Genomic DNA, 72,089 nt, shown 5'->3' on the forward strand with positions numbered 1-72,089 from the left:
ATTTCACTGTCATATTTGAGAGACAGTTTTGCTGGATATATAATTCTTGGCAGGCAATTTTTTTTTTTTTTCCTTCAGGGCTTTGTATATGTCCTTCTTGCCTGCATGGTTTCTGCTGAGTAGTCCGAGCTTGGTCTTACTGACCCTTCTTTATAGGTGACTTTTTGTTTATCCCTAGCTACTCTTAAAATTCTCTCTTTATATTTGGTTTTGGCAAGCAAGATTATAATATGTCCTGGTGACTTTATCTTGGCATCTACCTTGCGTGGGGTTCAGTAAGCATCTTGGATAGATATCTTCTTATCTTTCACAAGATCAGCGAAGTTTTTAGCCAAGTCTTCAACAATTCTTACTGTGTTTTCTGTTATCCCTCCACCCCCCACCCCGATTCTGGTGTTCCAATCACCCTTGATAGAATCCCACATAATTCTTAGAGTTTCTTCAATTTTAAAAAATTACTTTATCTGATTTTTCCTCAAATAAGTTGGCGTCAAGTGCTTTATCTTCAGTCTCACTAATTCTGACTTCCAGTGCCTCGATTCTGCTTCTCTCATTTTCTATTGAGTTGTCTAATTCTGAAATTTTATTGTTACTCTTTTGGATTTGCTTGCTATCTTTCTATGGATTCTTGCAGCCTGTTACATTTGTCATTATACTCTTGTATAACCTTCTTAAGTTCCTCTGTTGTTTTATCTCTGTGTTCCTTGGCTTGTTCTTCATTTTGCCTGATCTCCTCCTGGATCTTTTGAAGAGCTCGGTCTCTTAATCTTTTAAATTCTACCTCTGGTAATTCCTGGAATTTCTCTTCATTTGGAAGATTTCTTGATTTGTTGTTTTGGGAGCTTCTTGAATCCATCATGGTCTGCTTCTTTATGTTATTTGATATTTACACTTGTCTCTGAGCCATCAATAAGTTATTATATCCATTTATTTTATGTTTGCTTACTGAGTCGGAATCTACTTGATGGCACTGGGTTTTTTTTTTTTGTGTGTACTGTGTCCTAGCTTCTTGTTTTATTTTGATATGCCCAAACAGGCTGCTTGGGTGAGCTAGTTTGATTATTGGCACCTTTGAAGCTCTTACATCCTGTCACCAGGTGATCAGAGCTGTTACTAGGTATGTGAGCCTAGGAGCCCTTTTACTTTTCTTGTATGGATTCAGCTCAGGTGTCCAGGTAGTCGGTCACCAAGTGTGTGGTGTAGGCTCTCACCTACAGTCCTGCATAGACAGGGTTGATTGGTGTAGGTACAGGTGTCTGGCTACTGTGGGGGGAATGACTGCCCCTGAGTGTCTGGGAGGAAAGCATGTCCCTGTTCCCTAGAGCACATAGGTGGGTGGGTTTTGCAGCCAGACCATGGTCACCCAATGCTGTTGGTTGTAAGGACTGGGATTCACCACTTATTCTTGGACTCCTGAATTGGGTGGCTAGGTGGCATGGGTGGAGCCACCAACCCTCAAGTCACTGATGTGGGTAGGTGAGGACCCTGCTTCATTGGCAGAACGTTGTCAAATATCACGAATCTGCCACTCCACTTCATAGCTGATAGAGTTGAAAATAGGCTTCAGGTATATACCCTGTCGTAGTGTGCTAATGAGGGCCTACGCTGTTGAAATGGGCCCACACAGGTCTATGCAAGGGTGAAAGGCATTCAGAGTCCTTGGACCCCTTATGTCTGTGCCTTCCCTGAGTTCCTGGCTTAGGGAAGCTGGCAGATTATTTTTTGTTGTTTGTTCCTGCTCCAGGGCATGTGATAGTTCCTACTTCTGGCCCAGGGGACCCAGAAATAGCCGAAGCTGGTCCAAGACTAAAAACAGAGAGGGAGGAAGCAGGTAAATGGGAGAGATGTTCTTCCCAAAGGGGATGATTTTTGATTTGTGTGGCATTTTAAATGCATGTACTTATCTTTTGCCAACTTAGCACTGCTTTTCACTGGTTCTGGAGGCTTGTGTAGACTTTCCACCACTCGGTCTCTTCTGATGTGAAAAACATGTCCCGAGCGTCACTGCTTGCCTCACCGCACATGCCATCTTCTTCTTCGGTCTTCCTTATTCATCAGCTAGCTTTCCCACACATACGAGGCCACTGAAAACACTGTGGCTTGGATCAGTTGCATCTTAGTTTTCAAGGTGATGTCTTTGCTTTTCAATACTTTAGAGGTCTTTTGCAGCCGATTTGCCCAATGCAATGCATCTTTTGATTTCTTAACTGCTGTTTCCATGGGTGTTGATTGTGGATCCAAATAAAATGAAATCCTTGACAATCTCAATCTTTTCTCCATTTATCATGATGTTGCTCATTGGCCCAGTTGTGATGATTTTTGTTTTCTTTATGTTGAGGTGCAATCTATACTGAAGGCCGCTGTCTTTGATCTTCATCAGTCAGTGCTTCAAGTCCTCTTATCTTTTAGCAAGCAGGGTTGTGTCATCTGCAAAATGCAGGTTGTTAATGAGTCTTTCTCCAATCCTGATGTCGTGTTCTCCGTGTAGTACAGCTTCTCAGATTATTTGCAGATTAAATAAGTATTGTGAAAGGATACAACCCTGACACACACCTTTCCTGACTTTAAACCACGCAGTATCACTTTTTTCTGTTTGAACATCTACCTCTTGATCAGGTTCCTCATCAGCACAATGAAGTGTTCTGGAATTCCCACTCTTCGCAATGTTATCCATAATTTGTTATGACCCAAGCAGTCAAATGCCTTTGCATAGTCAATAATACACAGGTAAACATCTTTCTGGTATTCTCTGCTTTCAGCCAGAATCGATATGACATCAGCTGTGATATCCCTCCTTCCATGTCCTCTTCTGAATCCTGCTTAAATTTCTGGCAGTTCCCTGTCAATGTACTGCTGCAGCTGCTTTTGAATGATTTTTAGCAGAATATTACTTGCATGTTATATTAATGATATTGTTTGATAATTTCCACATTTGGTTGGATCACCTGTCTTAGGAATAGGCGTAAATATAGATCCTTTCCAGTTCGTAGGCCAGGTAGCTGTATTCCAAATTTCTTGGGATTAGACAAGTGAGCGATTCCAGTGCTGCATCCATTTGGTGAAACATCTCAGTTGGTATTCCATCAATTCTTGGAGGCTTTTTTTTCTCACCAATTCCTTCAGTGCAGCATGGACTTCTTCCTTCAGTACCATCGGTTGCTGATCATATGCTACTTCCTGAAATGGTTGAAGGTCGACCAATTCTTTTTGGTATAGTGACTGTGGGTATTACTTTCATCTTCTTTTGATGCTTCCTGCGTCATTTAATATTATACCTGTAGAATCCTTCAGTATTGCAACTCAGGAGTTGAATTTTTTCGTCAGTTCTCTCAGCTTGAGAAATGCTGAGTGTGTTCTTCCCTTTTGGTTATCCATCTCCAGATCTTTACACACGTCATTATAATACTTTTTCTTCTCAAGCCACCCTTTGAAATCTTCTGTTCAGCTCTATTACTTCATCATTTCTTCCGTTCACTTCAGCTACCTGACATTCAAGAGCAAGGTTCAGAGTCTCTTCTGACATCCATTTTGGTCTTTTCTTTCTTTCCTGTCTTTTAAAGGACCTCTTGCTTTCTTCATGTGTGATGTCCTTGATGTCATTCCACAACTCGTCTGGTCTTCAGTCGTTAGTGTTGAACACGTATAATGTATTCTTGAGGTGGTCTCTAAATACAGGTGAGATATACTCAAGGTCGTACTTTGGCCCTTTTTGACTTATTCTAATTTTCTTCAGTTTCAACTTGAACTCCCATGTGAGCAATTGACAGTCTGTTTCACAATCGATCCCTGGCCTTGTTCTGACTGATTATATGAGTTTTCCCATCTTCTCTTTCCACAGATGTAGTCAGTTTGATTCCCGTGTATTCCATCTGGTAAAGTCCACGTGTATAGCTGCCGTTTATGTTGGTGGAAAAAAATATTTGCAGTGGATGAGTCACTGGTCTTGCAAAATTCTTTCATGAGATTTCTGGCATCATTTCTATCAGCAATGCTGTATTTTCCAACTACTGTTCCTTCTTTGTTTCCAACTTTAACATTCTAATGATCGGTAATTATCAATGCATCTTGATTGCATGTTTGATCAATTTCAGGCTGCAGAAGTTGTTTAAAATCTTCAATTTCTTTATCTTTGGCATTAGTGGTTGGTGCATAAATTTGAAGAGTCATATAAACTGGTCTTCCTTGTAAGTGTATGGATATTAGCTATCAGTGACAACATTGTACTTCAGGCTAGATCTTGAAATGTTCTCTTTGATGATTAATGTAACGTCATTCTTTTGACTCTGGTGGAATATCCATGTTTGTAAGACCGCTCACAGACTGTTTCACCAGAGAGTTTTCTGGTACTGCAATCTCTACCACTAATCTCTGTGATCCCTGTGAATTGGCAAAATAAGAATAGCGCTATAGATTTCTTCCAAATACAGAAAACATAATTATGAAAATGTTCTTGCTATTGATTATATTCTTTACTAATCTGTTCCTATGGGATTTTTGGTACTTCACTTGAAAAATGAGTCCAAGGTACTGTGATGTGATTGTTTATTTTGTGTGGCCTTTCTAGCCATGGTCTTATAACATCCACCCTGGTGCTTGGGCAGGACTGTGTGATAGGGTAATTGTGGCTCACCAAGGGGATTGTTTAGTTTTCCCTTCAAAGAGAACCAGTTCCAGAGCAAAGAGGAGGATTCAACTCCCATCAAGGAAGAACAGCCAGGAGCTGAGCGTATATTACGGACCTGAGATCCCTGCACTGAGAAGCTCCTAGAAGCAGGAGACTGAGATAGAGAGAGGAAGCTGTAACCCTGAAGACAGTAAGATGCCATGGCAGGAGAGACCAAGCAACAGGGACCCGTCTATAGGAGATGATGGCCCAGGGAGAAGGAAAGCTGAGTGCCTTCGGAGAGAGGCCCAAGGCCAGGCAGAGTCGCACCTATGAGCACAGGAGGGAAGAGGCTGTCCTGATAGAAGAACTGTATTCTGAGTGTCTTTGAGCCTGAGTTATAACTGTTACTTCCCTAATAAACCCCATAATCGTGAATATGGACTATGAGTTCTGTGTGGCCATTGTAATGAGTTATTGAACCCAGCAGAGAAGTAGGGAGTGCTGTGTGAGGGACAGTTGGTGTCTGAGTTAGTGAAGATGGTGGAGAGAGGATAGTTTTTTCACCAATGCCTTCAATGCAGCTTCGATTTCTTCCTTTTATACCACCAGTTCTTGATCTTATGCTACCTCTTCAAATGGTTGAAAATTATCCAGTTCTACTGCAGTAGCTATATTAATATCAGACAAATTATACTTCAGAAAAAGGAGTATTATTGGGAATAAGTAGGGACATAACATAATAAAGGCTCAATTCTCCAAAAAGATTCAACAATCCTAAATGTGTACGTGTTTAACAATAGGGCTGCAAAATACAAACACTAATAAATCTGAAAGGGGAAATGGACAAATATGCATTTATAACTGATATCAGTACTTTTCTATCAATAATTAATAGAGCCCTGGTAGTTGAAGTCCAAAGCATCTGCATGAACCACTCATGGATATCTATGTGTGTGTGTGTATGTGTGTATGTATGTATATAATATAAAGACAAGTAATACAGAAATAAACATAGATATATGTTGTAGTCCTTGGGAGGTACAAACGGTTAGTGCATTCAGCTGCTAACCAAAATGGTGGAGGTTTGAGTCCACCCAGAGGCACTTCGGAAGAAAGGCTTGGTGATCTACTTTTGAAAAATTAGCCATTGAACTGACACACTTGTGTGTCACTACTACTCTGACACACATGGGGCGAGGGGTCACCATGAGTCAGATCAGCTTGATAGCAATCGAATGATTTTTTTATTTATTCTGCCAATGTTTGTCTTTTAATTGGTATCTTAGGCTAGGTTTTCTAGAGAAGCAAAACCAGTGAGGTGTATATATATATATGTATATATGTATTTATATATAAATAGATTTATATCAAGGAAATGGCTCACGAGGCTGTAGAGGCTGGTAAGTCTCAAGTCCATGGGTCAGACTGGTGGCTTCTCCTGACTCATAGATGCAGGGACTGCAGAACTCAAGATCTGCAGGTCATACAACAGGTCTGTGGCTCACAGGCTGCAAAGGGTGACAAATCTCAAGATCGGCAGGTAAGCTGGCAGGCGGCGGCTCACAGACTGCGGAGGCTGATGAATCCCAAAATTGGAAGGTAAGCTGAGAGTTCAAGTCCCAAAAAACTTGAGATCAGATGAAGAGGAGCCAGCTGCAGGATTCAGAGTGAGCAAAAGCTCAAGAGCCTTGCCAGAAAGTCCACCTATATTGGATGCAGTCCACACCCCCGAGGAAACTCCCTCACATCTGATTGGCTACTCACAGCAGATCCCATCATGGAGGTAATCACATTATGTCACATCTCATCATGGAAATGATTGCATCGTTATACGACTGCTAAACTACATCATAACTGCCAAAGCACTGAGAATCATGGTCCAACAAAGTTGACACACAACTTTAATGATCCCAATTGTGAATTTAATCTATTTATATTTAAAGCGATTAATGATAAGGAAGGACTTATATCTTCTACTTTTGTAGTAGGTCATATATGTATTTTGTTTCTCATTTTCTTCACTACTGTCCACTTTTGTGTTTGACTGATTTTTTTCAAGTGTACGATTTTGATCCTCTCCTTTTTTCCTTTCCTGATATTTTTTAGCTTCTTAGTGGTGACCATGAGGATTACAATTAGTATTTTATATTTATAACAATCTTCTTTTAATTAATACAAATTTAGCTTCAACAGTATACAAAATTCTGCTTTTATTCAGCTCAGTTACCTACCCTACTTACGTTGCTGTTACAAAAATTGCATCTTTATACATTGTGTGTCCATTAAGAGAGATGTGTAAGTATTTTTATGCATTCGTGCTTTAAATCATATATGAAAAAAAGAGAGGCGTGATATAAAAATATTACTGACTTTGTTTTATCTAAGTAGTTACCTTTACGGAGTCTTGGTTTCTTTTTATGGCTTCCAGTTACTGTCTAGTGTCCTTCCATGCCAGCCAGAGTGATTCCCTGTAGCATTTCTCATAAGGCAGTTCTGCTACTAACACACTCCCTCAGGTTTTGTGTATCTGGGCATGTCTTAATTTTGCCTTCATTTTTGAAAGATAGTTTTGCTAGATATTGACATCTTGGTTCATAGTTTTGTTTCTGTATTTTTTTTCCAGTATCTTAAATACATCATCCCACTATTTTCTCATCTCAATGGTGTCTGATGAAAACTCAACAGTTAAACTTGTTGACACTCTCTTGTACATTAGTGGTCACTTATCTCTTGCTGCTTTCAAGTTTCTGTCTTCATCTTTTGACATTTTGATTGTGTCTGTCTGTGGATATCTATGTATTTATTGTCCTTTGAGTTTATTGAGCTTCTTGGATATCTAGATGACATTTGGGAAACTTCCAGTCATTACGTTTTCAAATATTCTTTCTGTCCTTTCATCTTTCTTTCCTTTCTGGGACTCCCTTAATGAGTATATTGGTATGCTTGATGTTGTCCCGCAGGTCCCTTAGGCTCTGTTCATTTTCTTCATTCTTTTTCCTTTATGCTCCTCAGTTAGAACAATTTCAGTTGTGCTTTTTCAAGTTTACATTTTCCTGCTTACTTGCTCAAATCTGCTGTTGAGCTCCTCTAATGAAAATTTTATTTCAGCTATTCTACTTTTCAGCTCTATAATTTCTATTTGGTTCTTTTGTATAATATTTCTTTATTAATATTTTCTACTTGTTCATACATTCTTCTCTTGGTTTCCTTTTTGTGTGTGTGTGTCTATAGTTTCTTTAGCTCTTTGAGGAAATTTAAGACAATTGGTTTAAAATCTTTGTCTAGTAATCCCAATATTTGTGTTTCCTTAGGGATGCTTTCTGTTCATTTCTCTTCTTTCTTTCTTCTTAACAAATGAACCATCCTTTTCTTTTTCTTTTTATGACTTAAAATAGTGTGTTGCAAACTGGATATCTTAAATATTATAATGTAACTCTGGAAATCAGATTCCCTCCAGTCATTAGGGTTTGCTTTTTTTTTTTTTAATTGTTGAGGGCCAGTCATCCATTTGCTTAGTGATGTTTCCAAACTATTTCTGCAAAGATTGTATGTCTTCTCATGTGTGGACACTGAAGTTCTGTTCTGTTATCTCAGCAGTCAGTTCAAGACCTGACAGTGATTTCTCTAAATGCTTGTAGCCAAAAAGAAAAAGTAACATTATCCCAGTCTTTGCAGATTGGCTCTGAACTGGGGTGTTCTTTCAATTTTAAGCAAGAGCGCCTAAAACTCTGCCTTAGCCTTCACTTCCTGCCTCCATGGAGCCCAAAGATCAGCCAGAGGTGCAAGTCTAAAGCTTTGTCAGGATCTTTACGAGCATGTCTTCATCCTTAGGCAAGAATATTGCACTCCAGATTCCTCAGTATATGTGGTAGCCCTTCAAAGCCCTTAAACCACCAACCATTGTCCTCTCAGCCCCCTTTTTTCCAAGCTTTTGGATGTCTCTGCTGTTTTCCCTGTCCTTCATCCTTTGACCCTGGAGGTAGGACCAATTCTTATACCTTCGTACTGCTCAGTTTCCATCACATCATACATTTTTTCTTATGTGCTGTTGAGTCAATTCTGACTCATAGTGACTACAGGATGGAGTAGAACTTCTCCAAAGGGTTTCTAAGGCTGTAATCTTTATGGAAGGAAACTGTCATATCTTTCTCCTGTGGAGTAGTTGGTGGATCAAATCAAAAGGTTTAACAGCTGAGTGCTTAACCACTGCACTGCTGGGGCTCCTTTTGACATCATGCATCATAATAGATTTTTAACACACTCCTCAGAAACATAGAGGTCCATAAATTGTCAAGGATACAGAAGATTTAACATGTATAAAAATACCAAATTGATATATGTGTATGTGTCTGCATTATCTAACCACTAAAGAATATACATTCATCTCATGCACATACATAGTGTTTATAAAAATTGACTGTATACTGTGTTATAAAGCAAGTCTCAACAAATTTCAAGAGTCTGCAATAATATAGAGGATACTGTGTAAGTACACCATAATTAAAAAAAAAAACCATCTTAGAAAAAGAAAATACAAAATCTCCATGTGCTTGGATATTTTAAAATACTATGCGTTGAAAAAGACATCATAATGAAAATTAGAATATATTTTGAAGTGAACAATTATGAACATAGTGCATATAAAAATTGGTGCAGTACAGACAATATAATATAGGAAACTTATAGCCTTAAAAATATAATTGGAAAGAACAAATTTTGAAAAATAAGTGAGTTAAACATCCATTCAAAATGTTGGGAAAAAACCAGAAACAAACATTCATAGGAATTTTTGTTTCTATTAATGATTGGATACATGCAACAGACGATCAACGAAGACTAAAGTTGATTCTTAGAAAATGCTGGTAAAATTTTCAAACTTTAGGCAAGATTGATCAAGTGAAAAAGAATGAAGGTATAAATAACAAATATCAGGAATTAGAAAGAAAATGACTACAGATCTTGCAGAACATAAAGGTAATGTGAGAATGTTATGAACCATATTATATTAGCTAATAAATTTGTAAATTTGGGTAAAGTAGGCAAACGTATCATACCATGTAAGTTAATAACAACGATTCAAGAAGAAACAGGAAGCAAAAGTAGTTCCACAACTGTTAATAGAATTGAATTGGAGCTCAAACTATTCTCAAAAAGAAAACTTCATGTCAGATGGCTTTTCCTGCAAATTCTGCCAAATATTCAAGAAATACTTCACAAATTCTTCAATATAAAATGAAATATATACCCAAACTCATTTTATAAAGCTTGTAGAATGAATATTGATACCAAAACCTGACAAGAGCAGCACAAGATGGGAAAATTACAGGCCAATGTCACTGATGAACATAGATGCAAAATATAAAAATAAATAGGCAAAACAAATCCAGCAATACTCTAAAGAAGAATATATTATGACCAAGTTGGGTCTATCCCAAGAATTCAAGGTTAGTTTAACATTCAAAAATGAATCAGTATAATTTGCCATATGTACAGGAAAAATAAATGTGATTATATTAATAGGTGTAATAAAATAAGTATTTGATAACCTCCAGCGTCCACTCATGTTTTTTAAAAGAACATCTAGCATGCCATGAGACCAGAAGAACCAGAAGGTTCCCAGCTACTGTCGCTGAACATTTTGATCAGAGTCCATAGCAAAGCCCTGATCAAAAGGGGGAAAATGCAGAACAGAATTTCAAATTCTCATGAACCCTAGACTTTTTGGAGCCATTGAGGGTGAATGAACTCCTGAAACTATTGCCATGAGATAATCTTTAAACATTACACCAAAAGCATTCCCTTGAACCATCTTAAAACTGAAGTATAAAAAAGAAAACACCATACTGTTGCTGTTGAGTTGATTCCGACTCAGAGACCCTGTAGGACAGAATAGCACTGCCCCATACAGTTTCCAAGGTGCAGGTGGTGGATTCAAACTGCTCTTCTTTTGCTTGGCTACCGTATCACTTAACCACTGTGCCACAAGGGCTCCAGAACATTAGCTACTTAACTAATAAAAATGGTCTACCTTGAGCATATGCTCTTTTAAGAACTGTCTATATGGCATCAGATTGACAACAGCTACTGAAAAGATTAGATAGGAACCTTAAGGAGCAGTGGGTTTATGCTAATGACAGAGGAACTACTCAGAAAAGGAGGGTAAGAATGGTTGCACAACTTGAATGTAACCGATGTCATTAAATTGTACAGGTAGAAACTGTTGAGTTGGTGTATGTTTTGCTGCATATATTCTCAACCACAAAAAATACATTTACAGGTAATAATTAACAAAAAATGTCAAGGAGAGCTAAATATTTTGAAAATAAGACAGAGTTGCATGTGAGGGAATGAGTGGGGTGAGCTGTTTTAGATTAATAGTTAGTAAAGACTTATGGGATCAGGATATTTGAGGAGCTAACTGACCTATATCAAAGGAGAGAATAGCTGTATGAAGTTCTGGAGGGAGGATATTGCCAATAAAGGAAAGAGTTGTTCCTGAGGCCCTTAAATAACTAAGTGTTCTGGCATGTTTTGAGGAAGCTCAGGAAATAAGTCATGGCTAGTGTGGAGTGAACCGAGGGAAGACTGTTAGGAAATGAGGTTAGTATGGTGGGCAAGCCCCGCATCATGAAAGACCATGGGAAGGATTTGGGAATTTTTCCTAATTGCCATGAGAAGTCACTGAGGTGATGCTGTTATATAGACTGTAAGAGGGAAGATCAGTGGCACGGAGTCCAGTTTTAACCAAGAGATGATGGTGGCTGTAAGGTGGAGGTAGTGAGAAGTGGATAGAGTCAGGATTTATTTTAAGGTACCGCCAAGAGTCCAGAATATGTGTCAATGGATTGGATGCAAGATTTGAATAAGGGAGAGAAATCAAGGATGATTTCTAGGTTTTTGTCCTGAACAACCCAGAGGATAGTGAGAACATTTGCTGAGATAAGGAAGACTGGGAGGTAGATAAGACGCTTGAACAAAGAATTTTATTTGAACCACATTAAGCTTGAGATGCCTAGTAGACATTCAAGGGGAGATGTGAAGACAGCCATTGGTGAAGGAACAACAGGACAGAGTATGTAAATGAGGGTATCCTAGGGCTCAGGTGGAATTGACTGCCATGAATTGGCTCAGATAACCTAGACAGTGAGAAGTGATGAGTGATGTTACTTAAACAGGGCATGGAAATCAATGAAAAAGGTGTGGGAGTGGCAGGGAGGCTAAGGTAGAGAAGTTTCTCTCTTCCTAAACCTGATTGGCTGGATTTGAAGACATCATAAGTTCCTGTATGAGAAATATCCAGCAAATTACCAGTTGATTTAATAAATTGATAACAAAGTCTACCTTTCAGCCAAAGATTGAAAAACAAACCAATTGCCATCCAGTGAATTCTGTCTCTTAGCAACCCTATAGGACGGAGTAGAGCTACCCCATAGGGTTTCTAAGGAGCAGCTGTTGGATTCAAACAGCAGACCTTTTGGTTAGCAGCTGAGCTCTTAACCACTGCACCACCAGGGCTCAGACCAAGAATAACACCGTGAGGAACTTACTCCTTAGTTCAATCAAGTATGTAGAAATTCAGATACGTAATTTTGGAGATTCCCCCTCTTTTTTTTCAAAATGGGGGGCATTGAGATGGAGGATTTTCCCATGCCCACCATCCTAAGGGATTTAATTAACCCATAGTTGAGACATTGTAAACATCTCAAGAAATTATTACCTTTGAGAAACTTGAGGGTGAGTAGGCATATCACCTGGCTCCTCTTAAACTCCTTTTAAAAACCTGACTTGAAGACTCACCTGCCTTTTTGAATAAGTGCCAGCTTGAATAGGCAGGGTTCAGGGAATTGCCAACCAAAGGTATGGTTTCTCCAGAGGCCTCCAAGGGGTGTAAAAGAAGAGCGGAGCCAGACCCCGTGCTTGGGACACACCCTTGGTAGGAAATATTTGAGTGTGTGTGTGGTGAGGGGAGCACTCGGTGTGGGAGAGTGGGGTGGGTGGGTAATAGGGAAATGCCTGTTTTTTTTTTTTTTTTCTGGTTTTAAGAAACAGTTTTTTACTTTTTTTGTTTTTTTTTAATTACAACGAACAGTTCAGTGGAGACATGTTCCTTATCTGCAGGGGCTAGTGGAATTGCTGATAGCTGAGAATGTAGCCTGCTTCCCAAGTGCGAGTTGGCATTTTGGAGAGAAAACTTGATGTTTGGAGCACTGACTGGCACTGCCTTTTCTAAATAATTAAGGGTGGTGGGGTGGTGGTGAGAGAAAGAGGATGGTCTATGAACACTGACCCTGGAAAATTAACTCCCAAGTGTGTGGGTTGTGGATAGCAGGAAAAGAACATCACCCGCAAATGACAGCAGTGCCTTTATTTATTTATTTATGCTTCTTTTTAGTTCTGAGTTGTTTTTAAGCCACAAATTAATGGGGCCACCATGAGTTTTCAGAGAATGAGTTTTACAAAAATCTAAGTGTTTTAAATATTGCAAGGATTTACTTATATATGCTGTATATGAGAAAAGTCCTTACAGTTACAGGGAGGAGAAAGAAAGTATATTCAGGAATTAAATTTTCACAGTTCTCTGAATTCTTATATTTCTTTTGTTGTCCATTTTTCTTTTTTTGTCCTTCATCCACCCCTTCCACCTTTATCCACTGTCTTCATCATCTAGTGCTGCCATAACAGAAATACCATGAGTGGATGGCTTTAACCAAGAGAAATTTAATATCTCACATTAAAGTAGGCTAATAGTCCAAGGCATCAGCTCTAAGGGAAAGCTTTCTCTCTCTTTCGGCTCTGGAAGAAGGTCCTTGTCCTTAGCCTTCCCATGGTCAAGGAGCTTCTCAGGTGCAGGGACCCTGCGTCCAGAGGACACGCTCTGCTCCTGGTGCTTTTTTCTTGATAGTCTGAGGCCCCCAACTCTCCGCTTGCTTCCCTTTCCTTTTACCTCTTGCGAGATAAAAGGTGGTGCAGGCCACACCTCAGGGAAAGGTGACCTGAGTGAGGGTGGTGTTACAATCCCACCCTAATCCTCTTACAGTAAAATTACAATCACAAAATGAAGGACAACTACCCAATAGTGGGAATCATGGCCTAACCAAGTTGAAACACACGTTTTTTAGGGTCATAATTTAATCCAAACCAAACCAAACTTGTCACCATCAAGTTGATTCCAACCTGTAGAGACCCTAGTTGATATTAACTCGTAGAGACCCTATAGCATAGAGTGGAACTACCTCATAGAGTTTCCAAGGGCTAGTTGGTGGATTCGAACTGCTGACCTTTTGGTTAGCAGCTGAGCTCTTAACCACTATGGCACCAGGCCTCCTCTTGATACACAGTCCACCCTAATTCACCACTGTGTTAGAAAAAGGTTTTGCTATTCTGAAATAAGAACTTTTTACTATACTTTTGTGTTCATGGTTGCTTTTGGTATGTCTTTAAGCACTGAACAGTTAACTTATACCCATTAAAAACCCATTGCCACTGAGTCTATTCCAACTCATAGCGGCCCAATAGGGCAGAGCAGAACTGTGCCATAGACTTTCCAAGGAGCACCTGGTGGATTTGAACTGATGACCTTTTGGTTAGCAGCTGTAGCTCTTAAACAGTACACCACCAGTGTGGGAGGGGTTTAATTGATAACATGATGTCTGGGCTCCAAGGGAGATGGAATGGATGTGCAGGAGAAGGGCATGCAGAGTCTGCCTGTATAGTCCCCAGAACTCTGTTCAAGATCATAACATACCTCAGTAATCACTTGAATCTAAACATACAACTTTAACAGCTGATGTAAATGACTTTACACATGAATTTTGGAACGCAACTATTTCTCAGTGGAAGTTTCTTCAACTAAGCTGTTTGTATTCCCTTAATAATTACGAAAGCTAACGTTTATTGTGTTCATTCTGTGTGTAAGGCCTTTTTCTAAGTGCCTTGTGTGTTTTATTTAACCTGCGTAACAACCTTTTGAATAAGACCCATTTTAGAAATGGGAAACTGAGGCAGTGAGAGGTAAAGTAACGTGCCCAGATCAACCAGCTGATAAATTGAGTTAGGATTTAAACCCAGGCAGTTTGTTTCAGAATTTGCTTATGTAATCACTGTACATGACAGCAGTGAGCCCTAGTGGCTCTGTGGTTAAAGAACTTGGCTGCTAACTGAAAGGTCAGTGGTTTGAACCCCCCAGCCTGTCTGTAGGAGACAGATGTGGCAGTCTGCTTCAGTGAAGACTTACAGCCTTGGAAACCCTATGGGGCAGTTTTACTCTGTCCTTTGGGGTCACTATGAGTTAGAATCGACTTGATGACAGTGGGTTTTGGCACATAATACTAATGTGTAGTGTATTCTGTATGCCGTGTATATGTTCAGAAACTAATTTTCCGAACATTTATGCCATGTATAGATTACCAATCCAGTTGCCGTTGAGGAGATTTTCACTCATGACGACCCCGTGAGTTTTCAGAGTAGGACTGCCCTCCATGCGGTTTTCAATAGCTGTGACCATTTGGAGGTTTATTGCCAGGCCTTTCTTCCAAGGCAACTGAGTGGATTTAAACTGCCAACCTTTCAGTAAGTAGCTGAGCACTTAACTCTTTGTGCCACCTAATACATATATATACTAGGAGGTTTTCCTCCTTATTTGTACTTTAATGTTTTGTAGACTCTTATGAATACTTGTTCCTGGCAGTGAACTAGATGCTAAAGAACAGAATAGGCACATGTAACCCTCTCTCACCTTCTCCCTCCCCTTTCATAGAGATGAAATGAAAAGGAATTAATGAGGACAGATTATTGGATTAGGGCCCATACTCAGGGCTCTAACAGCATGGGGAGTTTCTCCTGTCACTTCAGTTCTTGTTCAGGAATTGGCACCTCCTTTTTGTGAATCACAAAGACCAGTGCTTTATATCAAGCCATTTAGATTTGGGCTATGGAGCAGTGACTTAAAAAAATTAAATTTTATTTTCAGAGATTTTTTCTATTAATTGTTTACATTTATTTTAATTGTATATTCTGAAACCGCTACAAAAAGGCATGAAATAATTATTTAAATTTTAATTCATATGGGTCAAAATGTATGTTAAACTACCTATTGTCGCCTTCACAGTCGTTGTTATGTTTGAGCCGATTGTTGTGGCCACTTGTTACCAAGTATGACTTTCTTCTCCAGGGACTGATCTCTCCTGACAACATGTCCAAAATATGTGAGATGAAGCCTCGCCATTCTTGCTTCTAAGGAATATTCTGGCTGTACTTCTTTCAAGACAGATTTGTTCATTCTTTTGGCAGTCCGTGGTATATTCAATATTCTTTGCAAACACCGTAATTCAGTGCCTTCAATTTTTCTTTGGTCTTCCTTATTCATTGCCCACCTTTTGTGTGCGTATGAGGTGACTGAAAATACCATGGCTTGAGTCAGGCACACATTAGTTTTCAAGGTGACATCTGTGCGTTTGAACACTTTAAAGAGGTCTCTGGCAGCAGATTTGTCCAATGCAATGTGTCGTTTGATTTCTTGACTGCTGCTTCCATGGGTGTTTATTGTGGATCCAAGTAAAATGAAGCCCTTAATGATGTCAACATTTTCTCCGTTGTCATGATGTTGCTTATTGGTCCAGTTGTTAGGCTGTCAGTCTGCAGTCTTTGATCTTCAGCAGTAAATGCTTTAAGGCCTCTTCACTTTCAGCAAGCAAGATTGTATCACCTGCATATCTCAGGTTATTAATCAGTCTTCCTCCAATCCTGACGCCTTATTCTTCTTCAGACAGTCCAGCTTCTCGGATTATTTGCTCAGCATACAGGTTGAATAGGTATGGTGAAAGGATATAACGGTGATGCACACCTTTCTTGACTTTAAACCATGCAGTATTCCTTGTTCTGTTTAGATGACTGCCTCTTTTTCTATGTACAGGTTTCTCATGAGAACAATTAAGTGTCCTGGAAATCTCATTCTTCCCCATGTTATCCATAATTTGTTATGAGCTGGAGTAGGTCTCAGAAATAATGTGCCATTTCTTCCAGTTGGTTGTGCACAGCTGCCTACTTCCCTAGGTGGTAGCAGCTAAGGCCTGTCTCAGAAACACTCCCCTCCTCACTAAGCATGATTCTTCACACTGCTCCATCTTCTTTCCCGTGTGTGTCTCCTTCCCTCCTCAGTGGCTGGGGAAAATGATAGTAGTCCACTGATGAGATTTATTCTTTTATTATACTTTATTTTATCATTTGTTTTTATAACATAGTTCCGTTAAAATCAAGGGTAATAAAAATGTTTGTGTGATGGAAGTGGATAATCCCATCCATTGTGTCCATCTAAAGTTTCATGAGAAAACTGTGCCCACAACAGAGGGCTCCCACTCCTCTGGCTCACTGTATTTTCTCCTTGTTTATTTGCTCTTCCCTCTTTCCTGATGCATGCATGGGACCACTGAGCTTCAAGACTCCACAATTCTGCTTTTCATACCAGTGTTACTGTAATCTTGGGTTCATGGGATGCCTTGCCACAGATTTACTCATTCTGTCTCTGTTAATTATTTCATTACTTAAAAATCTCTCATGAATTTTTCCAGAAGTACATTCTATTCCTCAAAAACTTGGAAGCAATGGGAAAGTATGCAATAAATAACAAGAAAACATACGTAATGCATAGAATAAATTATTAACGTTCCGATATGTCTGTTATCTTACTTACATTTGCATGTATATGTATTAGAGTCTCTGGTTGATGCAAATGGTTAATATCTTGAGCTGCTGACAGAAAGTTGGAGTTCAGGTCCACCCAGAATTGCTATGAAAGAGAGGTCTGGCAGTCTACTTCCGAAAACTCAGCCACTGAAACCCCTATGGAGTACAGTTCTACTCTGGCACACTGGTGTCCTCATGGATCAGAACTGACTCAGTGGCAACTGGTTTTATGTGGGTATTAGCACACACATTTATGTGTATTAACACGGCTATTATATCCTGATATTTTCATTCATCATTAGTCTTTTCTCATGATAATTTTTTTTTGTTTTTTTTTAATGAGGGCATTAAATTACTTTATAATATTCTGTGTGCATGTAGTATATGTTTTTTAACGATCTGACTATAGTTGCAATAATGAATGTGCATGTTTCTAGTAATCTTCAACGTATACTTACATCTTTTTAACATACATCTCTGCCATTAAATCTCTTTGTTTAATTATTGTTTAACACTCTTTACGCCTAAGAGATGGTCTCAGAAGCAGCCCTGATCAGTTTTTCTCCCTCTTACTCATGAAGCCCCTTAATGTATTCCAAGGTATCAACTACGAAGCATTTTACGTCCTTATCGTTTGTTTATTTTTCATTCAGTCAGTATATTCCACGGGCCAGAAATAGTCTATGTTATGCAGATACAGTGGTGAAAGGTACACACTGTCCCTGTCGTCATGAAGGGGACAACCCAGTGCAGGGGGGAGGAGCACTGGGGAAATGCAGCTGAGAGCAAGGACAGACAACCCTCCAGGCACCACACTGGACTTCAGAGAGGCTTGTTGGCTGCTGTTCACCTGGCAGGCTTCTAGACACCAGAGTACCCTTGGGCTTGGTGCCTGCTCCTCTCTCTACTGACACCCTCCCTCTAGGATGCCTCAGTGAGTTCACTGCTGTCTATTTGTAGCTAAGGACCTGAGGTTTATACCTCCATCCATTCAAACTCCTCCTGGGTCCAGAGTCATATATTCAAATGTCAGCCTAACTCTCTGTATTGACCTCTTTATGCATTATAATGATACATTCCTCATATGGCCATCACGAAAAGCAAACATGAAAGAAAAAGCACGGGAGTGCCTGGCACCAGTGTAGGTACTCAATGAACATTAGCTGTTGGTATTATCCTTGACATCCCCATGTGGGGTGAAGTTTTATTACCTGACATTTCCGTGTGAATATCTAACAGCTACACCATGTTATCTAGGCTATGAAACAATTCTTGGTTCCAACCACCATTCTGTCCTTATCGATGAATTTCTCAAGGCTTCGGTGATGGGAGTGTGTGTTTTTCCACACAATGGACGTGATTAGGAATGGTTGGCTATGTCCTACACAATAAATTGCTCCAGCATTCCTATGGGTGACCATTGAGACAAGTTTCAGCCAACGAATGTAGCAAAGAATTGGAACCACTCTCAGCTGTTCATGCGAGTACTCTCAATCCAGAATATCTGGTAAATCGACTGTTAGGGATTGAATTGTGTCCCTCCACAATGTATGTGGAAATCCTAACCCCTGTACCTGTAAATCTGACCTTGTTAGGAAAGGGGGGGCCTGCTTTTATTATGTGAATGAGGTCATACCAATGTAGGGTGGGTCCTAAGCCTAACTCCTCTTAGTTATAAAAGGAGCAGAATACACACAGACACAAACAGATGAAAAGGAAGACAGACAAAGAAGACAGATGCTTCTAGAAGGCCAGGAACACAAATGATTGCTGGCATCTACTAGAAGCTGAGGTAGACAAGGAAGGACCTCCCACTACAGCCATGCCCTGAATTCGAACGACTACCTGCTAAACTGTGAGAAAATAAATTTCTGTTCTTTAAAGCCATCCAGTTGTGTTATTTTTTGTTATGGAGGGACTAGGTAACTAACACACATACCCGTTCTTATAAGTTCAGCCCAGTGCAGAATAATTTTCTTCCCTCCTTGGTCTAACCCACCCGAACCTGCTCTTTCCCTATCAGTGTCCTTTGCTTTCACCTAAGAGCTATGACAGAGTCAGCTCGATGGTGATGCATTGAAATTTCAATTTATTTTTTATTTATGATTACTATTAATTCCAGTATTTTCTACAGTTTTCAATGGAGACAGTCCTATAATCTATGAATAGCAGTTATACTTTTTCTCTTTTTGTACTAGCTTACACTTCCAGTGTTCAATGTTTAATAAAAGTAATGATAGAAGCACCCTTATTTTATTGTTTATTAATTTTAAAGAGAATGTCCCACACGTCACCATGAACTATCATGCTAGTTGTAGTTTTCTACGTTTGGGAACTCCTTTTCTGTTCCATATTTGCTCCTAGTCCTTATCTCTCCGTGTGATTGGATTTTATCAACCTGCTTTGCCCCCATCTCTTGAGGTGAGCATATGTCTTCTCTTCTTTCACCTATGCATGTGGTGAATGAAATTACTAAATCTTTAACGTTCACTCAAATTTATATGCCTACAATAAACCGCCTTGATCATGGCATGTTACGTGGTTTATACTTTGCTGGATTTCCTTTGCTGGCATCTTACGTAGGGTTTTGCATCTCAGTTACTGAGTGTGCTTGTCCTCTAACTCTTCTCTACCATCCTTCTCTAATTTGTTATCATTTTTAAACTAGCCTTAAGGATCAAGTTAGGGGAGTATCTCATGGTTTTCTAATCTCTGTTGACTATGTACAAGATTAAAGTTACTGTTTCTTGCATGTTTGCTGGAACCTGACTGGAAACGATCTAGGTCTGCCATTTTCTTTGTAGGGAGATCTTGAAGTACTGACCCATTTTATTTAGTGGTTAAAGGCATCTTCTGGTGCTAATTTACTTAGAAAAAATTCTGATGCATGTTCTAGGTTGCTCGAATCTCATCTTCAAATATTGATTATCAGGGCTTGTAGCCTCATGCAAGGCAATTCATCAATCCCAGATTTCCCCAAAGTCAGGCTCTGCAACTCTTCCTGGTACCAAATTCCCTCATTTAAGACTTATTTGCAAAGAGACAACAGTATGCTATCTACGCAGTTGTTTATCCGCAGCCTTCTTGAGTCCATAATGTGAGGATACAGTCTTCTAATACTTTTTTTGTAATTGTTCTTTTTCTTATTTTTTTTTCCTTTTTTCACTGCCAAAACCCACCTCCCCAGTCTAGTAGTTTTAAAGTTGTGAGTTTCAGGTTCAAGTCTGTAATCCAGCTGAGCTTCTGTGTGTGCTGCATGTGTGCATCAAAAGAACACGCTTCTAGAAGCAGAAAGCAGGCAGTGCGACTGTTGGGTGGTTGGTGGGGTAGGGGGAGGGGAGCTGCTGCTCAGAGACAGCACCCGAGGGAGGCACGAGATGCCGGGCTGCCCACCGCAAGCCCGCAGGCTCCAAGGAGGAGGAAACTGCGTGCGCCATGAGCCTTTTGAGACAGGCCCAAGCCCACCTAGCCGGGTGCTAACCTCACATCTGCCAGGCTTGCAGGTTCCACCAGGACTAGGGGAAGCCTAAGGCCAAGGAGGGCAAGGTCTAGGGTCTGGACCTGAAAACTGGTTCTGCCACTTGTGATCACAGCGCTTATGCTGGAAAGGAGGGCAGGAAGCATATCGCAATGTGTGTCCGGACGATGACCCAGAAGGGGGGAGTTGTGGTCACCTACGGACTCTGGGTCTGCATATGGAGGCCCCCAGGGTGCAATTCCAGGAGCAGAAGGCAAAGCACAGAGGCCAAAGTGTACCTCGCCGATGCTTCCCAGGGGCATTTCCCCAAATATGGGGAGCAGTCCCTTCTCTGGGCTAGGGACTTTGTTTCCTCCATTGTCATCACTGACTGTGAGCAGACTCTAGTCTATGAAGACTAATGAGGAGCTATCAAAATGAGCTCCAAACTCCGGATTTGAGTTAAGGATCATAAATTAACACAGAGAAATACGACTTTAGCAATAAGTGACTGTTTGAAGTCCAGGTTGCCTTAAAACACGGAATTTCAGTCTTTCAGCTCCTCTGCTAATGTAGTGACTAAGAACAGGATCTCAGTGGAGCTCAAAGATGTGGGGCACTGGGAATACTCTGGGTCTGTCTGCTCACGGCTGATTGCCTGATTCCCAGTTTTATTATACAGCTTAAATACAGACCAGAAGAGGAGTTTGGGGCTTGACACCTGACATCTTAACACCAGTTCCTGTTTCTTGAGGAAGGAAGAGGTAAAATAAATCAGCGTTTACTGTGTCCTTCTCCATCCCCGGAAGTCTTCATGAAGACCCTCTCAGGTAAGGATTGACAGGGAGTGGCTTGGTTTACTATTCGACTTTGTCCTTCAGTCACTTTGTTTATGTCCTGCATGTAAACTATTATGCATTGACAGAAGCATTCTAATTCTTATGCAGAATGACTAGACCTGCTGCAGAATGACTATATTGTGCCTCCCTTGGGCGCCCCTGTCTGCGCAGCACCCCCCACCCCCAACTGCCCAACCACCTCTCTCTTGGCATTCTGCTTCTAGAAGCATGTTCTTTTGATGCAGAGATGCAACACACACAGAATCCCAGCTGGATTACAGACTTGAACCTGAAGACCTTATGCAGAATGACTATTTATGAACCACTAAGCTTAGTACTAAAGCAGGTACTCACCCCTCAGAGAAGACCCTGGGGGAGGTTGATACATGCATTCCCCAGTGCTCCTGCTGCTCTAGAAGTGCCTGAAATGCCTCTGTGGGAAAGGCCTTCAGAGTAGGCTCATGGCCCACGTGGGAATTCAGGCCTATTTTTCTGTTAGAACATCTCATTTCGCTCTGAAAATGTTATTATCCAGTTTATTCACCAGACATGAGTACAGACATCTCATATTTTCAAAATTAATCCCATTCTCTAATACTAATTTGCCACCAAGAGTATATTCCAAAGTGTTTCCAATAGGCTAGAAAGTCTTTGCAAAGAGGGGAGTCCTGCACCATGTTGTGCAGTGACAGCAGGGTTGGCATAATATGTTTACCCAGATACCTACCACTTTTTAAAAATTTTTATTTTGCTTTATTTGAAACTTTACAGAGCAAATTACTTTCTTGTTCAGCCATTTATACACAATTGTTTTGTGACATTGGTGGCAATATTCATGATGTGTCAGTATTCTCTCCTATGCTCCAGTTCCCCGTTTCCATCTGCCATGATTCCTGTTCCATCCTGCCCTCTTTTCTGTGCTTTTGGGCAGGTTTTGCACTTTTGGTCTCATACACACGATTGAACTAAGAAACACTTTCTTCACGTGTGTTATTGTTTGTTTTATAGACCTGTCTAATCTTTGGCTGAACGGCGAACTTCAGAAGGTACTTTCGACTTTGTTGCTTTCCATAATTCCTGAAATTCCAAGCCTGCCACCTGAAGAACTTCCTTTAGTGTTTCATTTAGAACAAGTCTGGTGGCGATGAATTCTCTTAAGCGTCCTTCACCTGAGAATGTCAATATTTTTCCTTTACTCATGAAGGAAATAACAGCCTATAGAACACTGGGTTAATGTTTCTTTTCTTTCAGTGTTGAAAAAATGTTGTTTTCACAGCCTTTTGGCCTCCATGGCTTCTGATGATGAATACAGAGTCATTCCAATTGTTTTTCCTGTGTGAAATGAGTTGTTTTCTCTCTAGCTTCTTTGAAGATATTTTCTTGGTCCTTGTTATTCCGCAATTGACAGTGAGGCATTTGGGCGTAAAATTATGTGAGTTTAACTTGTTGGAGTTTGCATAGCTTCTTGAATCTGTAAGTTTATGTCTTTCAACAAGTTGGGAAAGTGTTGAGCCAGTATTTCTTCAGATACTTTTTTCTACACCACATATTTTCTCTACACCTTATGGAATTCCAATAAATAAATGTTAGATATTTTTGGATTTTTTTGAGGCTCTGTTCATTTTTTTTTCAATATTTGTTCTCTGCTTTCAGATTGGATATTTTCAGTTGAACTATTTTCGTCTCATTGATCCTTTTGTCTGTCAACAGCATTCCGCTGATCAAGTGAATTTTTTATCTCTATTTTTCCTGTCTAAAATTTTAATTTGTGAATGGTTTCTATGTATTTTTCTATTTTTCTAAGGTGTGCCTGTTACTTCTTTGAGCGTGGTTAAAGTAGCTTTTTAAAGTTTTTGTCTATGATTCCAAGACTATGTCTTACTTCAATCTTACAGAAAATGTCGATGTTGTTTGTTTTAGGAATCACTTGACCCAGTTATGTTCAGGCTGCAGGTTCTTTCCCAACTTCTGTGTGCTGTGGCTCAGATGTCAGTTCAGATTTTGAAGACTTTGCAGTGATATTTGGATGTAATCTATGGGAGTGTCACTCAGTCTGGGACCTTGCTGGTGTTCTAACCCATAATGCAGTTCTCAAAGGATTGATCTACTTCTTGGGGTCAGAGCAAAGCATATGCAACTATGGGAGTGGAGGGGGGTATGAAAAACAACTTTATGGTATCCCTCTCTTGAGCCGCCTGGTCTCTGTCTCTCTGAGGCTCTCTGATGTCTGAGCAGCTACCTTCCTGGTCCACTGGCAAGAATGTTGGGACTTTAATCTCTTCATTCTGCTGTGCAATTAAGTGACTGGGTCTGCCTATGAGGCCAAATAACGGTAAGATGGAGAAAATGTAACAGAGATTCCTCTATATTATTTCGTCCTTATATACTTAGGTCAGAGAGAAGGCACACTGTTTCTGGTGATACTTCCAAACAGGTATGGAGAAAAAGGCATTAACAGGTCGCTAGCTGCATACTAGGTGTTACGGATTAAACTCTGTCTTCCCAAAATGTATATATCAGCTTGACTAGGCCATGCTTCCCAGTATTGTGCGATTATCCACCATTTTGTCAGCTGGTGTGATTTTCCAATGTATTGTAAATCCTACCTCTATGATGTTAATGAGCGAAGATTTGAAGCAGTTATGTTAAGGAGGCAGGGCTCAATCTACAAGATTAAGTTGTGTTTTAAGTCAATCTCTTTTGAGATATAAAAGAGAAAAGAGCAGAGAGACAGGGGGACCTCAGTACCACCAAGAAAGAAGTGTCAGGAGCAGTGCATCCTTTGGACCTAGGATCCCTGTGCTGAGAACCTTCTTGTCCAGGGGAAGATTGGTGACAAAGACCTTCCCCTAGGAGTGACAGAGAGAAAAAGTCTTCCCCTGGAATTGGCACCCTGAATTTGGACTTACAGAGCCTCCTGGACTGTGAGGGAATAATTTTCTTTGTTAAAGTCATCCGTTTGTGGTATTTCTGTTACAGGAGCACTAGATATCTAAGACACTAGGTACCAGGAGATGTACATTTCCCAGCTCTTTCACTCCCAGGGACACTATGACTAAGTAGCCACTGCCATAAATCCATGCGAGCAGACTATTCTGATTACTGCTTTGACTCTACTGTCTGTTATGGTAACCACACCCACCTTGTCTTTGTTGATTGAGTGCTGCCACTTGGCTGCTACCACCATGGGGTCCAGTCAACTGCATTGTAGTCAGGTGTCTTAATTCAGTTAGGGCAGTTCTCACTGTGGACTCTTACTGACATAAAATAGCAACCACAGAAGTCTTCAATAATGCTGGGGCTTGCTGCACAAATTTGTACCTCACCGCTATGGTAAAAAGAGAGCCCTCTGGGCAGTCCGTGAGTGGGTCTGTGGGTCCAGCCTAATAAATCCATTCTAACCTGCCAATTTCCCTCAGCCTTTGGTTACCTTCTCCTACATTATACAATGGCAGATCTGCCATTTCCACTTGATTTATTGTAGGCCAGCACTTAATCCATGCTTCAGTAAACCAACCAAATAAACTATGAGATCCTTTTCTAACCTCTGAAGCTGAAACACTGAATGAAGAATCTATGCTTCCTGGGTCTATATCAATAAACTCAGACTAATCCACCTTTATGTTGCTTGCACCATTATCCCACACCCATAGTAGCCATTCCCACACATATTCACCAGGTTTCTGTATGTATATATTAGAAAAATCAAGCAGTTCTTTTGGAGTTTAGCATACCTTCTCCTGGGTCACACTTTATAGTTCACCTTTTGGGGCTTGTTGGGACTGAAGCCTAGGTATAGGTCTAGAAGCAAAAATGGGCAGTGGCAGTGGGATGTTCAGCCGTGTCTTATAAGGCATCTGCCTAAGGTGATGCCCCAGGCAATGCCCCAGACACCACCCCAGGAGACAAACAAGACACTTCAGGCACAGCTGGGGCAATCTCATCAGATGGAGGTGGAAGGGATAATTGTTTTACTGGGAAGGGTGGCTTAGCCGGCAAAGTTAGAGAATCTCTTCAGATGGGAGTAAGAGGTCTGGTTCTGTTAGGAAGAGCGATTCAACAGAAATTGGAGGTTCATTGTCCCCCGCTTCCTGACTGTCTGCCCATATGTCCTCATCCCGAGTTTCAGGATCCCATTTCCTCCCAATCAGTGCCCTCACTCTAACTTCAGACACCATTTGAGGTTGGATATTCAACTGGCGCTTTAATTCAGTCACTCTTATGATAAGAATCTGAGTTTATTTTTGGCAGCATTAGCCTTGTTACTATAAGAAATATGGTTTTCTTTCTGGGCACAAGTGGCGTCTTTCAGATCTTGTATGTGGTGCTTGAGCTTTGAGTCCATTTCTTTCATTCACCAGTGTGGCTAGCAAAAGCAGGACCAACCAAGCAGCTTCCTTATTATTCTTATTCTGACAAAATTATAGAAAAGTATCAAATATGTAATCAGACAGAGCCTTGTCTCTCACAAATATTTGATCCAGTGGTAGTAGTATTTTGCATATTTCTATTGTCACCTCCCACCATGGATTAGCAATAGCCTGTTTACTACTGGAGACAGTCATCAGTGCTTTAAGACTAGCCAGACTTGAGAATCAATTCAGAAAACTCATCCTTAAGATTTGGTTCCTCTAGAACCACAGTAGGTACCAAATGTCTTAGCCTGGGATCTCTCGAGGTGCAAAACTAGTGAAGAGAATATATATATATGGAAACCCTAGTCGCATAATGGTTAATAGCTATAGCTGCTAACCAAAAGGTTAGCAGTTCGAATCCACCAGGCGCTCCTTGGGAACTCTGTGGGGCAGTTCTACTTTGTCCTGTAGGGTCACTATGAGTTGGAACCGACTCGATGGCAATGCGTATATATATATATACACACACACACACATGCACACACACATACATATATATATGCATACATATGTTAGTTGTGGCTGTTAGATGCCATCGATCCTGTGTAAAACAGAATGAAACACCGCCTGATCCTGAACCATCCTCACAATCATTTGCTATGTTTGAGCCCATTCTTGCAGCCATTGTGTCAGTTCATGTTGTTGAGCGCCTTCCTCTTTTTTTCTGACCCTCAGCTTTTCCAAGCATGATGAGCCTCTCCTGGGACAGGTCCTTCCTGAAAATATGTCCAAGACACGTGAGACGAAGTCTCGCCATCCTTGCTTCTAAGGTGCATTCTTGGTGTACTTCTTCCAAGATGGTTTTGTTTATTCTTCTGGCAGTCCGTGGTATATTCAGTATTCTTTGCCAACACCATATTTTAAATGAATCAGTTCTTCGGTTTTCCGTATTCATTGTCTAACTTGCTCAAGCATGTGAGGTGATAGAAAATATCATGGCTTTGCTCAGGCACACCTTAGTCCTCAAAGTGACATCTTTCTTTCTCAACACTTTAAGGAGGTCTTTTGCAACAGATTTGCCCAATGCAATACATTGTTTGAATTCTTGACTGCTGCTTCTGTGGGCATTGATTATGGATTCAAGTTAAATGAAATGCTTGATGACTTCAGTATTTTCTCTGTTTATCATGGTGTTGCTTACTGGTCCAGTTGTGAGAATTTTTGTTTTCTTTATGTTGAGGTGTAATCCATACTGAAGGCTGTAGTGGTTGCTCTTCATCAGTAACTGCTTCAAGTCCTCTTTACTTTCAGCAAGCAGGGTCGTATCAGCTGCATATCATAGGTTGTTAGTGAATCTTTCTCCAAAACTAATGCCATGTTCTTCTTCTTCGAGACCAGCTTCTGAGAATGTTTGCTCAGCATACAGATTGAGTAAGTATGGTGAAAGATACCACCATGACACATAACTTTCTGATTTTAAACCACACAGTATCTCCTTGCCCTACTCAAATGACTGCCTCTTGGTCTACGTAGATGTTCCGCATGAATACAGTTAAGTGCTCTGGAATTCCCATTCTTTGCTAAGCTATCCATAATTTGTCATGAGCCACACAGTTGAGTGTGCTTGTATAAAAAAAATAGGAAACAAAAATAGGTAAACATCTTACTGATATTCTCTACTTTCAGCCAAGATCCATCAGACATCAGAAATGATATCCCATGTTTTACGTCTTCCTCTGAATCCAGCTTGAATTTTTGGTAGTTCCCTGTCTGTGTACTGCTGCAACTGTTTTTAAATTATATTCAGCAAAATTTTTCTTGCGTGTGATGTTAATGACATTGCTCGATAATTTCCGCATTGCGTTGGACCACCTCTCTTTGGGATGAGTACACATATAGATCTCTTTCAGTCATTTGGTCAGGTAGCTGTCTTCCAAATATATTGGAATAGTCAAGTGAGCGCCTCCAGCACTGCGTCCATGTGTTGAAACATCTCATTTGGTACTCCATCAGTTCCTGGAGCCGTGTTTTTTGCCAATGCCTTCAGTGCAGCTTGGAGTTCTTCCTTCAGTACCATCAGCTCTTGATCCAATGCTACCTCCTGATATGGTTGAACGTCGACCAATTCTTTTTGGTGTATTGAGTCTGTGTATTCCTTCCGTCTTCTTTTGATGTTTCCTGTGTTGTTCGATATTTTGCCCATAGAATCCTTCAGTATTGCACCTAGAGGCTTGAATATTTCCTTCAGTTCTTTCAGCTTGAGAAATGCCAGGTGTTTTCTTCCCTTTTGGTTTTCTAACTCCAGATCTGTTCACATTATTATTATCATACTTTGTCTTCTCCAGCTTCCCTTTCAGGTATTCTATTGAGCTCTTTTACTTTATTTTTCCTTCCATTCTCTTTAGCTACTGTGCATTCAAGAGCAAGATTCAGAGTCTCTTGTGACATCCTCTTTGGTCTTTGCTTTCTTTCCTGTCTTTCTAATGACTTTTTGTTTTTTTCATATATGATGTCCTTGCTATCATCCCACAACTAATCTGGTCTTCGATCATTAGTGTGCAGTGCATCAAATCTATTCTTGAGATGGTCTCTAAATTCAGGTTTGATATACTCAAGGGCATACTTTGACTCATGGACTTGTTTTAATTTTCTTCAGCTTCAACTTGAACGTGAATATGAGCAACTGATCATCTGTTCTGCAGTCAGCCCCTGGCCTGATTCTGACTCATGATATTGACCTTCTCCATCATCACCTTCCACAAATTTGATTCCTATCTATTCTGCCTGGAATAGCTCACGAGTATAGTCACCATTTATGTTCCTGATGAAAGGTATGTGCAATGAATAAGTCATTGGTCTTGCCAAATTCTGTCATGTAAGCTTCAGTGTCATTTCTATCATCAATACCTTATTTTCCAACTGCTGATTTGTCTGCTTTGTTTTCAACTTCGCAATTATCAGTACATCTTGATTGATGAATGCATCACGTTTGATCAGTTTCAAACTGCGGAACTTGGTAAAAACCTTCAACTTCTTCATCTTTCACATTCATGATTTGTGTGTAAATTTGAATAATAGTCTTATTAACTGGTCTTCCTGGTAGGCCTGTGGATATTATCCTATTGCTCGTAGTGTTGTACTTCAGAAAAGATCTTAAAATGTTCTTTTTATCGATGAATATGATGCCGTTCTCTTCAGTATCTGAATCCTGGCATAGTAGAACATATCATTGTCTAGTTTAAAATGTCCAAAACCAAGCTATTTCAGCTCACTAATGCCTAGGATTACTGACCTTTATGCATTCCATTTCATTTTTGATGACTTCCAATTTCCCTAGATTCATACTTCCTTCATTCCACATTCTGATTATTAAAGGATATTTGCATCAGTTTCTTCTCATTATGAGTTGTGCCCCATCAGGAAACGTCATTAAAGTGGGATCTACTTTGAGGAGGTAGCTCTTCGCCACTCGTATTTTGAGTGCCTTCCAACCTAAGGGGTTATCCTCTGTCATTGAATCAGACAGTGTTCCAGTACTATTTGTAAGATTTCACTGGCCAGTTGTTTTTAGAAATAGATCACTAGGTCCTTTTTCCTAGTCTGTCTAAATCCAGAGCTCCACTCAAACCTGTCTACCATGGGGGAACCTGGTGGTATTTGAAATACCGGTGGCATAGCTTCCAACATCACAGCAACATGCAAGCCACCACAGTACAACAAACTGACAGAAGAGTGGTGGGAGTTAAAAATAAGAAGAACCAAAAAGAGTGCTTCTTCCATGTCTGCTGATTTAGAGGAACCATGAAAAATTGTCAAGTGAAGAGTGATTCAGAGAAAAACATGGGTAGAATGTGACCTAATTTCCATAAAACAGACAAATGAATGTACTTACATGTGTCCCGGCAAAAAGAAGTGTGTAAAAGGGTACATATGTATCTTTGGACACTGGACACTTTGGGGGAGCAGGTACAATATACTTATGTGGGGATGGCTCTTATTATAACCTCTGTATACAAATCTCTGTTGTTAAATGTGTTATAAGAATGTAAAACCTTTTAAAGTTTAATAACATCATACGTGTATGTGTGTGTATTTGAAACTTTTTTTTTTTTGACTATTTTATATATGTGTTTTTTAATTATCTAGTGTGGCTATAGCAGAGATTCCACAAGTGGATGGCTTTAACAAACAGAAACTTATTCTCTCACAGTTTAAGAAGCAAGAAGTTTGAAGTCAGGGCACCAGCTCTAGGAGAAAGCTTTCTCTCTTTGTGGCTCTGGGGGAAAGTCCTTGTCATCCATCTTCCCCTGGCCTAGGAAATTCTCAGCGCGTGGACGCTGGGTCAAAAAGACGTGCTCCACTCCAGGCACTTCTTCCTTGGTGGTATGAGGTCCCTCTCATTTCTGCTCACTTTTCTCTTTGTATCTCAAAAGAGACTGACTCAAGACTCACCCTTATCCTGTAGATTGTGTCCTCCCTCATTAACATAACTGCCTCTAATTCCGCCTCATTAACGTCACAGAGGTTAGAATTTACAACACATAAGTAATCACATCAGATCACAAAATGCAGGACAACCACACAATACTGGGAATCATGGTCTGGCCAGGTTGGCACACATTTTGGGGGACACTATTCAATCCATAACAATAGAGAAAACACTGTCTTCAATGCCAGATTCAGAGACTTTTATCCATCTGTGAAGGGCAAACAAAGAAATTGAACAAAATTCAGACCAGCGAATTATTGCTTGCTCTTGGAACTAATGACTTCTTCTGGTCTCTATGCCTGGAAATGGCCAAAAAGAATTCTGTGAGGATTAATTCAGTTATTGCTAAAACATCTACTGCATTTACATGTCTACAGGTAAGGAAGAATGCTGGACACCGTGTGTGATTCATTAAGTAACACAGGGACCCTTAGACTATTGTTCTCCTTCTCTGATATGCCACTATCACCTTCTCCCCTTGTTGCTCTCCTGAAAAACCCACACTTGTATATTCTAGGCTTTTTTCCAGGATTTAATTTGCAGGAAGTTAAAGATATATCTTTGAAAGATAAAGAAGACTTTGGCCACATTGTCTTTAGACAGTCGAACTTCCCAGCCAAACTCTGTGCAGGATGGGAATTCACAATCCCTCCTACTCAGTACCTCTGAGCAGGACGGGATTTCTGTTTCATTATCAGGAGACTGTGGAATTCACCCCTCTTCAGAAAACTTACTTTCCTTTGCCTCAAACTGTCCCTCTCAAAATCTGTCACGGTCACTCTGAGAAATTCACATGGGCAGCCTGTATGGAAGTGCCCATCCTAGAGGCCCTGCCCTCCCTTCCTTGCTCCGTAGGGCTTCCTCTGACACTTGGGGTCACATCTCCCAGGGAGTACACACCTCTGGCACTTCTAGGGATTCCCAGGCCCTGGGATACTGTAGATGGGACTTGGAACTCAATCTCTTTCTTCCCATCCTCACCTTTGGTTATCTGTGTTCTGTCTTCACCATATTTAGGAGGCCTTGTCTTCTCTTTGCTCATTTCATTTCAGTTAGGCTTTTCTATTCCAACTCTCTGATCTCAGAACAGATCAGGTTAGACCACAGAAAAGAGAAAGACCAAGCAAACATCACTGATCTGTGCAGAAGCTGCTGGGAAGGGATTCGATTCTCATTGGTTTAGGGTTTTATGCCCACTGCTCACCGGCAGGCAGGTTCCCCCCAGAGTCTGGCTTCTCTCTGGTACCTTGTACTACAGAGAACTCAGTGCCCAGCCCACCTTCACAATCACACCTCCCTTAGAGCTATCTTTGCAGAAGCTCTTTCTCAGACTTCCATGTCCCACTGAAATCCTATTTCTCTTTCCTTACAAACATTATGCTCATTCTCAGGGCCCTGAGACCTCATCTGCAGATGAGTCTTGTCCTCTTCTCTCCTTGGCGGGGGAAGCTTTTGAGTGGACCTCATGTCTTCGGACAGCTATCCTGGGGCTTCTTCCACCCTGGTGCTGTAGGGCTGCATCTCTCTTTGTACTAGAGGGGGCGTGGAAGGGGCACAAGGCTAAAAGAGGATGGATCTTCCAGGTGAGGTGGGTTTAAGAAGCCTGAATGAAATTCTTCCCTGAAGGGTGAATATTTTGCAGTCCAGACATCCTGCTTCTCTCAGTCTAAGAGTCCTAGCACGTCTTCAGGTGCTTTCTCCATTGACCTTGAGGCCATGCCTGCAACCTCTGCAGCCAGGTCACCCACATGTATAGCAGCACCAGTAGGTGTGGTAGCTTCTTCAGCCCCTGTCTCCTCCTCCAGATGCTCCTGGAGGTGCCTGGCTCTTCTTGCCAGGACTCCAGGATGCTGACCAGGGACTCAGTGTTGGTTAAAGGATGTCGGCCAGTGACCACGTCTCCTCATTTCCTTTGAAGGCTTAGGCTAGTTGCCTGGGCAGAAGACAGCCAAGGTCAGCCTGAGCCTAGACACCTAGTGACCTGTGACACTGCAGACAGTGATAGATGTTAATTTCCATGCTCAGGTATCCACAGGTGGCGGATTCAGAGTGGTCGGAGGAGAAGTGTAACTAGAGATCACACAGTCACGAGGGCACGGGCCAAAGGTCAGGGAAAATAGCTGAGGTCGTGGAGCTCTAGTGGAGCCAGTCTAGGGCACAGGCTTCTCTCCTGTACGTGGCAAAGAGGCGATCCATATGCTGCCATCTGCAGACTCTGGACTGCTGGGGCCCTGGTTGTCCAGATTTCGGCCTTGTCTTTGGAGAAGTGACGCGCACGCAGTGTGGCACCGGGGGCTGTGGCCCAGCAGAGGGCAAAATCTTGAAAACGCGGGCTTCAGTTGACTTTGCCTGTGCTCTCCTTTGGCTGAGTGACATCCTGTGTTTCCTAGCAGGAGAAGGCATTCGTGGAGAGAGGCGGATTCCATGTGTGCAGGCAAAGTGTGTGCTGAGATGATGAGTCGCTGGAGACCAGTGTGCACTCTTCAGACCCAGGATAGGCCTCTGGCAGGTATGTGTCAATGTTTTCTGCCCATGGCACTCACCCAGGTATTTGCATACAATGTTATCAGCGGAATTAGTAGTCTCCAGAGAGGCTGCCACATGTCAACAACATTCACCCGGCCAGGGTCCACCCGTGATGTAGCTCTCCAATCAATCACTACTCTCTAGACCTTCCAGATAGACTAGCAGATCTTCTCTGCCCATGGGCAACCAGTAGAGCCAGAGGCCTTCCCCCTTTGCTCTTTCATCTCTAGGCACTCTGTCAGGCACTCCAAGCTGTGAAGTGCCTGGGGGGGAGAAGGAAGAGATTTCAGAGAATGAACACATCCAGAGAGAGACAAGAGATGCTGAGTGGGGATGCCTTGCGTACTGCTATCCTCAGGAAAGTGGGAAAGAGGTACCTGGCCTGCTCTGCCAATGCCCTGAAGCAGTCCGCACCAGGGGCTCCCTTGTGCCTGCGTAGCCTTTCCCAGGGTGTGCTCAAATCCTGTGGCCACTAGGTGTCCTAGGTCACAATGGAGGGCCCTGTGTCATCTGCCTGGTGGGCTGGATCTCTGCCACTGGCTGAGTCTTGTCACCAGGCCCATCGTAAGCTCCGCCCACTCTTCCAGTGGGGGGACTGTCTCCATGGTGATGGCAAAGAAGCCTTAGTTCCGCCCACCTGGCCTTCACCTCACCTACCTGGCCTGCTGACCCTCACTCAGACCTCTGTGTTGATCAAAATAAATGTCCGCCAGTGGCCAGGTGTCAGCATCTGGGACAAAGGATTCGGGACCTTGCCTGAGGCAGAAGGCAGCCTAGGTCTGTGGGTACCTGGAAGTCTAGTGACTTGTGACGCTGCTGCCAGTGATAGATGGTGGCTCCCACACTCACATATCCCCTGGTGGCAGAATGATAGTGATGGGTGGAGAAACATTGCTCAGGAGCACACGTTCAGTAGGGCACCGGCCAAAGGCCAGGGCCAGGAGTGGATGTCGTGGAGCTGAATGGAGAGCCAGTGAAGGGTCCAAGGATTTCTCCTATATGTGGAAAACAGGTCATCCGTGTCCCCACGTCCATAAACCATTGGACTGCTGGGGCCCAGGATGCCAGGATTTCGGCCTTGCCTTCGCAGCCCAGCCACATACGCAGCCTTGCACCGGAGGCTGGGACATGTAGACAGCAAAAATGTGGAAAATGGCAGTGTCTCCTCAATTTCCCTGGCATCGGCCTTTTTGAGCGGCATGCTTTTTTCCTAGTAGGATAAGGCACTGATGGAGAAAGGCAGGATTATGTGTGCAGGAAAGGTGTGTGCTGAGAGGGTGACGACGTTGAGACCAGGTTGGGATCTTTAGTCCCAGGAAAGGCCCCTGGCAGGTGTGGGGCAATGTTCTCTGCCCATCCGAGTTGGCGGAGGGAGGTTTTCACCAAACAAAGCAGCAGCGGAATTATTCGTCCCCGGAGAGGTTTCATCTGCCCACAAGCTCCACCTGGCCAGGGTCCGCCCCTACTGTATTGCCCATGTCAATCAACAGAAGCTGAGAACTTCCAGAGAGACTACCTGCTATTGTCTACCCACGGGGAAGCGGTCCAGCCAGAAGCCTCCCCCGTTTCATCTCCAGGCTCTCTCTCAGGCCCCCCATACTTGTGATATGTCTCGGGTAGAATGAAGGGATTTCTCTGAATGAACACATCCAGATAGGGGCCATAGATGCTGAGGAAGGGCGCCTTGCCTACTGATATCCTAGCGTAAGTGGAAAAGAGGTACCTGCCTGCTGTCCCAGTGTGTCGAAAGTGTCCACATCAGGGGTTGCCTACTGTGAAGTTATTCCCTGGGTGCCCTCGATTTTGTGGCCAAAGACACAAGGGGCCATTGTGTGTCCATGCATACAATGGAGGGCTCTGCGGAACTGGCCGGTTAGGCTGGACTTCTCCTATTGGCTCAGTGTTTGTGACCCGTCCCTGTCAGAACTTCCGGCCAGCCTTCCGGTGGCTGTCTCCATGGTGATTGGGAAAGAAGCCTTAGGCCCCGCACTCAGCCTTCACCTGGCCTACCTGGCCTCTTTACCCTCATCTAGACCACTCTGTGCATGAAAGAAAGGATGTCGGCCACTGACCAAGTGTCCTTATTGCCTTTGAAGGATTAGGCTCCTTGCCTGGGCAGAAGACAGCCAAGGTCAGCCTGAGCCTAAACATCTAGTGACGTGTGACACTGCAGCCAGCAATAGATGTTGATGTCCACGCTCAGGTATCTGCAATTGACGGATTCAGAGTGGTCAGAGGAGAAGTGTAACTAGAGATCACACACTCATGAGGGCAGGGGCCAAAGGTCAGGGAAAATAGCTGAGGTCGTGGAGCTCTAGCGGAGCCAGTCTAGGGCCCAGGCCTCCCTCCTGTACATGGCAAAGAGGTGCCACCGTCCGCAGAGTATGCCGCCATCCCTAGACTCTGGACTGCTGGGGCCCTGGTTGTCCAGATTTCGGCCTTGTCTTTGGAGAAGTGACGTGCATGCAGTGTGGCACCGGGGGCTGTGGCCCAGCAGAAGCAAAATGTTGAAAATGGGGCTTCAGTTGACTTTGCCTGTTCTCTCCCTTGGCTGAGTGCCATCCTGTGTTTCCTAGCAGGAGAAGGCATTCATGGAGAGAGGCGGATTCCATGTGTGCAGGCAAAGTGTGTGCTGAGATGATGAGACCCTGGAGACCAGGGTGGACTCTTCAGACCCAGGATAGGCCTCTGGCAGGTATGTGTCAATATTTTCTGCCCGTGGCACTCACCCGGGTATTTGCATACAATGTCATCAGCGGAATTAGTAGTCTCCGGAGAGGCTTCCACATGTCAACAACATTCACCCGGCCAGGGTCCACCCGTGAGGTAGCTCTCCAATCAATCACTACTCTCTAGACCTTCCAGATAGACTAGCAGATCTTCTCTGCCCATGGGCAACCAGTAGAGCCAGAGGCCTTCCCCCTTTGCTCTTTCATCTCTAGGCACTCTGTCAGGCACTCCAAGCTGTGAAGTGACTCGGGGAGAGAAGGAAGAGATTTCAGAGGATGAACACATACAGAGAGAGAGGCAAGATATGCTGAGTGGGGATGTCTTGCGTACTGTTATCCTGAGGAAAGTGGGAAAATCGGACCCTGGCCTGCTCTGCCAATGCCCTGAAGCAGTCCGCACCAGGGGATCCCTTGTGCCTGCGTAGCCTTTCCCAGGGTGTGCTCAAATCCTGTGGCCACTAGGTGTCCTAGGTCACAATGGAGGGCCCTGTGTCATCTGCCTGGTGGGCTGGATCTCTGCCACTGGCTGAGTCTTGTCACCAGGCCCATCGTAAGCTCCGCCCACTCTTCCGGTGGGGGGACTGTCTCCATGGTGATGGCAAAGAAGCCTTAGTTCCGCCTACCTGGCCTTCACTTCACCTACCTGGCCTGCTGACCCTCACTCAGACCTCTGTGTTGATCAAAATAAATGTCCGCCAGTGGCCAGGTGTCAGCATCTGGGACAAAGGATTCGGGACCTTGCCTGAGGCAGAAGGCAGCCTAGGTCTGTGGGTACCTGGAAGTCTAGTGACTTGTGACGCTGCTGCCAGTGATAGATGGTGACTCCCACACTCACATATCCCCTGGTGGCAGAATGATAGTGATGGGTGGAGAAACATGGCTCCAGAGCACAAGTTCAGTGGGGCACCGCCCAAAGGCCAGGGCCAGGAGTGGATGTCGTGGAGCTGAATGGTGAGCCAGTGAAGGGCCCAAGGATTTCTCCAACGAGGTAAAATGCAGATCAAGCCAAGGAACACAAAGATAAAGCAGCTGAAGAAATTAAAAAGGTTACTCCAGAACATAATTAAAAATTTAATAAGCTGCAAGAAACCATAGAGAGACTGCAATCAGAAATTCAGAAGATTAACAATAAAATTACAGAGTTAGAAAACTCAATAGAAAGTAAGAAGAGCACAGTTGAAGAACTGGAAGGCAGAATTACTGAGATTGAAGATCAAACTCTTGGGACTAATATATTTGAAGAGACAGCAGATAAAAGAATTTTAAATGAAGAAATCCAAAGAATCATGTGGGACTTTATCAAGAGAAATAACTATGAGTGATTTCAGTACCAGAACAGGGAGGGCTAACAGAAAATACAAAGGGAACTGTTGAAGATTTGTTGGCAGAAAACTTCCATGATATCATGAAAGATGCTCATCGAATTCCACATAAGGTAGATCTCAAAAGAAAGTGACCGAGAGACATAATAATCAAACTTGCCAAAATCAAATATAAAGAGAATTTTAAGAGAGGCTAGGGATAAAGGAAGTCACCAACAAAGGAGAGTAAATAATAATAAACTTGGTCTACTCAGCAGAAATCATGCAGGCAAGAAGGCAAAGGGATGACTTACACAAAATATTGAAGGAAAAAAATTGCCAGCCAGGAATCAAACCATAACCCTGGCCCTCTGGCCTTCTGGCCCTCTGGCCTTAGCCCTCTAACTCTAGCCCCTAAGCCCTGAGCCCCAAAGCCCCTAAGACCCTAAGCCCTTAGATCCTAACCCCCAAGGCCCTAAACTCTAACCTCAACCCAAACCCTAAGCCCTATACCCTAAACCCTACAACCTAAACACCTACACCCCAAAATACTACACATCAAAACCCTACACACTAAACCCTATACTCTAAGCCTCAAACCCTAAACCCAAACCTCAAATCCCAAAGCCCAAACCCTAAACCTAACCGTAAACCCTAAACCCTAACACCTAACCCTAACCCCTAACCACCCTAACCCTAACCCTCGAACCCTAACCCTCTAACGCTAACATGAAACCCTAATCCGAAACCCTAACCCTCTAACTCTAACCTCTAACCCTAACACTCTAGCCCTAGCCCTAATCCTAACCCCAACCTCCAAACCCAACCCCAAACCTTAGACCTCAAATCCCTAGCCCTAAACCTAAGAATGAGCCTAAGCCTAACCCTATCACTTAACTCTAAACCCTACACCATAACACTTAAAACCCTAACACGCAAAACCCTAACACCCTTAGCCCTAACACATTTAACCCTAACACCCTAAACACCAAAACCCTAAACACTAACACCCATAACCCCAAACCCCTACCTCGTAAACCCTAAACTTAAACGCTAAACCATCTAACCCTCTAACCCTAATACCCTAAACCCTAACCCCAGCCCCCAGCCTTAACGCTCTCTCTAAGCCTTAAACCTTAGGCCCTAAACCCTAGGATCTAAGCCCTAAGCCCTAAACTCTAAGTCCTAAAACCCTAAACTCTAAGCCCTAAGCCTAACCCTCTAATCCTAAACCCTAAAACTTTACCCGAAACCCATCCCAGACCCCTAAACCTGAACCCCTAAGCCCTAGCCCTAACCCCTAACCCTAAACCTCTAAACCATACCCCTAATCCTCTAAACCTAAACCTCTAACCCTAAACCTCTAACCCTAACTCTCTAACCCTAACCACAACACCAACCCCAACCTCGGAACCCTGAAACCCTAACCCCCTAACCCCAAGCCTCTGAACCCTAAGCCTAAACCCTCTAACCCTAAACCCTAACCTTCACCCCCTCACACCCTCACTTTCTCACTCCCTCACTCTATAATCTTCTCAACCTCTAACCCCCTCACCCTCTGACCCCTCACCCTCTAACTCCCTCAATCTCTAACCCCCAACCCTCTAACACCCACCCTCTAACCCCAAACCACATATCCCAAACAAACCCAACACCAACCCCAACCCTAAACCTAAACCCTAACCCCTAAAACCTAACCCAAACCCTAACGACTAAACCCCAAAACCCTAAACCCCAAACTGCAACCCCTAACACCTAACCTGTAACTCCAAACTCTAACCTCAAACCCTAGACCTAACCCTTACACCTAACCCCAACCAAAAAACCCTAACTCTAAACTCTAACCCCAAACCCTAAGGACCCTAACTCTAACAACCCTAACCCTAACATCCCTAACCCCAAACCCTAACCCTTTTTGTTAGCAGCCGTAGCACTTAACCACTAGCCACCAGGGTTTCCATGAGCAGTCACAGGAATAGACATATGCACACCCGTGTTCACTGCAACATTATTCACAGTAGCAAAAAGATGGAAACAACCTAAGTGCTCGTCCACAGAGGAATGGATAAACAAACTACGGTACATACACACAGTGGAACACTACACGACAATAAAGACCAATGATGAATCTCCGAAACATCTCACACCATGGATGAATCTGGGGCGCAGCACACTGACTAAGTCAATCACAAAACGACATATACAGTAAGAGACCACTATCATAAAAACTCATGAAAACATTTACGCACAGAAACAATCCTTGATGTTCACCAGGGAGACGAAGAGTGGGCAGAGAAAAGCTAAGTAAACAATAACCAAAAAAACCAAACCCACTGCCGTCGAGTCGATTCCAGCTCATAGAGACCCTATAGGACAGATTAGAACTGCCCCATAGAGTTTCCAAGGAGTGCCTGGTGGATTCGAACTGCAGACCTTTGGTTAGCACCGGTGGCTCTTAACCACTACACCACCAGAGTTTCCAACCAAACAACAGATATGTGGTAATTCTGGTGAAGGAAGAGACGGTACACAAGACTGGGGAATGAACCTCAGCCTCACTCTAACCCTAACCCTAACCCTAAACCACTTGTGCCCGAGCCTAGTAACCCCAGCCCTAACCCCAACCCCCAACCACCTAAAACCTATACCCCTCAACCTAACTCCCAAACCTCTAACCCCCAAACCTGGACCCCTAACACCAAACCCTAACCCCTAACCCTAACCCTAATCCTCTAACCCTTCTGCATCTCTGGGCCTCTCAACTCTCCGTCTGTTTTCTCCCTCCAAATCCTACTAACACTCAGTGGAATTTTGAAGTTTCAGCTGTGCTTTGCTTCTTGTTGTCTCCACCGGTCCCATCAAGGCACTGCATCATTTGCTCTGCTTCACTATTGAGTTCCAAAACCATGGATTAGAATCGCCTGACACTGAACTTCAGCGATTCGGCGCAAGGCCGCGAGAGGGCGCGCGCACCGCCGGTTCTGTTCTGCCCAACAGGCCCTCCTGGACCTAAGCCAGGACGACCTGGGTACCGCTGCAGTGGTGACAGCAGAAGCTTTTCTTCCTGAGGGACCCAAGACCCCAGGGCGCTCTCTCAATACTCCCATTAATGCTATGATTATCCTAACCCACTCCTTCTGCGCGACCTAGTGGGTCCTCTACCAGGCCCAGCCTTCATGACCCGCACCCCACTGCCGTGGTCACGTAGAGGAACCTGCAGGGCCGCGCCCTCCCCGCCCAAGCTCTGCCCCTTCATACCCTGATGCCCTGCAGGCCTCTACTAGGTCCCCGCCCAGGGGAGAGTTGTCGCCCCGCATGGGGTGGGGGGACACGAGGGAACATTCGGAAACCACCCCCAGGCACGAAGCCGACTGCCCGATTGCCCGTATTGAGACCATGTGAGCAGGGCTGCCCCGCCGACTGGAGCCTGCAGGGCATCACTCACGTTTGTCAGCTTCTCACCGCCCTCTGGGCTCGGGGTCCCAGAGCAGCCAATCCCCCTGGGGGGGGCGGTCCGTCCGCAGGTGCTGGAAGATCGGGGTGGTGCCCATGGCCGGAGCGCTTAAAACCCTTAGAAACCCTCATAAACCGTCAGGTCCAGACCTTCAAATGTCAGCCCGAGAGACACCTAATCTCCAACCTAAAAAAAAAACAAAACACACCCGTTGCCATCGAGTCAATTCTGACTTATAGCGACGCTATAGGACAGAGTAGAACTGCCCCACAGTTTCCAAGGAGCACCTGGTGGATTCAAACTGCCAACCTTTTGGCTAGCAGCCTTAGCACGTAACCACTACGCCACCAGGGTAACCCACTGAACCCACTGCCACCAGGGTAGAGGCTCCAAATCCTGCCAGTGTGAGGAACCCTCAAATTCCCTCAGCACCAGAGACTGCGTCCACAGCGACCGGTACACAGTGCCACACAAACGTTTAAGTTAACAAATGACCTGGTTGCTCAGGACCCCTTCCTGCTACCCCCACCCCCGCCACCCAGAGGGGGAGCGGGACCCGGCATGCACACTGTTAACAGACACTGAATCCCTGCTTCCACAAGGAGTAGGATCCCTGTGCTGCTCCACAGATTCCCAGGACCCCTTCCTTTCCCGGTGGGGCCGCGCTGACGCCCCAGCCCCGAGAGTAGACCAGCCGGGCGTGGGCGCGCGGTGCCTCAGCCTCCCAGGCACAGCGCCCAAAACAGTAAGGGGCAGCAGGGCCTTGGGCGGGGGATCCCTCTCTCCCCTGTCCCTGGCACCCTACGGAGTCTGGTGGGGGTGGGACGACGAATGGGGGCGAGTGCCCCACCCTCAGTTTGGAATCTCACCCCCCCGAGCGAACTCTGGGCCTTGGTTTCCCCCCTGGCACAGGGAGCAGGTGGGGGCGGAGGGGGCAGGCGCCCATCCCCCAGCTTGGCCCGCAAACGCCCCGGGCAGAGTAGGGACCTGGGCACAGCCCTGGACACGGCCTTTCTCCCCAAGCCCTCCAAGCCCCCAGGCCCGAGGGCACTCCGCAGCTGGATCCCGCGGCTGGACCCCCCCCAGCAAATCCATGGGGATGCAAATTTCGGGGACCAGCTGCATCTCCCGGGCCAGAGGCTCCCTCTCGCAGCCCTTAGAGTGGCTGCGTCCGCCCGGCCCCGCACCGCGTCCGCCCCTGGGGATCACTCGGGACGGGGTACACCGGAGGGGGCGATGCGAGCTGCTAACCCAACGTCCAGACTCCCCAACCTCTGGAGCCCACGGGGTGCTGGGACTGGGACCCGCCCTCCCGGCGCCTTCCCTCCACACCTTCGAGGGGCCGGGCTTGTTCAGTCTGGGAGCGGGTCCCTCCAGCCAGCTGCCGGAGTTTCCTACCTTTCAGAAACCACGGCAGGGAAAGCAGCACGAACACCATCCTCTCTAAGGCGCGCCATCTGGCCCGGGCCCCTCACCGCCCGTCCCAGCGCTTCCAGGAGTAACTGGCTGGACGGCGAGGAACATGGCTGCCGGCCCCGCCCAGCGGCCCGGGTGTGGGGCGGGCGTGGGGGGGTTGGGCCTCCAGAGGGGAGGGTGGGGTCTAGAAGCAAGACAACGCCAAGGTGCCTGGGGTGAGGAGACGGGAGACGTCAGGAGAGGGCCCTCTGGCTTGCAGAGTTAAGTGTTGGAGGTGCAACGGTTAAGTGCTTGGCTAACTGAAAGGTGGGCCATTGGAACCCACCAGCTCAGGGGTTGAAAAGATCTGGAGATGGGCTCCCATCAAGATTCTAACCAAACAAAATCCAAACCAGTTGCTGTTGAATCAATTGCGACTCATAGTGACCCTATAGGGCAGAGCAGAACTGCCCCACAGGGTTTCTAAGACTATAAGTCTTTACAGAAGCAGACTGCCATGTCTTTCTGCCAAGAAGCAACTGGTGGATTCGAACTGTCCACCCTTTGGTAAGCAGCCGAGCTCTTAACCACAGTGCCACCAGGGCTGTGCCATAAAGACTGCAACCTAGGAAACCTTGTGAGGCAGTTCTAAGTTGTCATACAGGGTTGATATGAGTCAGAATCTCTTGATGGCACACCACCATGATTGTACTAAGAAAATTCCTCCAAGCAGCTGTCTACATGACCCCTGAAGCACACATGCATGCATGCTATCAAAGCAGTGCGGCCAAAGACAGGAAATTGGAATAGAGACATTATAGAGTGGACAGTGAAAAGTGATTTCTGAGGGGCATGCACCTCGAGCGGAGGAGGTAGCATACAACTAAATGCCCTTCTCCTATTGTTCAATGGTCTTGAGAAAGAATGTGTCCCAGGAATTAACTGTAGCCCAGGAGAACTTGAAGACAGCAAATACAGAGGACCGGTCAGGATGCTTCTGCAGTGGTCAGGATGAGGAGTGATGGTGGTAGTGCAGGTGGGAACAGTGGGCAGGCTTGAGGTGTACTTTGGAGCTTGAGCTGCCAAGAATTGCTGGTGGATCAGATGTATGGGATGAGGGGAACGGAGAATCAAAGGTGACTTCTAGAATTCAGGCTACCATGAGCGCATGGTCACCAGAGCCATTCTCTACCATGTGGAAAACCATGGAGGAACAAACTTGAGAAAATGACCAAAAGATTTTTTCTGGACATGTTAGATTTGGATGTCTGAGGTCATCCAAGTGTGAAGAACAGTTCCCAGCTGTGGATACCACTCTGAGGTAGAGTAGTTTTCCGGGTTCTAAGAATTTGGAGATCATTAGCCTATAGCTGATTTGAAAGCCACTGGTGGTGCGATGATTATGCATTTGGGTGCTACCAAAAGGTCTGCAGTTTGAATCTACCAGTCGCTCCTTGGAAACCCTGTGGGGAGGCTCTACTCTGTCCTATAGGGTCCCTATGAGTCAGAATCCACTCGATAGCGACTTTTTTTGTTTTGTTTTAATACTAAGCTCAGAAAAGTTGTGTGTCAGGGTTGTATTTTTTCACAATACTTATTCAAGCAGTTCAAATCTACCAGCCACTCCTTGGAAACCCTATGGGTCAATTCTACTCTGTCCTTTAGGGTCACTATGAGATAGAATCGACTCAACAGCAATGAACTTAGTCTTAGAGGAGCCCTTTGTCTGTCAAAGCTGAGAGTTTTACTTCATACTTTTTAAAACCGCCATGTCTCATGTTACGTGGCTACCCTTACAGGAGCATTTTTGGTGCTAACTTGACTTGTTCTTGGTGAAGGGCTCTGTATTCATTTTCTAGGGCTGCCATAGTAAATTACCAAAAACTCAGTGTCTTTAAAAAAACGTATAATCCAAACAGTCCACGAAGCTGTATCATATGAAGAAGAAGGGGCATCAGGATTAGAGGAAGACTCATTAACAGCCTAGACATGCAGATGACACAACCTTGCTTACTGAAAGTGAAGACGACTTGAAGCACTTGCTGTGAGGATCAAAGACTTCAGCCTTCAGTATGGATTACACTTCAAAGTAAAGAAAACAAAAATCCTCACAACTGGAACAATAAAAAAATCACAGTAAACAGACAAAATACTGAAGTCGTCAAGGATTTCATTTTACTTGGATCCACAATCAACACCCATGGAAGCAGCCATCAAGAAATCAAATGACATATTTTATTGGACAAATCTGCTACAAAAGACCTCTTTAAAGTGTTAAAAATCGAAGATGTCACTTTGAGGACTAAGGTGTGCCTGAACCAAGCCATGATATTTTCAGTCGCCTCATGTGCAGCTAAAGCTGGACAATGAATAAGGAAGACAAAAGAACTGAAACTTGAATTATGTTGTTGGTGAAGAATAATGAATATGCCATGGACTGCTAGAAGAATGAACACACCTGTCTTGGAAGAAGTACAGCCAGAATGCTCCTTAGAAAGGTGGGTGGCAAGACTTGGTCTCACGTACTCTGGACATATTATCAGGAGGGATCAGTCCCTGGAAAAAGACATCGTGCTTGGTAAAGCAGAGGGTCGGTGAAAAAGACAAAGATCCTCAACGAGACAGATTGAGACGGTGGCTGCAACAGTGGGCTCAAGCATAGCAATGAGAAAGGCCCAGGGCTGGGCACTGTTCCGTTCTGTTGTACACAGGGTCGCTATGAGTTGGAACTGACCCAACAGCACCTAACAACAACATCATAAACTCACTGGATCTCCTGGGGATAGAATGTCATATTCACTGTAGAGTAGTTTGTTTGTTTGTTTACCATATTTACTAATACTATGATTTACATTTCATAACTTCCACAATCTGTTGGATCGCTTTGCTTTGGAATGGACACAAACATGCATCTCTTGCAGTCTGTTGGCCAGGTAGCTAGCTTCCAAATTTCTTTGCATGATGGAGTGGGCATGTACAGTGCTGCATCTGTTTGTTGAACCAACTCAGTGGGTATTCTGTCAGCTCCTGGAGCCTTGTTTTTCGCCAGTGCCTTCAGTGTAGCTTGGACGTCTTGCTTCACTACTACCAGTTCTTGATCATATGCCACCTCATGAAACGACTGAAAGTCGACCATTTCTTTTGGTACTGTGACTCTGTGTATTCTTCCCATCTTTTGTGTGTGTGTGCTTTAAGTGAAACTTTACAAATCAAGTCAGTCTCTCATACAAAAATTAGTATACAGCTTGCTATGTACTCCTAGTTCCTCTCCCACTAATGAGACAGTACACTCCTTCTCTCAGCCCTGTATTCCCCGTGTCCATTCAGCCACTTTCTGTCCCCCTCTGCCTTCTCATCTCCCCTCCAAACGGGAGCTGCCCACATAGTCTCATGTGTCCACTTGAGACCAGAAGGTCACTCCTCACCTCTATCATTTTCTATCCTATAATCGAGTCCAATCCCTGTCTGAAGAGTTGGCTTTGGGAATGGTTCCAGTCTTGGGCCAACAGAAGGTCTGGGGACCATGACCTCCAGGGTTCCTCTAGTCTCAGTCAGATCATTAAGTCTGATTTTTTTATGAGACTTTGAGGTCTGCATCTCACTGCTCTCGTGCTCCATCAAGGATGCTCTGTTTCGTTCCCTGTCGGGGCAGTCTTCGGTTGTAGACGGGCACCATTTAGTTCTTCCAGTCTCAGGCTGATGTAGTCTTGGATTTATGTGGCCATTTCTGTCTTTTGGACTCATAATTACCTTGTATCTTTGGTGTTCTTCATTCTCCTTTGCTCCAGGTGGGTTGAGACCAATTGATGCATCTTAGATGGCTGCTTGATAGTGTTTTTAAGACTGCAGACGCCACTCACCAAAGTGGGATGCAGAATGTCTTCTTAATAGATTTTATTATGCCAATTGACCTAGATGTCCCCTGAAAACATGGTCCCCCAGCTGCTGCCCCTGCTACTCTGGCCTTTGGAGCATTTGGTTTATTCAGGAAACTGCTTTTGATTTAGTCCAGTTATGCTGACCTCTCCTTTGTTGTATGTTGTCTTTCCCTTCACCTAAAATAGTTCTTGTCTACTATCTAATTTGTGAATATCCTTCTCCCTCCCTTCCTCCCCACCCTCATAACCATCAAAGAATATTTTCTTCTCTGTTTAAACTATTTCTTGAGTGCTTATAACAGTGGTCTCATACAATATTTGTCCTTTTGCAACTGACTAATTTCACTCAGCATAATGCCCTCCAGATTCCTCCAAGCTATGAAATATTTCACAGATTCATCATTGTTCTTGATCTGTGTGAAGTATTCCATCGTGTGAATGCACCACAATTTATTTATCCATTCATCTGTTGATGGGCACCTTGGTTACTTCCATCTTTCTGCTATTGTAAACAGTGCTGCAATGAACATGGTTGTGCATATATCTGTTCATAGAAAGGCTCTTATTTCTCTAAGATATATTCCAAGGAGTGGGATTGCCATATGCTATGGTAGTTCTATTGCTAGCTTTTTAAGGAAGTGCCAGATTGATTTCCAAAGTGGCTGCACCATTTTAAATTCCCACCAGCAGTGAATAAGTGTTCCAGTCTCTCTACAACCTCTCCAACATTTATTATTTTGTGATTTGGGATTAATGGCAGCCTTGCTGGAGTGAGATGGTATCTCATTGTAGTTTTGATTTACATTTCTCTAATGGCTAATGATTGTGAGCATTTCCTCATGTATCTGTTACCTGCCTGAATGTCTTCTTCGTTGAAGCACCTGTTCCTATCCTTTGCCCATTTTTAAAATGGATTATTTGTCTTTTTGTTATTGAGTTTTTGCAATATCATGTAGATTTTAGAGTTCAGATGCTGATCGGAAATGTTATAGCTAAAAACTGTTTCCCAGTCTGTAGGTAATCAGTTTACTCTTCTGGTGAAGACTTTGGATGAGCATAAGTGTTTGATTTTTAGGAGTTATCTAATTTCTCTTTGGGTACTTGTACCTTGTTAGTAATGTTTTTGTTACAATCCCACCCTAATCCTCTTTAACATAAAATTACAATCACAAAATGGAGGACAACTACAGAACACTGGGAATCATGGCCTAACCAACTTGGTAGACACATTTTGAGGGGGGGGACATAATACAATCCATGACATCCACCTTTTAGTATATTTTGGGGACTGGCTCTTTTAGTCAGAAACAGGTTGAATAAAAGTGCTTACTTACCAGTAGTTTCCCAGCAGTGTTGGTGACGGATCCCCAGTTGGATACACATCATCACACTGACTGCATTTGCGGTGCCTCAGAAAGTCCCACTTGCCTTCATAACACTGATCTCTAGAACAAAACACAGCTCTGTAAGCAAGTCAGTTAAAAATAAAGCATTGGATATTGAACATCACTAAAGACATAAGTGCATATTGGTTCTGTGTTGGTTGCCGGAATCTAATTCTCTTAATTAATTCATATTTTTTGTAGATATTTTTCTTGCTCCATATACCCAGAGCTCTGTGTACATATAATGAACATTCTACACGTAGTTTTCTCACAAATATTACCCAATGTCATTCATTTTTTTGACCATTCACTCAGTGTTCAAGAATAAATTGAAGTATAGGAAATACTCTTATGGTTATTTAACTCTAAGGATGAAGAAATTGCATAGTGGGTCTTGGCTCCCTTTAGAAATTCTCTACCTGATGCAGTTCCACACAGCAACACGGACCTTCATCTCAGCACAGGAAGAAAGACAGCTTTGTCTCAATATTTGCAAGGGCTCTTCACCTTCTACTAAGGTAAAAACTCTTCAGCCTGCCAAGAGCATTGTTTAAGAATTGGCTCCAAATCTCTCCTTGAAAAGTACAGTGAAAAATCTTATAAAAATGTTAAATTTATTATTAGGCAAACCACTATTTTGTCAAATCATCGTCTCTATATAAATTTTTCACCACTATGTGGCTTAAGGCAACAATCAGGTGTGTAATAATGTGTATATCATTACATTTCAAATTATAGTGATGTTCCAATGGTTTAAAGAGTTGGAGGGACTATTGTGGCTAGAGAATATTGAATCAAAAAATATTTTGACATGAAAGTTTCAACAACAAATATGTTCCATAACTGTAGGTGTACTTGTAGGTAAATGTTTAATGTAATAATTCAGATGGTTAAAAAAGACAAAAACAAATAAAAACACATTAAACAGCAGAATAAATCAATAGATGTCTATTATCATGACAGATACAAACAGAAAACAAAGAATAAAAAATAAGTGAAGCAGAGGTTACCAGCATTATGTAAAAGAGCTGAGCATCTTGACACTGAAATAAAATAGCTAGATGCTTCAAAATGTGCATCCAGCAGCTTTTCCCTTTAGCAGGTATTGCAATTTCTGATTTATTGGAATTAAACTAGTTGTCCATGTCATTCACGTATTATTTTAATGCAATAAATCATTTTACAAGTCTCATGCTATAGAAAAAATACTTAAATCATTACATAAACATAGCTTTGCTCACAACTGTTCCCATTCTGAATCCATTATTTTTCCCTTTACCACTTCCTAAATAGCTTTGAAAATCTTCACAGTGCTGTAAACCCAAGTTCTAGTCCCACCACCATTTTATGTGACACTGATCACTCTGTGTCCCTGTGAAGTCTTTTTTTTTTTTTTTTACATCCTATAGCACTATGGTCACTATTGTCGACTCAACATGTTTACTGCCTTATTGAGCTCTTTACCTGTTGTTGAAGCCCTGTTATTTAGTTTTAAATGTCTTTCTTATTTCTCTACCTTAACAGTTAAAACAGAGTTTCATTTTATTTGCTGTTGTGGTTTTCTTTTATTATATATCTTCTTGTCCACTCAGAGTTCAGGCATGATTAAACATATGGGTAATTACATTTTTGTGGAGACAGAATGGGATTTAGAATCAAGTTTCAATTACCCGGGTTTTACTTCCTTCATTGACTAGCTGTATATCGGCAATACTTACTGACTATAAAACTTAATTTCAACATTTGTAAAACAGGTTACAATCTATGCTTTTTTTAGATATATACATTTTTTAAAATTTCAAAATATAAATTCACCAAAAATGATGTTAACATTTAGATTTTTCTTGTGATAAAAAAACTAAACCAAACCTGTTGTCATCAAGTTGATTCCAACTCATACCGACTCTATAGGACAGAGGAGAGCTGCCCCATAAGGGCTTCCAAGGAGTGGCTGGTGGATTTGAACTGTCGGCCTTTTGGTTAGCAGCCAGGTTGGAATCCGCTACATCACCAGGACTCCTTTCTTGTAATAAGTCAGATAAATTGATAAGCTTATATTCCGGCTATGTATTAGTGCATGAAATATGTCAAAGAGAATTATGTAATGTTTAAAAGTTTAAAATGTAAATTGATCAAAAATTATAATAAATTCCAAATAGGTAAGATAAAATGATTACCTCCAAATCTCAGTAGGGGTTTAAATGCCTTTGAGACCAGTTGGTGCTCCTGTTTTCACCCATTCTCAATGGCACAAACTCAGCATCAGTCTCTGAATAGTGATTATGATGCTAACCCTGTAGACGGTCAGGAGTGGTTAGGCTACTATTTTCACATGTTTTGCTGGCTAATAGATTTAAATTATCTTTACTGTCTAATATTTTTTATCTTTTACTTTTGGAGAACGAAGTCAATTGTTCATGTCGTATTATGTATGGTACAGCCCAGAGTGTTTGTAGTGTTCAATACTTTAAATTTCTCACCACTTTCATCATTACTTTTTTGTATAGGAAACTCAGGAATCAAATATTTTATACTGTCCAGCAATGCTCACATTGTAAGTATAAAGTGGGAGCCATTATAACGTTAAGGGAAATATCGCTGATACAATGTTGGCTTTTTAATTAGGCAGATTTGTCTTTGTAATCCCACTCTGCCCTTTATTGGCTGATGACTTTAAGTATGCTTCTTTACTTTCCGTAGCCTTGATTTACTCACCCACAAAATGGGACGATGACCTTCATCTGGAAAGAATATACATATATACATATATATACATATATACAGACGTATGAAGCTTACTTCTGACAATACTAACAAATATTGCTATTTCTTTTTTTTTTTTTGCCTTCTTTACTCCAAGCTTCTGCTTACTTCTGACAATACTAACAAATATTGCTATTTCTTTTTTTTTTTTTTTTGCCTTCTTTACTCCAAGCTTCTAGACGGTTTACTCAGTTACATTTCCTTCCTTCCTTTCTTCTTTCTTTCTATGCTACCTCTTTTTGTTTCCCTTTCAGTTTCATTGTGAATTCATAAACGCTAGGTTGAATTTCAGTGTTTATATGCTATTGGGGGTATGCATATAAGTAAGCAAATTTAGCTTCCTGAAATTGAAATGTAGATAATTCCTGCACTGTCTGCCTCACATGACATGCGAAAGTTATTTAAAATAGTAAGAAAATATAAATATGTTACTTATTACCTATTGAATCCATACATCAGGCTAGATAATTTAACTGTCATGTTGAAGTGATAAATTTATAAATATGTTAATATTTTGTTATTAATGTAAGAAGAGTAAGTTAGAAACCTAATATGAAGAGCAGGTGAGGATTTCAAAAGGATTGGTTCTCAGAAGAGTAGGACTAGAACAGTAATAAACAAAAGGTAAAATATGTTCATAGCAGGAACATACAGAAGGTTGCTTCTACAATGGTGTTTAAAATAGAATAATGTGTATTTGATTAGACAATCATTTATGGGAATAAAAAGATTAAGAAAATTTATCCTTACCTGCAAAATCTTAGAACCGAAAAACCAAACCAAACCCAGTGCCGTCGAGTCGACTCCACTCCTACTCATGGCGACCCTATAGGACAGAGTGGAACTGCCCCATAGAGTTTCCAAGGAGCACCTGGAGGATTCAAACTGCTGACCCTTTGGTTAGCAGCTGTAGCACTTAACCACTATGCCACCAGGGTTTCCACAAAATCTTAGAAGCAGCAACATATTCATCATATTTCATCCAGAACATTCCTGATGTCCTGCAGTCATGCATTTAAAGTCATTTTTGCAGAAACATTCATTTTTATAGCTACTTACCTTCCTGGTGATTACATCATTGGCTCATAAAGATGAGAAAAAGAACCAAATGCAATTTGGCTGTCTTGACTGGGTCCCAAAGAAGACTATTAAGTTAAACAAATGAATAGAAACATCTTAAATAAGCAATATCTTCTATGTGCAACTGCTTGTGTGTGGCACCAGGAAAATAAACACTAATCAAGGTAATTTTAATTCCCAGTGAAATGAAACCTCATATGGAAACATGGGGATTTTACTCTCCCTTGATAATTACATCATCTAGAATCATCTCACGTGAGATTTTTATCATAAAGGAAGGGTCTATGGAAAGGAAATGCCTGACTGGAGCCCGCTGTGGATTATTCTTAATTGCCTCTCCACTCTCGCATTCCCAAAAGGAAGGAGGATATCAGGGCTTAATATGACTCAAGTAAAGCATGAAAAAATGGAATATGTTTACAAATGTCAACACAACTATTTGTAAAATAATTAGATATTTATTAAATCATTTTGTGAGAAATGAAGTGGCTCTGATCAGACTTAAATAAATGGGTTGACTAATTTTTTTTTGTTGTTAATATTTGAATGTACCATGCAACTAGGTTGATGGAAGTTGTATATAAAAGTTATCCAAATCACTCAGTAGGATCATTTCAAAGAATCTGAAAAAAGTTAGGAAAATAAATTTGAAATACTGTGGCACTATGAGTCAACCAGAATTACAGAGCATTCAGTAAATTGGAGTAAAAAAGAACTGAAGGTATCATTTTCAAATCGATTGTTGTTGTCAGGTGCCATCAAGTCTGTTCTGACTCATAGCCAAACTATGTATCACAGAACAAAACACTGCCTGCTCCTGTGCCATTCTTACAATCGTTACTATGCTTGAGCGCATTGTCCCACCCACTGTGTCAGTCTCTCTCTTTGAGGGTCTTCCTTTTTTCCGCTGATCCTGTACTTTACCAAGCATGATGTCCTTCTCCAGGAACTGATCTTTCCTGACAACATGTCCAAAGTATGTAAGACACAGTCTCGCCATCCTTGCTTCTAAGGAGCATTCTGGTTGTACTTCTTCCAAGACAGATTTGTTCCTTCTTTTGGCAGTGCATTCAATATTCTTTGCCAAGGCCACAATTCAAAGGCGTCAATTCTTCTTTGGTCTTCCTTATTCATTGTCCAGCTTTCACATGCATATTAGGCGATTGAAAACACAATGGCTTGGGTCAGGCACACCTTAGTCTTCAAGGTGACATATTTGCTTTTCAACACTTTAAAGAAGTCCTTTGCAGCAGATTTACCCAATGCAATGCGTCTTTTGATTTGTTTAATTTTTTAAATTTTGTTGTGCTTTAAGTGAAAGTTTACAAATCAAGTCAGTCTCTCACACAAAAACTTATATTCACCTTGTTACATACTCCCAATTGCTCTTCCCCTAATGAGACAGCCTACTCCCTCCCTCCACTCTCTCTTTTCATGTCCATTCCTCCAGCTTCTAACCCTCTCTACCCTCTCCTCTTCCCTCCAGACAGGAGATGCCAGCATAGTCTCAAGTGTCCACCTGATCCAAGAAACTCACTCCTCACCAGCATCCCTCTCCAACCTATTGTCCAGTCCAATCCCTGTCTGAAGAGTTGCTTCCTGTCCTAGGCCAACAGAAGGTCTGGGGGCCATGACCACCAGGGTCCTTCTAGTCTCAGTCAGACCATTAAGTCTGGTCTTTTTACGAGAATTTGGAGTCTGTATCCTACTGCTCTCCTGCTCCCTCAGGGGTTCTCTGTGTTCCCTGTCAGGGTAGTCATCAGTTGTAGCTGGGCACCATCTAGTTCTTCTGGTCTCGGGCTGATGTAGTCTCTGGATTATGTGACCCTTTCTGTCTCTTGGGCTCGTAATGACCTTGTGTCCTTGGTGTTCTACATTCTCCTTTGATCCAGGTGGACTGAGACCAATTGATGCATCTTAGATGGCCGCTTGCTAGGGCCGAAGACCCCAGATGCCAATCTCCAAAGTGGGATGCAGAAGGTTTTCTTAATAGATTTTATTGTGCCAATTGACTTAGATGTCCCCTGAAACCATGGTCCCCAAACCCCTGCCCCTGCTACTCTGGCTTTCGAAGCATTCAGTTTATTCAGGAAACTTCTTTGCTTTTGGTTTAGTCCAGTTGTGCTGACCTCCAGTTGTGTATTGTGTGTTGTCTTTCCCATCACCTAAAGTAGTTCTTATCTACTACCTAATTAGTGAATATCCCTCTCCTTCCCTCCCTCCCTCCCATCTCTCTTAACCATCAAAGAATATTTTCTTCTGTTTAAACTATTTCTCAGTTCTTATAGTAGTGGTCTTATACAATACTTATTCTTTTGTAACTAATTTCACTCAGCATAATGCCTTCCAGGTTCCTCCATGTTATGAAATGTTTCACAGATTTATCACTGTTCTTTATCAATGTGTAGTATTCTGTCGTGTGAACACACCAAAGTTTATTTATTCATTCATCCGTTGATGGGCACCTTGGTTGCTTCCATCTTTTTGCTATTTTAAACAGTGCTGCAATGAACATAAGGGTGCATATATCTGTTCCTGTAAAAGTTCTTATTTCTCTAGGATATATTCCAAGGAGTGGGATTGCTGGATCTTATGGTAGTTCTATTTGTAGCTTTTTAAGGAAGCGCCAAATTGATTTCAAAAGTGGTTGTACCATTTTACATTCCCACCAACCGTGTATAAGTGTTCCAATCTATCCACGACTTCCCCAACATTTCTTGTTTTGTGTTTTTTGGATTAATGCCAGCCTTGTTGGAGTGAGATGGGATCTCATCGTAGTTTTGATCTGCATTTCTCTAATGGCTAATGACCATGAACATTTCCTCATGTATCTGTTAGCTACCTGAATGTCTTCTTTAGTGAAGTGTCCGTTCATATCTTTTACCAATTTTTTAATTGGGTTATTTGTCTTTTTGTAGTTGAATTTTTGCAGTATCATGTAGATTTTAGGGATCAGGCACTGATTGGAAATGTTATATCTAAAAACTTTTCCTCAGTCTAGGTAATCTTTCAACTCTTTTGGTGAAGTCTTTGGATGAGCATAGATGTTTGATTTTTAGGAGCTCCCAGTTATCTAATTTTTCTTCTGCATTGTTAATAATGTTTTATATACTGTTTATGCCATGTATTAGGGCTCCGAACAGTGTCCCTATTTTTTCTTCCATGATCTTTATCATTTTAGATTTTATATTTAGGTCTCTGATCCATTTTGAGTTTGTTCTTGTGCATGGAGTGAGGTATGGGTCTTGTTCCATTTTTTTGCAGATGGATATCCAGTTATGCCAGCATCATTTGTTAAAAAAAACTGTCTTTTCCCCGTTTAACTGTTTTGGGGCCTTAGTCAAATATCAACTGCTCATATGTGGATGGATTTATGTCTGGATTCTCAAATCTGTTCCATTGGTCTATGTATCTGTTGTTGTAGGAGTACCAGGCTGTTTTGACTACTGTGGCAGTGTAATATGTTCTAAAATAAGGTAGAGTGAGACCTCCCACTTTATTCTTCTTTGCCAGGAATGCTTTACTTATCTGGGGCCTCTTTCCCTTCCATATGAAGATGGTGATTTTTTCTCCATCTCATTAAAAAATGTCATTGGACTCATTAGACATGGATTGGACTGGACAATGGATTGGAGAGAGAGATGATGAGGAGTGAGCTACTTGTATCAGGTGGACACTTGAGGCTATGTTGGCATCTCCTGTTTGGAGGGAAGATGGGAGGGTTAGAAGCTTACAAAATGGTCACGAAAAGAGAGACTGGAAGGAGGGAGCGGGCTCTCTCATTGTATAGTAAGGTGTATATAAATCTATATGTGAGAGACTGACTTGATTTGTAAACTTTCACTTAAAGCACAATACAAATTATTTTTAAAAAGTTGGAATTTGGCTTGGAATTGCATTAAATCTATTGATCCTTTTGGTAGAATAGACATTTTTATAATGTTAAGTCTTCCTATCCATGAGCAACATATGTTTTTCCACATAGGTAGGTCTCTTTTGGTTTCTTGCAGTAGCGTCTTCTAGTTTTCTATGTTTAGGTATTTTACATCTCTGGTAAGATGTATTCCTAAGTATTTTATCTTCTTCGGGGCTATTGTAAGTGGTATTGATTTGGGGATTTCCTTTTCGATGTTCTTTTCGTTGGTGTAGAGGAATCCAACTGATTTTTGTATGTTTATCTTGTATCCCGATACTCTGCTGAACTCTTCTATTAGTTTCAGTAGTTTTCTGGAGGATTCCTTAGGGTTTTCTGTGTATAAGATGATGTCATCTGCAAATAGAGATACTTTTATTTTTCCTTGCCAATCTGGATGTCTTTATGTCTTTATCTAGCCTAATTGCTATGGGTAGGACCTCCAGCACAGTGTTCAATAAAAGTGTTGATAAAGGGCATCCTTGTCTGGTTCCCTATCTCAAGGGGAATACTTTCAGGCTCTCTGCATTTAGGATGATATTGGCTATCAGTTTTGTATCAAAGCCCTTTATTATGTTGAGGAATTTTCCTTCTATTCCTGTTTTGCTGAGAGTTTTTATCATGACTGGTGTGGAACTTTGTCAGATGCCTTTTCTGCATCAACTGATGAAATCGTGATTCTTGTCTTTTGTTTTATTTATATGATAGATTACATTAATGGTTTTTCCAATGTTGAACCATTCCTGCATACGTGGTATAAATCCCATTTGGTCATGGTGAATTATTTTTTTGATATGTTATTGAACTCTATTGGCTACAGTTTTGTTGAGGATTTTGGCATCTAAGTTCATGACGGATATAGGTCTGTAATTTTTGTGTGTGTGTGTGATGTCTTTACATGGTTTTGGTATCAGGGATATGGTGGCTTCACAGAATGAGTTTGGGAGTATTCTGTCCTTTTCTGTTCTCTGAAATACCTTTAGTAGTAGTGGTGTTAACCCTTCTCTGAAAGTTTGGTAGAACTCTTCAGTGAAACTGTCCGGGCCAGAGCTTTTTTTGGGGGGGACAGAGTTTTTTGATTACCTTTTTCACCTCATCTTTTGTTATGGGTCTATTTAGTTGTTCTACCTCTATTTGTGTTAGTTTAAGTAGGTAATGTGTTTCTAGGAATTCATCCATTTCTTCTAGGTTTTCAAATTGTTAGAGTACCATTTTTCAGAGTAATCTGATATGAGTCTCTTAATTTCAGTTGGGTGTGTTGTGATATGGCCCATCTCATTTCTTATTCGGGTTATTTGGTTCCTCTCCTGTTTTTCTTTTGTCAGTTTGGCCAGTGGTTTATCAATTTTGTTCATTTTTTTCAAAAAAACTAACTTTTGATCTTGTTAATTCTTTCAATTGTTTTTATGTTTTCTATTTCATTTAGTTCTGCTCTAATTTTTATTATTTGTTTTCTTCTAGTTCCTGTGAGTTTCTTTTGTTGCTCTCTTTCTATTTCTTCAAGTTGTAGAGATAATTCTTTCATTTTGGCCATTTTTTCTTTTTGTATGTGTGCATTTATTGATATAAATTGGCCTCTGAGCACCTCTTTTGCTGTGTCCCAAAGGTTCTGTTAGGAAGTGTTTTCATTCTTATTGGATTCTATCAATTTCTTTATTCCATCCTTATTTTTTTTTTTTAATGTCTTCTATAATCCAGTCTTTTTGGAGCAGGGTATTGTTCAGTTTCCAAGTGTTTGATTTCTTTTTCCTGCTTTTCCTGTTATTGATTTCCACTTTTATGGCCTCTGGTCAGACAAAATGCTTTGTAATATTTCAATGTTTTGGATTCTGCTAAGGCTTGTTTTATGGCCTAATATGTGGTCTATTCTAGAGAATGTTCCATGTGCACTAGAAAAGAAAGTATAGTTGGTTGCTGTTGGTTTGAGTGTTCTGTATATGTCTATGAGGTCATGTTAGTTGATTGTGGCATTTAGATCTTCCGTGTCTTTATTGAACTTCTTTCTGGATATCCTGTCCTTCAGCGAAAGTGGTGTGTTGAAATCTCCTAGTATTATTGTGGAGCTATCTATCTCACTTTTCAATGCTGATAGAGTTTGTTTTATGTATCTTGCAGCCCTGTCATTGGATGTGTAAATATTTAATATGGTTATATCTTCTTGGTGTATTGTCCCTTTAATCATTATATAGTGTCCTTCCTTATCCTTTCTGATGTATTTACCTTTCAAGTCTGTTTTGTCAGAAATTAATGTTGCTACTCCTGCTTTTTTTGATTGTTGTTTGCTTGATTTTTTTTTCCATCCTTTGAGTTTTAGTTTGTGTTTCTAATTCTAATGTATGTTTCTTGTAGGCAGCATATAGTCGGATCTTGTTTTTTAATCCATTCTGCCACTCTCTGTCTCTTTATTGGTGCATTTAGTCCATTTACATTCAGAGTAATTATGGATAGGTGTGCATTTAGTGCTATCATTTTGATGTCTTTTTTTGTGTGTTGACAGTTTCTTTTTCCCATTTGATTTTATGTGCTGAGTAGATTTTCTTTATCTATTGCCTTTTCCTCATATTTGTTGTTGTTGATTTTGTTTCTGCTGAGTCTGTATTTTTCCCTTGTATTTTATTTTGATGAGTAGGATAGTTTGTCTCCTTTGTGGTTACCTTATTGTTTACCCCTATTTTTCCAAATTTAAATGTAACTTCTATTTCTTTGTATTGCCATATTTTCCTCTCCATATAGAAGGTGTATGATAACATTTCTTACTCCCTCTTTATTATTCTAATGTTGTCTTCTTTTATATGATAACATTGCTGTTACCCTGTTTTGAGGTTTTTTTTTTAATAATCTTGCTTTGTTTTTTTGGATTTCCCCATCTGGGTTGACTTCTGGTTGCTCTGCCCAGTGTTCTAGTCTTGGGTTGATACCTGATATTATCAATTTTCTAGCCAAAGAACTCCCTTTAGTATTTCTTGTAGTTTTGCTTTGGTTTTTATGAATTCTCTAAACTTCTGTTTATCTGGAAATGTCTTAATTTCACCTTTATATTTGAGAGACATTTTTGCTGGATATATGATTCTTGGTTGGCAATTTTTTCCTTCAACTTTTTATATGTCATCCCATTGCCTTCTTGCCTGTGTGGTTTCTGCCTAGTAGTCCAAGCTTATTCTTATTGGCTGTCCTTTCTAGGTGACTTTTCCTTTATCCCTAGCTACCCTTAAAATTCTTTCTTTATCTTTGGTTTTGGCAAGTTCAAGTATAATCTGTCTTGGAGACTTTCTTTGGACATCTGCCTCATGTTCAGTTAGATGAGTATCTTGGATAGATATCTTCTCATCTTTCATGATATCAGGGAAGTTTTCTGCTAAAAAATCTTCAACAATTTTCTCTGTATTTTGTGTTATCCCTCCCTGTTCTGATACTCCAATTACTCGTAGGTTATTTCCCTTGATACAGTCTACCATGATTCTTAAGCTTGCTTCATTTTTTAAAAATTCTTTTATCTGATTTTTCTTCAAACATATGAGTGCCAAGTGCTTATCTTCAAGTTCAGAAATTACGCCTTCCATATGCTCAAATCTGCTTCTCTGGCTTTCTATTGGAGTTGTTTATTTCTTTAATTTTATTGTTAATTTTCTGAATTTCTGATTGCTGTCTGTCTATGGATTTTTCCAGCTTATGAAATTTTTCATTATGTTCCTGAATAATCTTTTTAGTTTCTTCAATTGCTTTATCTGTATGTTCCTTGGCTTGTTCTGTGCATTGCCTTATTTCCTTCTTGATGTCTTGAAAGGTTCTGCATATTAATGTTTTGTTTTCTGCCTCTGGTAATTCCAGGAATGCACTTTCATCTAGAAGATCCCGTGATTCTTTGTTTGAGAGTTTGTTGAGGTGATTATGGTCTGTTTCTTTATGTGACTTGAAATTGACTGTTTTCTCTGAGCCATCTATAAGTTATTGTATTAGTTTATTTTATGTTTGCTCACTGTGTCATAGCTTCTTGCTTTGTTTTGTTTTGATATGCCCAGATGGGTTGCTTGAGTGAGCTAACTTGATTATTTTCACTTTTGGAGCTCTGATGTCCTCTCACCAGATGGTTAGAGCTGTTCTCAGGTAGATCAGTCTAGGAGTGCATTCAGTTTTCTTGTATGAATTCAGCTCAGGTGTCTAGGTAGCTGATCATCAAGTGTGTGGTGCAGGCTGTGTCCCACACCCTTAGAGGGGCAGGGGTGATTGGTGCAGGTACCTGTATCTGGTTGTAGCAGGTGGTCATACTCTGAACAAGGCAGGGGGCTGAGAATCATCCCCCAAGTGTCTCTGAGGAAAGTGTGCCCCTATTCCCTAGAGTGTACAGGTGGGTGGGTTCTTTAGACGGACCATGAGCACCCAATATTTTTGGTTGTAAGGACTGAGAAGTACCAGTTATCCTCGGACCCCTTTTGCGGGTGGCTGGGTGACCTGAGTGGAGCCATCTGTCCTTAGGCCCCTGATATGGGTAGGTGAGGACCCTGTTTAATAGGCAAAGCAATGTCAAACATCAAACACCCACCTTTCCACCACACAGCTGAAATAGTTGCTGTCTGCCAACAGGGGCCTATTCTCCTGAAATAGGCCCGGAGAGGTCCATGCAGAGGGGAAAGGTTGTCAAAGTCCATGGACCGCTTATGTCTGATCAGGAGCTGCTTCTGTCCTGAGCTTCCCTGGTTAATGGAGCTGGTAATTTAAGATTTTCCCCAGTTGCAAATTTACTCATTCTCAAAGCCCGTGAGGATGGGTCTAGGCTCTCAACAGGACCTATCTCAGGCCCAGGGAAGTCAGTCACTGAAGCCATCTTGGGAGTGGGCGGGGGCAGAGTGGGGGGTGCAGTGAAATATATGAAGGTAATTAGCTTTTGCTGAGAGCACCATTCTTCTCTGGTTCCGGAGGTCTGGGTAGGCTGTATGGCTGGCTGTTTCTCCCTGAGGAAACTGTGGCCGAACGCTAGTACCAACCCACCACTGCAGCTCCTGGGAATGGTGCCTGAGGGCTCCCCATGATTCAGGTCTGGTAACTCCTCTCCACTTCTGAACCATCTCTTCCTCCCCCTCTCCCTCAGTTCTTTTTCTAAGCTTGCCTTTGATACTCAGGGCTCCTAGCTTGTCATAAATATACTTGTTTCACTTGTTTTTTTCAGGTGTTTGTTGTAAAGAGAGCTTGCTGGAAGCGCCTGTCTATTCTGCCACTTTGGCTCTGCCTCTGGAAATAGCATCTTTTGATTTCTTGATTGCTGCTGCTATGGGTATTGATTGTGGATCCAAGTAAAATGAAATCCTTGGGGGCGGAGCCAAGATGGCGGACTAGGCAGACGCTACCTCGGATCCCTCTTACAACAAAGACACGGAAAAACAAGTGAATCGATCACATACATAACAATCTACGAACCCTGAACAACAAACACAGATTTAGAGACGGGGAACGAACTAATACGGGAAAGCAGCGATTGTTTCCAGAGCCTGGAGCCAGCGTACCAGTCAGGTACGGCACAAGCACAGAGACCTGCTCCACCCTCCTGAACTAACCCCGGGAGGGGGACCAGCCAGTTCCACGGGCGGCGTGGGACGCAGCCGGTAGGAGAAGTCCCCGGGAGGCAGTGACTGGTCTTGGAGCAGAAAGAGCAGCATCCGAGCTGGGGAACCGTCCCGCAGTTATTTGGACTGGACGCAGGTAGGCCATAAACACGGAGAGTTGCTCCACCCCCCTGAACTAACCCCGGGAAGGGGACCAGCCGGGTCGCGCGGGCGGCGTGGAACGCAGCCGGTAGGAGAAATCCCTGGGAGGCAGCGACTGGTATTGGAGCAGGGAGAACAGCGTCCCAGCCGGGACACTCGGTCACGGCACAAGCACGGGGACCTGCTCCACCCATCTGAACTAACCCCGGGAGGAGGCCCAACTGGTTCTCGGGGGCGACACGGCCACGCGGCTGGAGGGACGAGAAGTCCCCGGGAGGCAGCAACTGATTCTGGAGTCGAGAGTGCACTGTCCCAGTAGGGGAGCCTTGACGCTGGGCGTGGGGCTGGAAGCGGAGGATCTGACCGTGACTCCAGCGGGCCAGACCCCCCGGGGGCAATCTCCACACAGACAGCACACATAGGCGACGCGCCCGCGGGAATCTCAGATATAATAGTCATTCCAAGCAAGACAAGCAACTCTGGCTATATTCTGAGGTGCTACTCTCCTATCTCTCTGTTCCCTGCCCCACCCTCCCCAGGCGGCTTCATTAACATCTGAATAGCCTGAGCCAGAGGGAGAACTCTGATAGGGATCTGACTGCATTTTTTTTTAGCGGATTTTCTAGAAAAACTAGTTTCCCAGTGATGGCTCGGAGACAACAATCCATATCAAACCACTTAAAGAAGCAGACCATGACGGCTTCTCCAACCCCCCAAACAAAAGAATCAAAACCTTTCCCAAATGAAGATACAATCTTGGAATTATCAGATACAGAATATAAAAAACTAATTTACAGAATGCTTAATGATATTACAAATGAAATTAGGATAACTGCAGAAAAAGCCAAGGAACACACTGATAAAACTGTTGAAGAACTCAAAAAGATTATTCAAGAACATGCTGGAAAAATTAATAAGTTGCAAGAATCCATAGAGAGACAACATGTAGAAATCCAAAAGATTAACAATAAAATAACAGAATTAGACAACGCAATAGGAAGTCAGAGGAGCAGACTCGAGCAATTAGAATGCAGACTGGGACATCTGGAGGACCAGGGAATCAACACCAACATAGCTGAAAAAAAATCGGATAAAAGAATTAAAAAAAATGAAGAAACCCTAAGAATTATGTGGGACTCTATCAAGAAGGATAACCTGCGGGTGATTGGAGTCCCAGAACAGGGAGGGGTGACAGAAAACACAGAGAAAATAGTTGAAGAACTCCTGACACAAAACTTCCCTGACATCATGAAAGACGAAAGGATAGCTATCCAAGATGCTCATCGAACCCCATTTAAGATTGATCCAAAATGAAAAACACCAAGACATATTATCATCAAACTCACCAAAACCAAAGATAAACAGAAAATTTTCAAAGCAGCCAGGGAGAAAAGAAAGGTTTCCTTCAAGGGAGAATCAATACGAATATGTTCTGACTACTCAGCAGAAACCATGCAGGCAAGAAGGGAATGGGACGACATACACAGAACACTGAAGGAGAAAAACTGCCAGCCAAGGATCATATATCCAGCAAAACTCTCTCTGAAATATGAAGGCGAAATTAAGATATTTACAGACAAACACAAGTTTAGAGAATTTGCAAAAACCAAACCAAAGCTAGAAGAAATACTAAAGGATATTGTTTGGTCAGAGAACCAATAATATCAGATATCAGCACAACACAAGGTCACAAAACAGAACGTCCTGATGTCAACTCAAATAGGGAAATCACAAAAACAAACAAGATTAATTTAAAAAAAAATACACGTAACAGGGAATCATGGAAGTCAATAGGTAAAAGATCACAATAATCAAAAAGAGGGACTAAATACAGGAGACATTGAACTGCCATATGGAGAGTGATACAAGGTGATATAGAACAATACAAGCTAGGTTTTTACTTAGAAAAATAGGGGTAAATAATAAGGTAACCACAAAAAGGTATAACAACTCTATAACTCAAGATAAAAACCAAGAAAAACGTAACGACTCAACTAACATAAAGTCAAGCACTATGAAAATGAGGATCTCACAATTTACTAAGAAAAACGCCTCAGCACAAAAAAGTATGTGGAAAAATGAAATTGTCAACAACACACATGAAAAGGCATCAAAATGACAGCACTAAAAACTTATTTATCTGTAATTACCCTGAATGTAAATGGACTAAATGCACCAATAAAGAGACAGAGAGTCACAGACTGGATAAAGAAACACGATCCATCTATATGCTGCCTACAAGAGACACACCTTAGACTTACAGACACAAACAAACTAAAACTCAAAGGATGGAAAAAAGTATATCAAGCAAACAATAAGCAAAAAAGAAGAGGAGTAGCAATATTAATTTCTGACAAAATAGACTTTAGACTTAAATCCACCACAAAGGATAAAGAAGGACACTATATAATGATAAAAGGGACAATTGATCAGGAAGACATAACCATATTAAATATTTACGCACCCAATGACAGGGCTGCAAGATACATAAATCAAATTTTAACAGAATTGAAAAGCGAGATAGATACCTCCACAATTATAGTAGGAGACTTCAACACACCACTTTCGGAGAAGGACAGGACATCCAGTAAGAAGCTCAACAGAGACACGGAAGATCTAATTACAACAATCAACCAACTTGACCTCATTGACTTATACAGAACTCTCCACCCAACTGCTGCAAAATATGCTTTTTTTTCTAGCGCACATGGAACATTCTCTAGAATAGACCACATATTAGGTCATAAAACAAACCTTTGCCGAGTCCAAAACATCGAAATATTACAAAGCATCTTCTCAGACCACGAGGCAATAAAACTAGAAATCAATAACAGAAAAACTAGGGAGAAGAAATCAAATACTTGGAAAATGAACAATACCCTCCTGAAAAAAGACTGGGCTATAGAAGACATTAAGGAGGGAATAAGGAAATTCATAGAATGCAACGAGAATGAAAATACTTCCTATCAAAACCTCTGGGACACAGCTAAAGCAGTGCTCAGAGGCCAATTTATATCGATAAATGCACACATACAAAAAGAAGAAAGAGCCAAAATCAGAGAACTGTCCCGACAACTTGAACAAATAGAAAGTGAGCAACAAAAGAATTCATCAGGCACCAGAAGAAAACAAATAATAAAAATTAGAGCTGAACTAAATGAATTAGAGAACAGAAAAACAATCAAAAGAATTAACAAAGCCAAAAGCTGGTTCTTTGAAAAAATTAACAAAATTGATAAACCATTGGCTAGACTGACTAAAGAAATACAGGAACGGAAACAAATAACCCGAATAAGAAATGAGAAGGACCACATCACAACAGAACCAAATGAAATTAAAAGAATCATTTCAGATTATTATGAAAAATTGTACTTTAACGAATTTGAAAACCTAGAAGAAATGGATGAATTCCTGGAAAAACACTATCTACCTAAACTAACACATTCAGAAGTAGAACAACTAAATAGACCCATAACAAACAAAGAGATTGAAACGGTAATCAAAAAACTTCCAACAAAAAAAAAAGCACTGGCCCAGACGGCTTCACTGGAGAGTTCTACCAAACTTTCAGAGAAGAGTTAACACCACTACTACTAAAGGTATTCCAAAGCATAGAAAAGGACGGAATACTACCCAACTCATTCTATGAAGCCACCATCTCCCTGATCCCAAAACCAGGTAAAGACATTACAAAAAAAGAAAATTTTAGACCTATATCCCTCATGAACATTGATGCAAAAATCCTCAACAAAATTCTGGCCAATAGAATCCAACAACACATCAAAAAAATAATTCACCCTGATCAAGTGGGATTTATACCAGGCATGCAAGGCTGGTTTAATATCAGAAAAACCATTAATGTAATCCATCACATAAATAAAACAAAAGACAAAAACCACATGATCTTATCAATTGATGCAGAAAAGGCATTTGACAAAGTCCAACACCCATTCATGATAAGAACTCTTACCAAAATAGGAATTGAAGGAAAATTCCTCAACATAATAAAGGGCATCTATGCAAAGCCAACAGCCAATATCACTCTAAATGGAGAGAACCTGAAAGCATTTCCCTTGAGAACGGGAACCAGACAAGGATGCCCTTTATCACTGCTCTTATTCAACATCGTGTTGGAAGTCTTAGCCAGGGCAATTAGGCTAGACAAAGAAATAAAAGGTATCCGGATTGGCAAGGAAGAAGTAAAGTTATCACTATTTGCAGATGACATGATCTTATACACAGAAAACCCTAAGGAATCCTCCAGAAAACTACTGAAACTAATAGAAGAGTTTGGCAGAGTCTCAGGTTATAAAATAAACATACAAAAATCACTTGGATTCCTCTACATCAACAAAAAGAACACCGAAGAGGAAATAACCAAATCAATACCATTCACACTAGCCACCAAGAAGATAAGATACTTAGGAATAAATCTTACCAAAGATGTAAAAGACCTATACAAAGAAAACTACAAAGCTCTACTACAAGAAATTCAAAAGGACATACTTAAGTGGAAAAACATACCTTGCTCATGGATAGGAAGACTTAATATAGTAAAAATGTCTCTTCTACCAAAAGCCATCTATACATTTAACGCACTTCCGATCCAAATTCCAATGTCATATTTTAAGGGGATAGAGAAACAAATCACCAATTTCATATGGAAGGGAAAGAAGCCCCGGATAAGCAAAGCACTACTGAAAAAGAAGAAGAAAGTGGGAGGCCTCACCTTACCTGACTTCAGAACCTATTATACAGCCACAGTAGTCAAAACAGCCTGGTATTGGTACAACAACAGACACATAGACCAATGGAACAGAATTGAGAACCCAGACATAGATCCATCCACGTATGAGCAGCTGATATTTGACAAAGGACCAGTGTCAATTAACTGGGGAAAAGATAGCCTTTTTAACAAATGGTGCTGGCATAACTGGATATCCATTTGCAAAAAAATGAAACAGGACCCATACCTCACACCATGCACAAAAACTAACGCCAAGTGGATCAAAGACCTAAACATAAAGACTAAAACGATAAAGATCATGGAAGAAAAAATAGGGACAACGTTAGGAGCCCTAATACAAGGCATAAACAGAATACAAAACATTACCAAAAATGATGAAGAGAAACCCGATAACTGGGAGCTCCTAAAAATCAAACACCTATGCTCATCTAAAGACTTCACCAAAAGAGTAAAAAGACCACCTACAGATTGGGAAAGAATTTTCAGCTATGACATCTCCGACCAGCGCCTGATCTCTAAAATCTACATGATTCTGTCAAAACTCAACCACAAAAAGACAAACAACCCAATCAAGAAGTGGGCAAAGGATATGAACACACATTTCACTAAAGAAGATATTCAGGCAGCCAACAGATACATGAGAAAATGCTCTCGATCATTAGCCATTAGAGAAATGCAAATTAAAACTACGATGAGATTCCATCTCACACCAGCAAGGCTGGCATTAATCCAAAAAACACAAAATAATAAATGTTGGAGAGGCTGTGGAGAGATTGGAACTCTCATACACTGCTGGTGGGAATGTAAAATGGTACAACCACTTTGGAAATCTATCTGGCGTTATCTTAAACAGTTAGAAATAGAACTACCATACAACCCAGAAATCCCACTCCTAGGAATATACCCTAGAGATACAAGAGCCTTCATACAAACAGATATATGCACACCCATGTTTATTGCAGCTCTGTTTACAATAGCAAAAATTTGGAAGCAACCAAGGTGTCCATCAACGGATGAATGGGTAAATAAACTGTGGTATATTCACACAATGGAATACTACGCATCGATAAAGAACAGTGACGAATCTCTGAAACATTTCATAACATGGAGGAACCTGGAAGGCATTATGCTGAGCGAAATTAGTCAGAGGCAAAAGGACAAATATTGTATAAGACCACTATTATAAGATCTTGAGTAATAGTAAACCTGAGAAGAACACATACTTTTGTGGTTACGAGGGGGGGAGGGAGGGAGGGTGGGAGAGGGTTTTTTATTGATTAATCAGTAGATAAGAACTGCTTTAGGTGAAGGGAAAGACAACACTCAATACATGAAAGGTCAGCTCAATTGGACTGGACCAAAAGCAAAGAAGTTTCCGGGATAAAATGAATGCTTCAAAGGTCAGTGGAGCAAGGGCGGGGGTCTGGGGAACATGGTTTGCGGGGACTTCTAAGTTAATTGGCAAAATAATTCTATTATGAAATCATTCTGCATCCCACTTTGAAATGTGGTGTCTGGGGTCTTAAATGCTAACAAGCAGCCATCTAAGATGCATCAATTGGTCTCAACCCACCTGGAACAAAGGAAAATGAAGAACACCAAGGCCACACGACAACTAAGAGCCCAAGAGACAGAAAGGACCACATGAACCAGAGACCAGAAGAACTAGTTGGTGCCTGGCCACAATCGATGACTGCCCTGACAGGGAGCACAGCAGAGGACCCCTGAGGGAGCAGGAGATCAGTGGCATGCAGACCCCAAATTCTCATAAAAAGACCAAACTTAATGGTCTGACTGAGACTGGAGGAATCCCAGCAGCCATGCTCCCCAGACATTTTGTTGACACAGGACAGGAACCATCCCCGAAGACAACTCATCAGACATGAAAGGGACTGGTCAGCGGGTGGGAGAGAGACGCTGATGAAGAGTGAGCTAATTATATCAGGTGGACACTTGAGATTGTGTTGGCAACTCTTGTCTGGAGGGGGGATGGGAGGATAGAGAGAGGGAAGCAGGCAAAATTGTCAAGAAAGGAGAGACTGAAAGGGCTGACTCAAGAGGGGGAGAGTAAGTGGGAGTAGGGAGTGAGATGTATGTAAAGTTATATGTGACAGACTGATTGGATTTGTAAACGTTCACTTGAAGTTTAATAAAAGTTATTAAAAAAAAAATGAAATCCTTGACAACTTCAGTCTTTTTTCTGTTTATCATGGTTTGGCTTATTGGTCCAGTAGTGAGGATTTTTGGTTTTTTATGTTGAAGTGTAATCCATAAAGAAGGCTGTAGTCTTTGATTTTCCTCAGTAAATGCTTCAAATCCTCTTCATTTTCAGCAAGCAAAGTTGTGTCATCTGCATAATGCAGGCTGTAATGAATCTTCCTCCAATTCTGATACCTCATTCTTCTTCATATAGTCCAGTTCCTCAGATTATTTGCTCAGCATAGAGATTGAATAGGTATGGTGAAAGGACACAACCCTGACACTCACCTTTCTTGTCTGTAAACCACTCCGTCTCCCCATATTCTGTCTGAACAATTGCCTCTTGATCCACGTACAGGTTCCTGATAACACAATTATGTGTTCTGGAATTCCCATTCTTCACAATGTTATCCATAATTTGTTATGATCCACACAGTCAAATGCCTTTGCATAGCCAGTAAAACACAAGTAAACATCCTTCTGGTATTCTCTGCTTTCAGCCAGGATCCATCTGACATCAGCAATGATATCCCTGGTTCCACTCCCTCTTCTGAATCTGGCTTGAATTTCATGCAGTTCCCTGTTGTTATACTGATATTCAAATCTATTAATGTCCCGTTTATCTTACCATTAATAAGGACCAGTTATAAAAATATATAAATGGTCACCTAATGGTATTAAAAATATGATATTCAAGTCAGCTATTATAGAGACATCTTTGGTTTAGGGTCTGTCAAAACCAATATGCCTATTGTTCATGGGAGACATCCATGAATGATATCTCACTGGTTTCTAGTCATGCTTGTAGAGCAAGTCAAAATTTCACCCAAGCTCCTGTCAGTATTAATTATATAAAATACATATGGGATAGGACGGGTGTATATCATCGCCATTATTATCAGCAACAGCACTTTTTTTGCATTATCACTAAATCAGTTAAAATTTGTGTTAACTGGGTTAAAAAAAAAAACCTGAGTTCAAACTTGTATAATAATTACAGGTGCATGAACCCCTTCTAGAATAAATAAACAACTGACCTAATTAGACAACATCTGGTTTAATTCATGCTCCAGACATAATCACAACAAATGGGATTACAGTTATTGGTGAAATGTTTAAATTATATCCTTGGAACTGGGCTTGAACTCTATCCTAGTTGATTGACAATCCACAAGCTTCGTTGACTTAAAATGTGGGGATATTTCTCATTTATAATACCTCTTGGATGTGAGTCAAGTGCAAATCTGCTCTGTATTATCATCTTTCCTATTTCATTTCTGGTTAGCAGCTCTTATGTTAGCCACTATCATGGCAAATGCATAGGAATATGGATGGAACCAGATAAATGGCACTTAATTCTTCTGCTTGAATGTGGAATCCTTCACTTCACTCATATTCCATTTGCCCAGCAAGTCATATGGCAAATCCTGACGTGAAAGAGATGAGAAATACCCCGCTACTCAGGATGCACCAAGGATAACCCTCTCCCTTGTTTCTAGGTATAGTGAATTAATCATATATTTCATATACCATTAGGCCTGTATTTGGCTTCCATATCATGTTCTTATATTAGTCGTGGAATCGACTCGAAGGCACTGGGTTGGGATATTAGACAGAATTTACTACAATAATGCATGAAAGACAACCACAGAATCTTAGTGACATGTAATAAAAAGTATTTCATGTAACTCTACAGATCAGCTAGGTTTTGAGTTCAGGTTGTTTCCATGCATCTGTTAATTTTCTTGGACAAGTTGAAGGGGCAGCAGACACTTGAGGCATGTTCATCTCACGGTAGAACTTCAAGATTTCAGAGGAGAAGTCTCTTACAGACTAGGCTGGAAAACACCACACTCACACTCATATCCACATTCCATTAACCAAGCACCATGGCCAAGACTAGTGTCAATGGGTCAGGAAATATACTCCTCCCATGGAGACAGTGTAGGTCTATGTGTGTGGGGGCAAGCAGGGGAATAATGTCAATATTTGGTGACTAATAGAATAATCTAATCTACACAAGTTGCATTCACTCATCCAAGAAATACTTTCTGGACCCAAATATTTTTTTCGGATACCAAAGCAGGATGTCAAAGTATATGCATTCTAGTTGTTGTTAGCTGCCATCAAGTTGGTTCCGAGTTATGGTGACTTTTTGCATAATAAAATGAAATATTGCCATGTCCTGTAACATCTTCATGATCTTTGGTATTTTGAGTCCATTGTTGCAGCTATTGGGTTAATCCGTCTCACTGAGGGTTTCCCCCATTTTGGTTGGCTCTCTACTTTACCAAACATGGTACCTTTTTCTAGCAATTGGTTTTTCCTGATGACATGTCCAAAGCAAGCAATTTGAAGTCTCACCGTCTGTCATGGATTGAATTGTGTCCCCCCCAAAATATCTGTCAACTTGCCTAGGTCATGATTCCCTTGTACGATTCTATGATTGCCTATCATTTTACGATCTGATGTGGTTTCGCTAAGTGTTGTACACCCTATCACTATGATGTAATAAGATGGATTAGCAGAAGTTATGTTGATGAAATGTATAAGATCAGGTAGTGTCTTAAGTGAATCTCTTTTGAGATACAAAAGAGAGAAGTGAGAAGAGAGACATGGGGGCCTCATACCACCAAGAAAGGAGTGCTGGAGCAGAGTATGTCCTTTGGGTCTGCACTGAGATGCTCCCAGACCAAGGGAAGATTGATGACAAGGACATTCCTCCAGAGCAGACAGAGAGAGAAAGCCTTCCCCTGGAGCTCACGACTTGAATTTGGACTTGTAGCCTACTAGACAGTGAGAGAATAAATTTTTCTTCGTTAAAGCCATCCTCCTGTGGTATTTCTGATATAGCAGCATTAGATGACTAAGACAGCATCCTAATTTCTAAGGTACATTTTGGTTGTATTTCTTCTAAGACTGAATGAGTAAAAATTCATTCTATTGGGAGTCTATGGTATATTGAATATTCTTCATCAATACTGGAGTTTGCATGCATCGATTCTTTTTCTAGTAGTAGATAGACAGAAATAGATACACATAATTACATATATATAGTTAGATGGTGCCTTGCTATCTGAAGAAAAATTTAAAAAGTAGGGTAAAAGGACAAGATAGTAACTGGTTCAGGGATGAAATCTCTCTATCATTTCTAGAAGCAGACTGCTCAAAGCAAATGAACTGGCTAAAGCCCTAAAATAAGAGATGAGTTATTATCCAAAGAAGAAACCTCAGCAAAATATAGCTGTAATACAATGAAAGAGCCCAGTGAGGTAATAGGAATTGAGGAGCATACAATAATGGAGGCCAGGTGGAGTTGGGCCTTGAGTTTAATTTTAAAAGCTTTCCATTCAACTCAGGTTTTTGTAAAATTGAATAGAACCTTAATAAAATCTAACATACTTTAAATGGATTATTCCATGTGCTTTATGGTACAAAGATGGGCACAGTAAGACCATTTAGGTAGATATTACAAAAGTACAGGTGAGTAAGTATGATGACTTGAACCATCAAGTATGGAAAATAGCAAAAGTAGCAAAGTCCTGAAGATAATGAGGAAATGCTGAATAATGCATTCTTTGAGAGAACAGTGGAGTCAGGGATGCTACTAAAGCTTTGGTTGAATAAAGGCATCATTTAACGATAGGGTGAAGATTGAGCAGGAAAATATCCTGGAGAGCGTAATCAACCTTTAAACTTCAAATATGTCAATTCTGAATACTTAATATATATCCTCATGGAGATATTAACTTGGAAGTTGATATTCAACCATGGATTTCAGGGAAGAGAGTCTATTTGGAAATATAAATTTGGTTGTAGAAATTAAACAATGACATAAACTAAAAAAAAAAAAAACTTGATTTAGTCAAATGAGAAGTCTGTTTATTTAAATAAGGACACAGCACTGTTCATTTATTACAAAATGTCAGGTATCTGGTAGGGGCTGTTACTTATTTTTTAGTACTACTCTGGCTACTTTTGGGCCTTTACATACCTACATAAGTTTTAGAATTAGTTTGTCATTTTCTTTACAAATTTTGTTGTGATTTTTATTAGATTTGCATAGGATATATAAACAATATTGGTGGAATTTAGTCTTCTTAACCATTAACTTTCTATAACTCAAGAATTATTGAGATCTACCTTCATGTCAATATTATAATTTTATCCATGAAATCCTTGAGTGGATATGTGTGTTCATGAGTGTAGGAGTGTGTGCATGCATGTGTGCGTTCATATACACGCATGTAAGTCTGTTTACAGATATACATTAACAAAATATAATCAATAAAATACCAAAAAAACACTGAACAGAAAATACCTAAACTAGAAAGCTACTGAACCATTAAAATCCAAAGCAAATTGCTGTCATATAATTTTTATGTTACTTTTATCAAAATATCAAGAAAGTTGCAATTCTTATACTTTGTAGTATATTTCAGACACAGGGCATAGTGAGGGTAAGGAGTTTCCAGGGGCAATCTCTAAGTTCAGCCTTTCCCTATCCCAAATTTCAAGGTGAATAGATGTTGATGAGTCAGCAGAAATGTCTTCCCCCCTCTTGTCTGGCTTTCATATATGTGGCGCCTAAAA

General features: G+C 41.6%; 1 long non-coding RNA gene across 2 annotated transcripts; it reads left to right on the forward strand.

Annotated features, from left to right (window-relative positions):
• Window positions 1-15,301: 15,301 nt before the first annotated feature.
• LOC135229113 (uncharacterized) lies at window positions 15,302-36,535 on the forward strand. Of its 2 annotated transcripts, XR_010319903.1 has the most exons (4): window positions 15,302-21,574; window positions 28,595-28,769; window positions 32,818-32,936; window positions 35,530-36,535. It is a non-coding gene; the product is annotated as an uncharacterized LOC135229113 (long non-coding RNA). The 2 variants fall into 2 exon arrangements; XR_010319902.1 differs by lacking the exon at window positions 35,530-36,535 and having other exon boundaries at window positions 15,306-21,574; window positions 32,818-33,662.
• Window positions 36,536-72,089: the final 35,554 nt, after the last annotated feature.

This window comes from Loxodonta africana (genome assembly GCF_030014295.1).
Source record: "Loxodonta africana isolate mLoxAfr1 chromosome 26 unlocalized genomic scaffold, mLoxAfr1.hap2 SUPER_26_unloc_2, whole genome shotgun sequence".
NCBI lineage: Eukaryota > Metazoa > Chordata > Mammalia > Proboscidea > Elephantidae > Loxodonta > Loxodonta africana.